The sequence below is a fragment of the Nuphar pumila genome, chromosome 7, assembly GCF_984573655.1.
Source record: "Nuphar pumila chromosome 7, dmNupPumi1.hap1.1, whole genome shotgun sequence".
NCBI classification, from domain to species: Eukaryota; Viridiplantae; Streptophyta; class Magnoliopsida; order Nymphaeales; family Nymphaeaceae; genus Nuphar; species Nuphar pumila.
In genome coordinates this window covers 114,279,258-114,351,346 of record NC_143255.1, presented here as the reverse complement: position 1 = coordinate 114,351,346, position 72,089 = coordinate 114,279,258, and the positions used below count along the sequence as shown (strand labels likewise).

The following is a 72,089-nucleotide window of genomic DNA, read 5'->3' as shown; positions in this document are numbered from 1 at the left end:
ATACAGCTAGTGTGTCAGCCGGTGGGGTTTGGTTTGGACCCAGGAGAAACTAGACTTGAACCCGAATTTCGGGTATGATATCAGGTCCAGATTCGGGTTTAATCGGGTTCACTATAAGAAAAATCATACTCGATAAGAACTACATTAACCATACTCGGTAAAATCATATCTTTTATTATTTTTACACTGAACAATTGCGGGTCTTAATCAAAACTCGGGTCGGGTCCGGGTCTGGTATAAAATTTTACAAACTATACTTGGGTCCATATATTAATCAGATCTTTGGGTCCGGACCTGGGTATTAATCTGGTCATCTTATTTGTCACCATACCCGGACCCTATAGGAATTGGTTTGGTTTGGATCTAGTCCAGATCAACCCAACCCGTTGATACCCCTTGATATACCTGTCTTCCATCTTTGTTATACAGTCATGTCAGTTGTGGGGCTCAACATCAGGTGCAGGTGCAGCAGCACACCCAAAGTGTACAATCACGTTGCACCCGATCTTCCCTCACTACAGTTGTCATCGAGGAATATATGACCTCAACAGCCCTAAAAAGCAACCCTAAATCCGTATCCTCTTCATTTTTGCACAGCCAAAAGACGGTCCCCACACCTTTTTGACAAAATTACCCGTCTCTATAGATCAAAATAGAGAGAATAGAAAGTAGATCCTAAACAGCATCATCTCCAACACGGCTCAAAAAAAGCATACGAATAGGTATTTGATTAATTTGAATTTATTGATTTGTTTTTACATAATTAGTACAAAACATGCTTTAAATTTTGCTCTTTTTTATGTTTAGAAGTGTTTTTAGAGTGGTCAAAAATCACCGGCCTGCTCATATCACACTAGATGTTTTTTGGTTAAATTGATTTAATCTAAAGCATAATTTTTAGAAAATAGATAATGATAAACAAATTTACAGGTTTAAATCGAAGAAATGTAACCGTGTTCTTTTGAAGTGTTTAGGTTAAGAGCTGTACAAATTTAAATCAATCCAAAAAATAGTGTTTAATACTAGATTGTATGGACAAAAGCCTCTAATACACACACACATATATATTTGAAAAGTCAACGGTCCTGAATCTTTGTAAAATTTTGAGCCTCCAAATATCATTTTTTTCATCAAAAATACATGATCCAGGTGTGGATTAAATCAACCATGCTTAACATATTTATTGGGTCGGAACTGTGAAAAAAATATGAGAAGGGAAGAAAAACCCATTTAGCACCTAACGTGTGAGTAGCTACCAATTTCTCTCTCTCTCTCTTATATATATATATATATATATATATATATATATATATATATATATATATATATATATGCATGTTTGTATGATTTTGTGCCTAGAAAAGTATTTGGTACCCTTGTAGGTAGAAAACTCCTTGATTGGAACTCATAATGGGTGGTGGTTTCAACTAAATCTAGTCCCATGAATGCGTTGAACATAGTCAAAATAGTTGAAAATGACTTTTGGATCGTATTTTTTGACGTAAACTTATAATTTTGTGAGATTTAAAAATTTGGTACACTGTCAGCTGCTGATTTTCAAACCCCTATAAAATTTTAGATGTTGGACTGACATAATCCAAATCACCGAATTTTTACTAACCCAAAACACGTAGATCACATATGAAGGGCCAAACTTGTAAAAAATATAAAAAATAAAAACTATTATGGTTTTTACTTGGGAGTCCCTTATTCACCAGAGTAGAAAGTAAGTATGGCAGTGGATTAGGGTGGAGGCAGGAGAAAAGGCCTCCACCCCTGCTTCGTTTTAAAATTTTGTCCTCCATCCCGATACGGGTTTTAATTTTAACCTCTATCCCCAGTTCATTCTCCATTTCATGTCCTCCATCCCCGATTCAAACAGAGCGAGGCAGGGCCTCGTTTTCTTGATCCTTCTTTCGCTGCCACCTTCTACCGTTAGAGAAAGGAGACAAGAGAAATGGGAACTCACATAGCTCGTTAGAGAAAGGAGAGGAAGGAAGAGAGGAGATTCAAAAAAGGGTTATATATATATATCAGATTTTATAATATGGATAAAGGTATAATAGTAACTTCCTTAACGGGGATAGGGGACAGGCGAGGCAGGGCGGGGAAAATAGTAAGTTTATCCTTGCTTCCATCCCCACACATGTTTTGATTTTAACCATAATTTCCGTTCCATTTCTTGTTTCATGTCCTCCATCCCTGGTCAAAAAGGGCAAGGAGGGGCGGGGCCCCGTTTTTCCCTAGTCCACTGCCATCCCTAGTAGAAAGCATTATATATATAGTGATGCAAATGTGCTAAATGAAATGCACTACATGGGATTTTCGGCCTTTCGAGTGTCTTTTCATGATATTCATTCCATAGATGTCTTCAACGTGGTTTATTAGGAATTTTCAATGAAAAAAATGATATTTGAAGTTTCAAAATTTTACAAAGATTTTCGATCATTGATTTTTTGAACCTTATAAAACCTCACTCATATGTCGGAATCAAATGCTTCAAGAGCTGATCCCTATAAAATGAACTACACAGTTCATATTTATACATTTAGAAATTAAAAATGTTTCATTTGTTATATTTCATTTAATTTGTTTGCATCACTGATTCTCTCTTTCTCTTGGTACATTGTAAGCAATTGATTTTTTTAACCCCTACACATTGAAATAACACGATCCAAAGCACCAATTTTTACCAAGCCAAACATGTAGATCGCACTTGGAGGGCCAAATGTGTAAAAAACGTTAAAAAATAAAAAAATAGTGGTTTTTATCAATGAGGGCAGCAAACATTAACGCCCCTTCAAAACATGTGTGAATATATATATATATATATATATATATATAGAGAGAGAGAGAGAGAGAGAGAGAGTAGGTGCAATCCACCTAGCAAATGGGAAAAAAACCCTATATTTTTTTAATTACATATAGATGTGATCTATATATTTTCTTTAGTGGAAACCAGCTTTTGGATTGTACAATTTTTTCGACAATCCAAAAATCAATGGCTATGAAGGCATCCATTTTTTTGACTAATAAAAACAAGTTTTTTTGTCTATAAAAACATAATCTAAGCAAGGGCGGAGCCATGATTATAACCTAGAGTGAGCACAAATGCAAAGTAAAGAAATAAAATAAAATAATTACTAATAAATTATACAAATTCATGATGTTTAAAAAACCAAATCATAACTCTAATCCTACAAGCTTCATAAATTAAAACCATAACCAAATACTATGTCATTCAAAAAACAAAAACAAATCAAAACCTCAATTCAAACAAACATAAAAAATGTGATTTATGTTAATTAATAAAAAAACCTAATATTTCTAACCAAAATCACATAATATTCATCGATTCATGCCTAATGGTAATTAAAAAACATACACAAACCCTAAATCCACAAACTATCCATTCATGTCAATCTAAAAACATCAAATCAAAGCCCTAAACCCTAATAAACATCATTCATAAATATACTAATTAAAAAAACAAAGCTCCAAATTAAATATTTATGTCATTTGAAAAATCAAAATAAAAAATTTAAATTCTTAAAAAAATTAAAGGTTTAGGGATTCGATAACCAAAATTATGTCTTCATTAATAGAATCATGCTTAATGATAATTGAAAAAAATAACACAAAAATACCCTAAAAGCCTAATTACATACATATTCAAGTCATTTGAAAAAAACCCTAATCAATACTCAAAATAAAAAAAAATCATAGATTTAAATTAATTGAAAAAAAATCCTAATATTCTAACCAAAATCAATCATTCATCACTCATGCCTAATGCTAATTAAAAATAAAATACAAAGAAACCCTAACTAAACATTCATAGTATTTCAAAAAAAAAAAAACTACATAAGAAAAACCTAAACCCTAACAATACATTAGTCTAATTGAAAAAAAACCTTGAAATCAAAACTCTATTAAGCCTTTAAACAAAAAAAATTAGAAAGAAGAAGGAGACTGCCTCTCAGCCATCAGGGCTAGGGTCGGGAACTACTCAGTTTTTTTTTTTTTTTAAGTCTTTATAGTATTATTGAGTTGACTACAATTATTTGGAAAGTTGCAAGAACTCAGCGGTGGGTAAGTAACGTAACGTAACGACCGCATTCCTCATAACGCCATTGCCAATAGAATACCAAATGATGCAAATAAACGACTAATAAATTATCAGTCAACCCTATGATTACACAATTAATACACAGTGTGAGGTTATAATATTTCCTTTGGATTCTGTAAGAAAGGCGTTTGCGTCCCCAATTGGTTGTTTAAATAATGCATGTGAAGCTGTATGATTGCTCTTCTTCATCCATTAATGTGGTGGCCGATTCACTTGCTACGAGCCAAAGTAAACGTGTGAAGAATGGCTGGCCTGATGCCACGTGGAATGTTAAGGGCCACGCCTCTGACTAGCGTTCACCCCGAGATGATGCATTGTCGGTGGCTCGGGTTTACGTTAGACTGATACGGCAGACGATCGCAGGACGGCAATTCCTCGCCGATTTTTTTAATCAAGGACAGGGATGGGAATCCGTCGTTGAACCGCAGCGCCTTTTGGACCGTTGATTTTCATGCTTTGGGTCACGAGCCGAAGAAGAAGCACGTGGTCAAAGTGTACGGTCAAGTCAAAGGCCCATTATCGGAAATGTTAATATCTACCTTCCTGACAAAAGTTCGGAAAAGGCAACTTTTTTGGGAAAAATCTGCACAAAAATAGGTAATATTTGCCACCCTCGTGGGTAGGGAATCCTTCCTTCAGTGGGAAAATATAATATTTTTATTTATATATATTTTTAAGTTTGTTGCACATCTGATAATATGTAATCCAAATATTAAGTTTAGTAGAAACTGTCATTCGAATCATGTTTTTCTGACGTGCAAGTGAGATTTTTACATAGAAAAAGTATGATCCAAGTATTATTTTCACCATGCTGAACACATCAGTATTTTTTGAGATTTAACCATAGAAGCCAAAGTTCATTTAAACATAGAAACAAGGTATTTGAAAAATATTGCAAATTTAATGTATTTTTAACATTTAAGATGTTTTTAGATTCAGTACTTTACACAAATGTTGCATTTTTTTAAAACGTTTTGGGAATATCACAATATCTGTGGCTAGTGCATGGATCTGAGATCTGTATTCACACTAAGTTTGCATCTCTAGGCTTGCAACCTATATAGGGATGCAAATGGGTCGGATATAGGTTGGGTCTTGCTTGTCCCAGCACTAGATTTCACTTTTAAAGAGTAGGGTTAATTATGGATCGGAATTTGGCTTGGGTCTCGCAATCAAGTTTTGGATCCACTTATGATCTGAGTTGCTGTGCTAGTATAGCTCCTATGACATAAGGAAAATTTAACTTTTCTTCCATGTGAAAAAGGTGAAATGGGTTAGTTTTAGACCTGATTCCAACCCTAATCCGTCCATATCTATTTACCTGGTTCTGTTCCAAGCCGGGTCTGATTAGATTCGACCACGTTTGTCCTGTATCTGACTAAGAATCTGATACATAATGCCCAGATCTGAAAATTTTGCTCCGATTTGGTTAAAATGTACCCAGATTGTGGAAGACATTTCCCTTTTCCCTTTCCCCCAAAGAAGGATCTTATCCTATGACATATGATGCGGTAGGATCCAATGTTGATCACAGCCATCTGACCGATGCAGTTGGACAGAATTATTGGATTACATCTAGGTGAGAATGTGGACTAATCCTAACCATTGGTTGGATGGCAAGATCAACATAAGATGGATGACATCATATGACATATGATGGGATCCATACCTGGCTTTGCATGGTCAATGGCTCCAGTTCTCCAGCTATTAATATGCACGTCTCATCCAAGTCAGTTAATAGTCAAAGTCAAAACCAACCCAGGATGCAAACCAAATCGGATTCTTAGTTGGTCAAAAACTTTTAATCCATTTATCAAACCCTGCAATGCAATTATGGAAGAGTTGGTGACGAAATAAGTTGTCTTTCTTCAACTTGGATCTGGGTTTCTAAGTGGGCCATATCTATGTGAATCAGTATCTGACCTTGGGATCCACACAATTGTGTTTGATCCGATTATTGAGATGTTTTTTCCGATCTTAGTCATAGTTAGATCAGCACCTAGTTAAATATTTCTAACCTCAATGAAGACCCAAACTCTGGACCAATACCCAATTTGTTGATAGTTCGATAAACTACCCTCGTCCTTAGGTGACTTGCTAAAGGTCTAGTTCCTATTGGGTTTATAAAGGACTAAGATCACTAATGGAGGTCCAACCCATAACCTATGACCAAAAGTAAGGCTGGAAAATGAGATGAACAGCTAGACGCTTGTTTGGGCTCATGCCAAAGTATGTTCGGATTCATTAAATAAGTTTGGTGAAAGAAAACTCAAAGACGGGAAAAAATATGGTTTTATTTCTTACATTTTACACGCGTAGCTGATACACTTTTATACAATACATAAAGAGAACCAACAAACCGTTAAACGTGAAGTTCGATAACATAGATATTCACGGTTATCACATTAGCGCCAAACGTGGAGATGATACAGTTAACCATATTTGCGCATTTGCTGAGACAGAACAAACATTGATAAGGCTTCTTTATCAGAATGCACACATTTGTTGTTATACGGTTAGCGTACATTCGCTTACGTGACCTTATCATATCCAGAGACGGGATGTGTTAAGGTCGTCCTTATTAGCCCTAACGACTGGATATAAACTATTTTTAACACTCCCCCGAAGGTGGGGCGTGTGGGTGCAACAACCCCAACTTGCTTTTGAGTTGATGAAAATGATCACTGGTTTGGTGAAGATATCCGCGCATTGTGAAACAGATGAAACAAATTGGGTACATAAGTCACCACACTGGATTTGGATTTTGTCACGAATAACATGTTAGTCAATCTCAATATGTTTCGTTCGCTCATGAAGTTCGCTCATGAAAGACTGGATTGGTAGTAATATGTAGGGCAACTTGATTATCACAATATAGCATCATGGGTTGTGAATGATCAATGCCAAGATCAATGAGTAGCGATTTCAACCATGTTAATTCACAACATACCAAGGCCATGGCCTGGTACTCTGCTTCTGCCGAGGACCAAGCAACTGTGGTATGCTTTTTCATTTTTCATAAGACGGGACTCTCGCTAAGGATGATAAAATTGCCTGATGTGGAGCGCCGGGTCATCAGGCAAAAGGCCCAATTTGAATCACAATAACCAGTCAAATGAATCTTTAAAGAGGAAGAAAGGGGTATACCTTGGCCAAGTGTCCCCTTAAGATATTTTAACACACGGAGAGCTGCTTGCATATGGGGAACTCTGGGCTGATACATGAATTGGTTGAGAATATGCACGGAATAAACAATACTGTTAGGCCTGGTGATGCTGAGATAGATTAGTCACCCAACGAGCCACTGATATATGGTGTCATCGTGCAGAATGTCTCCATGCTCATTGTTGAGTTTAGTATAGGGATCCATTGATGTGATTAGTGGTTTCGCTTCAAGATAACCACTATCAATGAGGATATCCAAAAGATATTTTCATTGAGAAAGAAAAATATCCTGTCTGGACCGTGCCACCTCAAGTCCTAAAAAATATTTTACCTTCTCAAGATCCTTAATGCGGAATAAATTGTTCAAGGTTGCTTTAAGATTCTCAATATATGCGACATCATCCCCGGCGATAATGATATCATCAATATAAACAAGGATGAACACGCGGTCGACTGAAGTGTTTCTGAAGAACAATGAGTACTCCGCCTTTGACTGTGTAAAAGCAAGAATTTTAAGGGATAATGAAAACTTTGCAAACCAATTGCGTGAAGATTGCTTGAGCCCATAAATAGACTTGTTCAAGCGACAAACTTTCGGCTCCTCCTGACTCAAAAATCTCGCAGGAAAACTCATATATACTTATTCCTTTAAGTCACCATGTAGAAATGCATTGTTAACATCAAATTGGTAGATGACCCATTAAAAAATGGCAGCAAGGGCAAGAAGGCATCTTACAGTAACAAGTTTAGCAACTGGTGCAAAAGTCTCATTGTAGTCGAGCCCTTCAATCTGAGTGTAACCTTTTGTGAGTAAGTGTGCCTTATATCACTCGATTGATCCATCTGAATGATACTTGACTTTATAAACTCATTTTCAATCGATGGGCTTTTTTATCAACATGCAAGGGAACAAGCGTCCAAATGTTATTAGCTTCTAATGCTTGAATCTCATCTGTCATCGCCTTTTTCTAATTAGGATCTTGAGCCACTTGAAGGAAAAATCTAGGTTTAATAGTTTGGGTGATGGCTGCTAAGAAGGCTTTGTGAAATTACAAAAAGTTATCATAAGATAAGAAATGAGTGAGAAGATACCAAGTTCCTTTGGATGTGTCCATCTTGAACGAAGGGGCTTGTACGGTAGTGTAGCATCTATAATCTTTGAGATACCCAGGTTGAGATCTTGGCTTGGTTGAACACATTGGGTTTAGATATGAATCAATATGTGGATCTTGGATTGGATCATGAGATGAGTCTTGCATAGGGGATTGGTCAGGTAACACGACATTGTTGGGATCTGAAGTTGGATTGTGGTGAGGTGTCATGATGTCACTATTAGGTGTTTTAGACATATCATAAATTTGTATAGGTAAAACCACACCCCCACCATCTTTTGGTGTATCAATTATTTTTTTGTTTTGGAAGGAAAACATATTTTCATGAAAAATTACATGCCTACTAGTGAAAATGGTTTGATTGTCATGATCATATACTCAATAAGCATTTTGGCCATGAGGGTATCCAATGAACACTAATCGTTTCACACGAGTGTCAAATTTGTGCGAATGATGAATGTTGTGGGCATAATATAAACATCCAAAAATACGTAAATGCTTGTAACTAGGATTTTTTTCCAGAAAGAACTTCATAAGAAGTTTTACCAAGTAGGGCTTTGGTGGGAACTCGGTTAAGTAAATATGCAGCCGTAAGAATGCATTCTCCTCAGAATTTTATAGGAAGATTACCTTGGAATCGAATGTCACATGCCATATTCAAGATATCATGATGCTTGCGTTCTACCACTCCATTTTGTTGGAGTGTGTAGAGGCAACTATATTGATGTACTGCCCCTTGATTACGAAGGAAAGACTACATATTGTTAGAAAAAAATTTGGTTCCATTGTCACTTCGAATGTTGTATTTGAGTACCAAATTGGGTTTTAATTATAGAAAAAAAATCTTACATAAGCTGCAAGGTTTCTGACTTGTATCTCATTAGGTAAACTCTAGTACTTCTAGAAAAATCATCAACAATGGTTAAAAAATAATGAGCACCCGAAGTAGATGGAGTTTGATATCCTCCCCACAAATCACAATGTATCAATTGGAAAGAAGTATTAGTTGAAATGGAACTTACGAGAAATGGTAAACGAGATTGTTTGGCAAAATGACAAATATCACAATGATCATCAAATGAATAAGTATCTATTTTATTTGAATTAACGAGAGTTTGCAAATATTTATTAGAAATGTGCCCCAGTCTGGAATGCCAAATGTGGGCAGGCGTTAGGGCGGCCAAGGCTATCTCACTGGTATTTTAAAGAATGTAGAGGTCATTCCACCTCCTACTCGCTCCAATCATTAGTTTCGAGACACTGTCCTGCAATAAACAACGATCATTGTCAAATGTCGTTATACAATCCAGATCTTGAGTCAGTTTGCTTATGGCGATTTGGTTGAATTTAAATTTAGGATATGCATGACATTTGAAAGACTGATTTTAGAAGATATGGTGGCATTTCCAATGTAGGAGACATGGGTTAGGATCCCATTTAGAAGGTTAATGGGGAAAAAAGACACTGGTTTTGGTAAGGTGAGATTATGGTGAAATTCGATCATATGATCGGTTGCACCAGTGTCAAGAATCCATTGTTGCGAAAGAGAGATGATAGCAGTGAAGTTCGAAACATTACCTGCCAAATGCACTTGTGGACTTGCTCGATTACCATGATTGATAAAAGTAAAGAATCGTTCAACCTGATCCTTGGTGAATGACGAGTTGAGATTATCAGAATAATGTATATAAAAGGGATTGTAATATGCTGCATCTTTATCCTTCTGCAAATGATCACTAGAAGCCATGAATAATGCGATGATAGCTCGACACTAGAGGACACGACACCACCTTTCGATGATCAGCAGGAGCAAGAGAACAAGAGTGTCAACTGCAGTGAAGATCTGCACCAGAGAGAGAGAGCAATAATTTTCGTCTGTTCTTAAGAACAAGACGTATTGCAGTAGAGGGACGCCGCCTCTTAGAGAGGATAAACGGTGGCACTGAATGGTGCTGGTAGGTGGTCAGGTCGATGTCAATAGTGCTGCAACAAATATAACAAGATGCAGGGAGCCTGAACTCAGCAAACCAAGCAGACGGTCTTGCTAACACAGACAACGACGGAAAGAAAACCAAACTTGAGTGATTGACAGAGGCTAACAACGAGGGAGGTTATGTAGTGAGAGTACTTGATGGAGACGCAGGGAACATCCACCACAATGTTGGATGACTTGCACGGAAAGCCAAGATGGTAGAGGTCTAACTTGATCTTTACACGACCCAACGCAGGAACAGAAAAAAAAAAACGATAGTGCTGCAACGACACAGGTGCAATAGAGGTCCAGCAGCAGTGGTAGAAGAGAAGAGATTATCCCCTATCAGCAAGGCCGTACAAGGGTAGGACTTCAGAGATAATGAATAGGTTGATGATACACTTTTATACAATACACAGAGAACCAACAAACCATAAAACGTGAAGATCGATAACATCGATCGATCTTCAAGGTTATCACATTAGCGCCAAACATGGAGATGATACGGTTAACAACATTTGCGCATTTGCTTAGACAGAACAAACGTGGACACGGCTTCCTTATCAGAATGCACATATTTGCTGTTATATAGTTAGCGCACATTTGCTTACGTGACCTTATCATATTCAGAGACTCTGGATATGATAAGGTCGCCCTTATTAGCCCTAACGGCTGGATAGGAACAATTTCTAACATTTGGCAAGCCGAGCCATGAGTTGCTTGTGAAACAATACCGAGTTGAGCACGAGTAAGGAATACTCTATGGTTAATTGTAACGTCTTCAAGCCCATAAGGGCCCCACTCACTTGGTAGGCACAACTTGTGAATGGCACCAAGTTGACGGAACATCACAAGTTAGAAACCCACAGTGGCATCCCTTGCCGCAAGGTTGAAGGTGAGTGTACCAATAGGTAAGATGAACCTCAAGGGTTTTACCAATTGGAAGCTAGCCAATGTGGGATCGGTGATGGGGTTTATTTTCTTTGAATTATCCTTAAAAAAAACAGAATTTATAGCGTCTTCAAATGATTGGAATAACCAAATTAAAAGTGATGACAGTTTTGAAAATATATATTTTCTTTTCAAAGTAAATTGTCTTTTATTTTAATGACAAAAGAAAAAAGTCAATCATAATTTTTAAAAACTGACAAATAATGTTGTAATTTTACCTTAAAAAAGAAAATTTGACTTTTATTATGCATAAAAAATGTGACTCTTTTGAAGTTAATTATGAAATAATTGAATGCTGTTAAAATTAATACAAAAAATGTAAAGTTAGATTAAAACAGAAATCACCTATACAGAGGAATTTGCAAAATTTGACTGTCCCAAATCTGAACCAACCTAACTCCCTAATGTATTTTGGGATCCCAAAACCCGACCTGTTTGCATCCCTACTGTCAAGTAGGGGCAACAGGTTTTAGGCTCAAGCTCGTTAGCAAACAGGTCGAAACCCAGCCTGTTATGGTCCGGGTTGGCTTGAGGGCTATTAGGCCGACCCGATAATTAGCTTGAGCTATTTATTCATTTTTAATAATATAAAATTTTTAAAAATTATTAATTACATAGTAACTTGGTAACTATTATTATTTACCTAATTAGTTTGCATTAATTTTATAAAAACTAGAAAGATAATTAGTAGGGTACATGAGAACTTGTTAATTAGTTATTATTTACCTAATTAGATGAGTTTGGGCCGGGCTTGACCTGCTTGAAATTGACCCATTGAACCAATGGTTCGGGTCATGGGGTGCTCTTCAAATCCGAGCCCATTAATTCATTAGTAAATAGGTTGGGCCATCTTCGGGCCAAGCTCTGCCACACTTAAAGCTCAGCGGGTCGAGCTCTAAACGGGCCTGGGCTGACCCGATGCCGATTCCTACGGTTCAGGGATACACTTGTTATTTCTTAAAAATTGTATAGGCACGCCGGTCAACCCACCAAGCCAACCATATTGCACCTGATCTTTCTACCCCGAGGTCCCCCACAAAAAGGCTTTTCTTTGTCCTTGACTAGAACACTGGAGGCCATTTTCGTCCCCCACATTTCGAATCGCGATGTTCCTGGAGAAAATCGGCAAAATATCGCCGATGCTTTGGGTCTGCGAGGGAACCCCTCGCTAAATATACAGCAAAAAAAAAAAAAAAAGAGCGAAAGCCAAGCGTCACTCGATATTTTCCTCTTTTTCTAAAATCCCTCATTTTCCCTCTTTCAGCTTCCCGGGGACGCTTTTTGTTGGATATGAAGTTATGAACTTGTTTGCGATAAAAAAGAGAAAGAAAGAAGCGAACGTTCCACAGTGATTTTCACGGTGACAGGATATTCCCTTCAGTTGATGTTGATGTCTCATCTCTGTTGTCCAGGCGTTATTTTCACCTTATAGCGTTATTACAACTGGCAAATAAGAGGAAGAAGTTTCACAACACCCCCCTGATTAATGGTTATTTTGCGTTTTGACCAACTATATTTTAGAAAACCTCAAACAGGCACTTGAAGTCTTGAAGCAACGAAAAATTGTTGGAATGGACACTCATGTTAATATCCATCGAAATATTAATCAGGAATAAAGGTTAAGATAATAATATTAGAGTAGGTGGTAGCTGCCTACCAATTTTCTAGCCTATTACCAGCCAACTAGGTTTTTGAAAGGGTTTTCAATGTATTTCTTAAATCTGATTATATAAACGTGATCTACATACTTGATTTTATATGAATCGACTATTGAATCGTTTGATTCTGACATACATATAGGTTTAAAAATAAATAGTTTAAAATTTTCATAAATATTTAAAACTTGAAAAATCATATATTTTTTTTATTGAAAAACATGATCCAAGTGCCATTTCCTAACAAATCAACCATGCTAAACACATCTGCATAATCAAATTTACGAAAAATAACTTCAAAATACTTTTTTGATTTGCTCTCTAACTAGATTATTGATTTGCTCTCTTACCTTTTTTTTCCACTTAAATCGTTTCTTTAATAAACCAGCTGAACCAACCGGTCAGAGGGTGTTCAAGCTTGGCTAATTTATTGTGTTCAGCCGAGCCAAGCTTGAACTCATGAAATGCTTAAGATAAACAAACTGAGCACGAGCAAGCTCATTTACAAAAACAAATTTTTTTAAATAATAAAAACAATAGAATTTAGACTCTAAACAATAAAATTAAACCAAACTCAAGCTAGCTTATTTACAAAATAATTTTTTTTTTCAAACTTGTAAGTAATAGAATTTGAACTCACTAGCCAAACACTTCATAAATGAGCTTGCATGCGGCCAGCTGTTCTTCAAGCTTGAGCTTGTCGAGCCTATTTCATGAGTCTAAAAGAGCTCTTTACCAGCTCAACATGAGTCAAGCCACAAGGAATGAGCAGAAACCCTTCTTAGAGTCAGTTCTGAAAAGTTTAGTGGTCTAATTGATATTTTTTTATCTTATAAGTAGTTAATTACAAAATCTTGATAAGTTGGGCAGCTATGCGTAATTTTTTTAATAATATTAATAACAATAATAATGATAGTACTAATACGCTACATTTTCTCTCTTTCTGTCTGTCTCTATATTCCCGGCGTGCTTCTCCGTGGAAGGAGACTCAGATTCTCGGAAAGGAAATATTCTTCTCATCTTCCTCGTTCGGGAATCTCTGCAGATTGTGCCGATCCGCCGTGGATTACTGGCCGGATTTTCGATCGGAGAGGTTCCGGTACGCCGTGATCTCTGCCAATCTTCGTCTCAGCGTCTGTGAATTGGGAAGACCGGAGCTGCCGGCATTCTTCATCTCCTTTGGATCTAGAAAGGAGATCCTCCGCCGCTCCTATTTTCCGGTGTCCTTCGCCGGAACTGAAGCTCTATGTTCTTCTGGGAACGGCAACGCATTCTCCGATCTTCTGCCTGTTTGATCCTTTAGGATCTGAGGTTTCGCCCGACGGAGTGGAGTTTGCTTTTTTTCCGGAAATGATCTGACACTCTTATTGAGGCAAATTCGTAGTTACACATGCCGGGAGAGGGGTTCCTGCTTCTTTGAGGCGGATCTGGTTTTCCGGCGCCGCAACGGTAGCAAAGACGCGGAATTCCTGTTTTCCGACGTTTTAGCCGGACGTTCTCCCGAGCATCCGGTGGAAAAGAAGCGATCTTTATGAGTTTTCTCCGGTTTCCGGGTTGTTCTTTCCGTCACAGAGTACACGGACTCTCTCGCGTGAGGTAGAGTGCATCCGGGTCGACTGGGCGTTTCCGCATCGTCTCGGAGCGAAGGAAGCGCCGATCTAGCGTCTTTTTCTTCGTTTGAGAGAGAGAGAGAGAGAGAGAGAGAGAGAGAGAGAGAGAGAGAGAGAGAGAGAGAGGAAAATGATGCGGATGAGGGCGAAGAGCGCGGCTTCGACGACGATGACGAGCGGGAGCGGCTCGGACAGCGGCAGCGGAACGGACTCGGTGGAATGGGAGGTTAGGCCAGGCGGTATGCTGGTCCAGAAGAGGAGCGACGAGTCGGACCAGGCCGCTGCTGCCGCTCCGACCATCCGGGTCCGGGTGAAATACAGGTCATTCCTCCACGAGATCCGCATTAGCTCCCAAGCAACATTCGGTATGGCCACTCATCCTCTCTCTTGATTAACCATGATGACTTATATTGATTTTTTCAGTTTCCCTATTTTTGTGATCCCTTCTTCTTGTTATGTGATTGGAGTGAAAAACTGCGAAGCTTTGTGCGATTTCGTTTTGCGTGTCTTCTGTGGTTGTATTGATCTGGACTCTAGACCCGAGATGGGTTTTTTTTTTTGGGTGTGAGAGGATTGGTCGCAACTCGTCGACATTGATCATCCCTCTCAGGAGGCGCCTGGTCTGATTGCCCGCATGCCATGCGGAATCCACCGCGCCATATGAATACACCCCCCACCTCTCACCTCCTCCGGTTCGATTATTGCCGGTTATTCCACCTGATATTCTCTGAATGGGTTTTCTCCTAGCACGCCTTCTTTACATAAACGATCGCTCATTACACGGATTTGGGGAATTGTGTTTTGTGAAGTAGGTGAATAACAAAATCCATTTCTCCACCAAAATACAAGGAAAATTGCATCCTTTGGTATTGGTTAGGAATGCCATTTTCTTTTTTTTTTTTCAGGGTATGGATGCTACCGATGAAACTGTGAAAGAGGAAACCAAGTTTTAATAACAGCCAGTACTTCATTTGGAAGTCGTGCTTGACTTCTAAACGACACTGTTCCATTACCACTTGGAATATTCAAACAGTTCTAAGACCCATCTCAATTATGATCAGATGTCTACCGCCATATAGAATTTTCTTGCACCTAGTTTGTGTCCAGGACTTTAGGACTGCGGGGTAAACTTCGGTAAAGTTCTCATTTGGTAAATAACTTTTGCTATGTTTCTTCCCGTGCAGTTATCGATTGATAAAATCTGCTTCGGGTTTTGTTCGCCGTGTCGTCTGCATCTTGATTTTTTTTTCACCAAAAAGAAGACTTCCTTTGCAATAAAGAAAAATCCAGCTATGACGGTGCAATCGTCTTTTTACATCAACAACAGTGTCGGCAAGGTGTCGCATTGTGGTTGGTATCCTTTTTCTTCTTAGGGTGGGGTTCCACAGCCCGTGGCCCGTGGCCCGTGGCCTTTAGACATGGTTCTTGTCTTCACTTCCAATAAGGCCCTGTTTGGAATCTGGTAGCTGGGATGGAATCATGTGCGTTTATGCATTTGATGAAGCCACCTTAAGGAGGTGGTAGCTGCCAAATCCATTATTTAGTGTAAATACAAGGGAGAAAGGGCCTCACTTCCCATCTCAAATGTATAAGCGCCCATCCTAACTACCAGATTCCAAATGAAACCACCAAGGTAGTTTGACCAAGATTTTACCTTGGGAACACCAAATGCATAAACGCCCGTCCCAGCTACCAGATTCCAAACAGTGTCCCTTTCTTTTCAGCGCCACCACTTCAACCTCGAGGCAGTGGTGTGTAAACATATGCCACAACATATACCTTTTGAGTATTTTTAACACGGGAGGGGATTCGCTTGAGCATGCGAAACATCAGCCATTCCATGAGAGGCTCTAACAAGCGTTATACACTTTCTGCTGTCTAGGACCAGTGTATATGCAATCTAGTTGAAAAATCATAGGTGCAACCTGTATCCACTCAATCTTACCTTATAAATGTGTAACATAGTTTATGTGCTAGGAATCCAATCACGCTTTTAATCACCTTCAATGTAAAAAATATGATTTTTTTAGTCATGAAATTTTGGTGCATTGTAAGTCATCTAATTTTTAAGCTCTTTGAAAACCAACTTATATATTGCAAAAACATAAACCAAAACTTGTTTTCTACCAAAGAAACTATATAGATCACATGTATAAGATTAATTAAAAAAAAGTGAAAAAATGGTGTTTTCCATGTCTAATTTATACTCAACCTAAAGGGTGCCCCTTGTTTGGTTCTCAGGGGAGCTAAAGAAGTTGCTGGCCTCAGAGACAGGATTGCACCCTCAGGACCAGAAGCTCATCTTCAAAGACAAGGAGAGGGACTCAAGTGCTTATCTGGACATGACTGGTGTGAAGGATAAGTCGAAGATGGTCCTCCTGGAGGACCCTCTGCTCCAGGAAAGGAGGTATCTTGAAATGAGGAGAAGCGCAAAGGTGGAGAAGGTGGCAAAGTCGATCACAGAGGTCAGCCTGGAGGTGGATAAACTTGCAGGACAGGTACATACAAAGAGAGTGCATCTCCAACTACAGAAATTCTTCGATCCCCCTGAATTTGTTCACACGGGTAATGAATCATTGCAGGTCTCTGCTCTCGAATCAATCATCTCTAGAGGTGGAAAAGTCACCGAAAAGGAAGTGCTCAGTTTGATCGAGCTCTTGATGACTCAGTTGATCAAGTTGGATGGTATCATGGCAGATGGTGACGCCAAAATGCAGAGGAAAATTCAGGTAAACTGCAGCAAATTTTATATGCACTGAGAACAAGCATTCTTCATTTCACTGCACCATCCTTTTAATGAAGGCTAGGCAATTTAGATGCAACTTCAAGTATAAGTTTCTTCTCTAGTCATACTGAGTTATTCGGATATGTTCAGGTGAGGAGAGTGCAAAAGTGTGTGGAAACTCTTGACTCGATCAAGATCAGTAACTCAATGATACCCAACAACCGAGCACCGCCTCGGCAGCCTGTTGTCGTGACAACAAAGTGGGAAACTTTTGATTCCTCACCTGCACCACCTCCCGCCTCATCCTCCTCCAAGCTGAATTGGAATTTTTTCGACTAAGGAAGCCGTGTGTATCGCCTGAACATTCCTGAGCCTCACCTCTGTCTCCGCTGGTCCTCGTTCTTTCTCTCATTCCTTTCCCCTTCACTTTTTTTCTTTGTATTTAGTTTTCTCACTATCATTCATCGATCAGAATAAATAATTATGGTAATTTTGGTCATATATTCCTAGGGGTGCAGCCCCTGTATTGTTTTATTTTCTTAGAGACTGAAGTGAAGAGATGTAAATTTTCATTGAAATTGGAGGTGAGCAATTACTTTATAATTATGACCCACCTATTGTTTTTTTTTTTTGTAAAAATGTCTAATTTGACACATTTTTTCAAAAACTTTACAATTTTTTATATTCTCCCGATGTCCAAAATCGTACATACCCAACATTGTTAGGACATTTTTACCTTTCATAATTGTGAATTGATAAGTTATTGTGATAAAATTGTATCGCTCATTGGCTAGTGCAAACTCTTAAATTCAGAATCACATGTTTTCTTATGCAGACCTCACGAACTCACATAAATATATTTGGGTATATCCGATTAGACCGAAACTACTAAAATCACAAATATCCTACTTATTTGTATGTACTTCATGAATTCACATAAATATAATTGCGCACATTCGGTGAAACCATTAAAATAACAAATATCCTACTTATTCACATATACTTCAAAATTTACATAAATATATTTTTGTGCATATCCGGTTAGACTAAAACTACTAAAATTGCAAATATCTTACTTATTTCGATATACTTCATGAATTCACATAAATATATATGTAAACCTCTACTTTAGTTCTAACTAAATGTCATAATATCGTAAATAGCATACTTAAATAATTATGAATTTATGACGTATATATGATATTTCTTATTTTTTTTAGATTTTGTGAATCATATATAAAATTGTTGTCCGTACCCTCAAGGCACAAACTAGGATTCTTTATGGTCCTCAACTTGATTCCATTTAATGACTTGTTCTGACAACTATTTTTGGTAAGTATTCATATAAGACACTTTATCACGGCTGAATCAAATAATGTTTCTCAACCAATGGTCTCCAACCTGCTTACCTTTAGTTCTTTGTTTGTTTATACGTTGCGTTGTTTATATTATAAGCATAATTAGGGAACATTGTTTGATTAAGGGACTCACTCATCCTTACAAATAGTTTGTTTTTTGCAATGTTTTTTCAATATTTTATGTCTTGTTATTGTAGAAATTTTTGAATTTGTTTAATATAATATGACCACTGAGAATTATGAACTGGGTCATCTTGATCATTTTCAAGCACAACTTAGTGGGCACTAATAGATAAAGAGGGAGCCACATCCAATGCCCAAAATGTGAGTGAAAGATGTTTTTCACAAAAAATGAACTCTCGATAAACACACAAAGTTGCGCTCAAATAATAAGCAACAAAAACAACAACTATACATTTTAAAGTGACTCATATCTAAGGTAGTATGTGCAGAAAAGTTGGTTAGTTTGTGAACACATTCTTGTTTTCCATCTCGAAAGCATATGAGGGAGAGGGTGACCCATTGGCTTATATTGAGGTTGTTGCTAACCTCAATGCCCGGATAGATGAAGCTAGAGATACGGCAACCTGCAATCACAGTGCCAATGGTGAGATGAAGATGGAGAGGGCAGAGAAGGTACCTCACCAAGGGGTTGAGGTTAATGTGGACCCTCTTCAAGAAGTGAATGTGAATGGCGATCATGTGGCTGAATCAAATGCGAACCCTAAGACTAAGGTTAATGTAAACCATCTTCAGAAGTCTGCCGTTGATGTCATAGAGGAGAAAGTGCAAGCTTTGAGGAAGAGGTCACAACGGGGAAGAAGGTTCAATGCTCGTGGACATGTATTTTGTTCGTTTATTATTTTTTAATCATTGTTAATTTTATATTCAATCATTGATTAAATTATCATATATATATATATACAATAATTTAACTAATTTTAGAATAATTAATTTTGATTGCAATATCTGTAGTTAATTGATTCAGAAGAGCTAACATCTCGAATGCACCAATTCTACCGAAAACAAACACATCATTGGTTTGTAGCACTAACGAAAAAGCAAATGAGTTACTGGATCATATGCATTTTTTGCAAATTCTTGGAGATCACACTATGAAACATTAGTCACTCCCTCTTAAAGGTCGTGCAATTTTGGAATTCGGCAATCAACACATTCTAGTTCAGAGATCTTGAGATGACCATCATATTGGAGGACGTGACACAAATCACTGAACTTGAGTGCCATAGAGAGCCAATGAGTGAATATTGATGGGAAGATTCAAGCACTTATGCGATCTTCAAAGGATAATGTATTTGAAGGCAAAAAGATAAAGTTTTAATGGCTTATGAGCCACTATGACCTTAGTAAGGCAAAGACTATGAAGGCGATGCTACTGTGTGTTGAAGGAAAGGGTAGTAATAGGATGGACAAAGAGGTAAGATCATTCTTGCTCTACTTTCTTGACTCACGCTTATTCATCAACACTAGTGGAAAGTCAGTTCATGCATCGTACATCAAACTGTTTTCAGACCTGGATCACGTTGATCAATACACATGAGGAGTAGCCTTACTTGCATACTTGTATGCAAGTTTGAGTAGCGCAAAGAGTGAAAAAAAATGTTGTCGAGTTGTTGGTGTTGTTGGAGGTATTTATTCCTTCATTGTACCTAAACTTTTGATTTATACTTATCTATTATTTAACATTGTAATATACTTGCATATTATGTATTAATCCTAAAATTTTGATTTATAGATACGTAGTGTGTATTAATTCTTATTAATCATTATATTAATCTTTGTAGGTTTGGATATAGGAACATATATCCATTGCAAGGCCCCAAACGTGTGACTTTGTTCATGAATTTTCACGTGCCATAATATGGAAGGCGAAGGGGGTCGTGATCAAAGATTGGTGGGTCCTCACATGAGATGTGTCGAATGGGATGTATTGCTTCACAGGCTAACCAAGGCAAATGTAAGTATCGTTGTTGATATTTTTTATGTTTTTTTATAAATGTATGTATATAGGCCTAACTATGAAGAAAATATAGGTAAACTGACGCCCCTATAAAGGCGCGAAAGAGGAGGAGAATGCTGATATAACTGTAGGGGCAAAGGACATTGCGAGAAAGAACATTTAGTTGTACAACATAAATAAAGTTGAGTGCCAAATGGCCAGTCGAGTCATCCGATAATTTGGGTTTGTTCAACAACTACATAGTCGCCCTCGTAGAGTTAACAAAATTTTGTTGCTTTCCACAAAGAATCAGATGAAGGGTTACCCTACGATATTTAGCTCTGAATTTGAAGACTGACGCGAGGATGACGAAGACATCACTTGTCATCCATGGTACGTGCCACCACTAACGATTTTATAGCTGCCCAACAGGTTGCATGTTCTCCCTCTACAAAGAGGGCCTTTCAGGAGCAAGAGAAAGTTAAAGTGAAACACAAAATGACCTTAAGTGAATTGGAATCCGAATTGACTCTTGCGCTTGAAGGAAACCACATGTTGAAGGATATGATATAAAGTCAAGCTGACCTTATCGAGAATACAAATAAGGTCATCAAGGAGCTACGATCGCGCCATTAACAACATCCTCAACAATGACTGCATGTGATTGTTTTATAAATTTGTGTGGAAGATCAACATTATAACTCATTGATACTGTATATAATGTCATTTGAATGAATTTATATGCATGAGTGAGTTTTTATTGGAATGACAATGTTTGCATAAAATAACTGCGAAAAAAAATATAAACAGGAGGAAGTCCGCGTATAATATTTGCAAAACTTTGTGCAACATTTTTCATCATTGACTTTCGCAAATATTTTATGCAACATTTCTCATCATCACAAATATTTTATGAAGAATGAATAGTCCACATAAAATATTTGCAAAAGTTGACATTCTGCATAAAGTAGTTGTGAAAGTAGACAAACATTTGTCTCGTTATCCCAAATATTTGTCAATTGCCACAATTATTTTATGCAAACTTTCTTATTCCAGTAATTTTTTGCATAAGAATAACAAATATTTGCGAGGATGAAGAAGTTTACATAAAATAATTATGAAAGTTGATAATTTGATACATTCATGTTCGTACATATATTCATTCATTCATGTATGTGTGCATGCGTAAACCATAAAAACCAAATCAAAATAATACAAACAATAACAAAAGAACAATAAAATGTCCACATCTCATATGTGTGTGTGCATTTATATCCTTAATGTTTGAAGTTTACAATGAACCCATAATTATGGTATGTAACTCAGCTATCGAGACATCGACATCCGACACCTCACTAACCATGTCTCCTTAACTTTCACCTTTTCATTGGGCTTCATACCCTTGAAAACTCTTTTTTTCATGTGCTTATAGAAGTTGATCATACAATTTCTTATATTTGTAACATCTTGTTGAAAAAAGGGTTATTAACAAACAACTAACTACAATGAACATCTAAAAAAATAAATAACTGATATATAAACACACATGCATGAAGTTCAATCATTAGTTTCTGCCCAAGTACTGCCTATACACTATAACAAATATACCACAATTATACCTATATCAATCATACCAAGTCAAGAACATGTACATGTACGAATTGAGTTAACAAACAAATACAAAGTATTACTCGTTCTCTTATTGAGAAATACCCTTCATGGTCTACATTGTCCAATCTTTGTAAGAGTCGAACCCAAATTACGCTAAAAAAAATAAACCTGCAATACATATAAAAAAATGAGATTAAGGCATTTATCTGCTAAATATGTGTTCTGCATTGAATTATACAGCCTGAAGTTCTTTTTCTTAATGTCCATTTTCTAAAGAACTCAATGCTCATTGTCCCAATTGAAAGGAATTAAGAGTTGCATTTAGTTTAAGGTCATTGTTCATATAAAAAATTAAGTTTTATAAGTATGAAAAGTTGTGTAAGTGTTACCATGTCAGCTTCAAGAAAATGATACAAGTCTTTACTCTCCAAGCAATCAGCTGCCCCACTTCGCTTCACTTTAGTTGCGACTATTTGTTATGAACATACAAGGTTTACCAGTTAACTTTTATTAATCGGTAGAAAAATAATATAAACATCGCTTTTTGAACTCAAAGAAATATGAGGTAAGGTAAGGGGTCTTCAGCAAGTTATTTTTTTCCCTGTAAGGTAAAGAGTCTATCTATGAATTTTGCTAGATGCTATATAGTATAAATTCAATGTGGTACATTCATGTTAGATTCAAATGAGTCTGCATGCAAACATAACAAAAGAACAAATAAACGAATGTGCAAACCTAACACTTACGTTACTTGCCAATATAGTTTCTTTGTCAAATTCATACTCTTTCAGTTCTTCTATGTTCTGCTATATAGTTTTTTTTCCTTATTAACCTATTCTTAATACCAAAATAAATTGTATATGATTCACACACATGTTTAGTACGACAAATATACACATGACTCAAGATATTTATTATACCTGGTGCACCATAATTTGTTCATTGCTCTTCGAAACTTGGGGTTGTTTGGTTTTCCTTCTGTCTTGGCAACCTCTATGGCTATATATCGCGAACAACATCTCAATAATTATGATGCTTATGCAGGTAAATGACATGTCACGCCTATAAATGATTAGTTTTGATTTATTAGGTGGATGGCATATCACACCTATAAATGATTAGTTTAGACCATTTAGATGAATGACACATCACGACTACAAACAATTAGTTTTTGAATGATATATCACGCCTACATTGTTGTGTTGCAGAAGATTATATTATGATTGTTTGTGTGAATATATCATATTTGTATGATTGATGAGTATCATGAATATTGGACTAAAATGTCTAAAGATATGTGCGTGAGCTTCACGTTAGAAGGGTCAAATACGTATGCTTTGAGATAAGAATTGTGAATGCATATGATGATGCAATGATCTAAATATTTGCACATATAACTTAAATCTTATATAAATTTATTGAATTACGTAAGAGTTACGTAAGTTGAAGTTTAATTGATTCATAATATATTATGTGTGTTCCTATGTGTATATAACTCATGCTTTGATTACGTATGCTTTGAGGTCCTATTTGAGGAATGCAATGTTCTTTGTGGCAATGATACAATGCGTAGTGTAAAATGCTTTTGTATGATGTGGTTGATATGCCACGTGATAAGAAATATTGAGAGCATGCGATAAATGTTTAAATTCGATATATGATTATGGTTCATGGAACCTTGTTGGAAAAACATGTGATCTTGTAATTTGTTTTGACATGTGAAGTGATACGATGCATATTGCTGGTATATATGCCTGTGCCCATAATGGTGGCTACTGACCCTAGAGCGGTCAATTGTATTGATGTATGTATCGCTGTGTATGATATTTGTTGAGGATTGGGTTCCCAAAGGATTCTTTGTGAGGGAATATATGATCAAGATCTGCTAATCCGACTAGAGCGGTAGAATCTCTGTGAGGAGGTACACTATCCAAGAGCAGGTATCCACAAGGACAGTGACCTCATGTGAGGAAGTGTATTGTCCAAGACCAGGTATACCATATAGGGCGATAATTCTTTGTGAGGTCATATATTTCCCAGACCAGGTGATCTGGCGTGAAACTTGTGAATTTTGATTACATGAAAAGTTATGATGAGCTCTGATAATCTTCTGAGATTGATATTAATAGCTAGTTATGAATCTATAAATTTGGCTTTCTGTTATAACATAATTATATGCTGAACTCAGATGTGAGAATCAGATCTTTATTGATTTTAGATCATGTTTGGACCTTCTATGAAAGGGTGGACTTTTCTCAGAAAGTATGACGCCTTAAGTAAGTTGTAATAGGTGACAATTGGTTGCATAAGGCCTTGAGAGATGAGAATAAATCAAGGTTGTTCAGGACAAAGAATTTGTTAGAAATAGTGAGAGCAACAAACAATGACTTGATAATGATACATTCAGAGACCCCGTTGAAGGAACAAAAAAAAGCTAGAGCAATGTTTTGTTGGGTCTCTTCATCCGTGTCGAATTAAGTAGAAGATAGCAAATAAACATTTTTATAGTCTTCTGCTACCCCCCCTTTTATGACTCTGTATAAACTCTTGTTAAAGACAACAGTTTAATAACGAAATCATGTATATATTCTATTCGAGAGAGTTGTTGGCTTTAAACCTTTCTCAAGGACTCATTATGTATTGTCTTGATCTCTTTAGAAGTTTATGTGTTTAGGAGCTTGCACACACGTGCATCCTGGTCAATACCAATTTTCTTAGACTGTGATCTTTGCTGATAACCATCACATGAAATTTCGTGGACGAAATTCTTCTAAGGGAGGTAGGATGTAAAGCCTGTAAAAAAAAATCCGTGTCGGACACATGTCCGTCGTCTCGGGCCCGGATCCGAGTTCGACCTGAACCCGAGCCCAACTCAGGCTCTCAAACCTTTGCGAGAGCCTGCGTCTTTAAAAGATGCAGGCTGAGAGGGGCAAGGGGTGAAACCCTAGCCACTCTCTCTCTCTCCTCCCTTCTATTTCTTCGGCCTCTTGCAGACGCCGGCGATCAGAGTCGCTGACGACCTCCGAGCATCGACGATCCCCTGGCCCCGTCTCCCTCACCTTTTTCTCTCTCCTCCCTGCTTCTCCTGTGTTGCTGCCGTCGATCGGAGCTGTCGGCAACCAATGCCATCCCGCCACCTCCTCCTCTGTGTGTCTGGCAGACACCTCGATGACCACGAGAACCCCCATCTCCGTCTGCGCTCCCTTCCTTCCACTGTCTCTTCCCTCTCGATGGTACATCCCAGCCATCGCCGTCACCGACGACCACCTTAGTAGCAGCCTCCCTGTCCTTGCTCCCCCCCTGTGAGCCGCAACCCTCTCCCCCGTGTTCTCTCTGCTTGCTACCGACGACCATCGTCATGCCGCCGGTAGGCGTTCTCAGGTAACCCCTTCTCCTTTTCCTTTCCTTTCCTTTTGCCGACAGGGGGCTTCCCCCCCCCCCCCCCCCCCCAAATCGATGTATTTGGGAGAAGTGTGTTACAACTTCAGTTCGCGTATTAGATACGACTCAGATAACCCTGTTTAGGGGCATGCGCATGAATTGGACGAAGGTTTTACTAAGAAACCTGCACCATCGTTAGATCGTTGTTGCATCACCTCTGTTGCGAGACCTAGTTACTAGGCTTTCTGGTGAAGTTAAGATAGTTGGTGCCTTTCCTTCCTTCGCGAGATTATTGTTGATGGATTTCTTCTAAGAAATCCATGCTCCTCCCCTCATAGTCATATTCTTAGTCATAAACGATATGTTTGAATTACGAGGAGCAGGATGAGAGGTCTGTAGTAACCTCGAAACATGTTTTGACACTATAAGGTAATCATGTAATGTTGGTATTCACCTAACAGGCATGAGACTCGTAACTGTCCAAAGGACGTGAGCATGATAAGTTGAAACTCGAATGGTTTCGCTGTGGACTTTTGTAAAGCAGTTGTGTTGGGGATTTCCTGTGAGAAATCATTATCCCTCTCATCGTAGTTATACTTTTGAACATGTACGATTGCGTACTACGATGAGTAGGATGAGAGGGTTGTGTTCACCTCGAACGTGCAATGTCACGTGTTTGAGATCATAAAATAGTGATGTTTCTACCCTCACTATGAGTTGACCTCTCTCATCGTGGTTGTACTTTTGAACAGGTACAATTGCGTACTGTGGTAAGTAGAATGAGAGGTGTGTGGTTGCCTTGAACGCGCAATGGTGCGTGTAATTCACATAATGATAATTATGCGCCTTCACAGGCAAGATACTCAAGTGGGTCGAAAGACCAGAACATGTAGAATGGGATGACGATTAAGAAACCCTCGTTGTGCCTGTTCGACATGGTTCATCAAGAGAGATGATGGATGGTACAAAACTCTGATGGATGGACAAGCCATTAATGGCAGTCACAGGCAAAAGACTTGACTTTCCCAGTCATCGGAGGTTAGGAAAAATGCTACAAAGATAGCCACTTCTGCAGAAGTTTGGATGCATCCATAAGCTTTTAAATGCTTTTGCGGACTTGCTCTCTTGGTCACTGACCATCCCCTTAGGAGCGGGCTCAGTTAGTCATTCGGGGTAGCATAAAATACATAGCATAATGAACCTCCGAATCGATCTCGGATGTTTCTAAGTTTTGTGCCTTGTGCGTACCCACAATGGCCAGCTAATAATGAGAACAAAATATAACCTACGCACATATTATGAGATATGCGTGTTGTGACATGAATTGATTGCTTGCTTGCTCGATAGTTCAGTATGCTACTCGTTGAGCTATGCATGTCTATCGAGGCATTACTCTAGTTGGTTAAATTGCTTACGCAGTTCTTTGCTAAGTAGTAACTAGCTTCTCATACTAGTTAAATGCTTATAATGATAACATTATGCTAGTTGCTATATATTAGTATGTGACTTGCTTTACTACTTAGTTGAACTACGTGCTTGTTGCAATGTAGCACTTGTTGGCTTGCGTCTCTTATGACGAATGTAACTACTCACAGCTCGTAATCTATGAACTGTCTATAACTAAAACTAATGTAGCTGCTTGTCTTACAAGCTGCCTATACCTTATGATTAATATATAACTGTTGTCGTGTGATTGCTTATCACATATAGCTTATAAAGTGCTTGTTGTGCAATGACTTGCACTTTATGATTTATATAATTACTTGTCGGTAAACTAGAGAATTCAACGGTTATTGCATACATAGTAAGCTTGGTTATGATTGCTAATCTTATTCAGTTACCCTACTTACTATGTTTGATTGCTTGGTGGAGTTAGTTACTCCCTACTTGTAGAGTTAGCCAAACTGCTCTAGTTGCTTACTTTGCTTGTTTAGCACTTTGTCCGTTACTACTTTGCTTTACTGGAGTTTTGCTTGCCATACTCGATAGCATGTATGGTTAGCTCTGATTTGTTTCTCTTGTTTAGTTGAGCAATTATCTTGCTTATTGCAATCTTTGTTCCTTCTTGTCTTTTGCACTCCTACTAGTTTTTCGCAAAATTGACCCATTTCATGGGCAAGTGGTGGTCAGGTTGAGACAGCTTGCGACGACACGATGATGTGATGAGTTCAAGGCGAGACCCTTTTCCTGACATTTCGCTCCTGAGGATATTTTGGTAAATATGGTATAAAGTTTCTTTTGAAAGTTTCTTTTAAAACCTTAATGATTAGAACTGTATTATTCAATTCCTTCTTTTGATTTCAATAAATATTGTGAGTTGCAAATCTGTTGTTCAAATTCTAAAACTGCATTTTTAAGCTTTTTGCTTTCAATGGAGGTTTGGAGTTCAAAAAGGGTTGATTCACGTTGTAATGCAGCCAAGGTCCATTGACTTGCCTTTTTCCGCTAAACTATTATTTAAAAACTCTGATAAACAAATGATTTCAAGATTTTCAAGCTTTTCATAAGAAATTTCAAGTCATGGATTTTGGGGCGTTACAACTTTTCTTTTTAACAACTTGGTAATTTGAATCTGAGCTAATCGGATAAGCCCAATTTGCCCGTATTCGAACCCCATAGCCGTTTAGCATATTTTTTTGTAAGGTCTAACTTATGGATTACATCACATGTATAGGCATGTATACACTCCTGATCCAAAGTGTATGCATGCATATTATTACGAAAACAAAATTTTGATTTGAATCCAAGAAAACTCGATTTTAACAAAAATGATTTTTGAGAGGGGTTTTCTTTCGAAAGCCCTCTATATTTTAATTTTGACAAACTCAACTTCAATCCCATGCATGGGGGGATTCGGTACATGGTTTGTTTTATTAAAAATCGAAATATAATCGTGCCTACAAGTTCTAATTTACGTGTAGAGAATAGAACCCCCTACCTTTTGCACGAGAACACTTTTCTTAACCAAAAAAATTGATCCTCCCAAGCGAACCGACGTGCGTAGGTTTACCTCTTGGTTGCACAAGAGGAAAACCACAACAGAAATAGAAGAAAAGAAGAACATGAAAGAAGAAGCAAGAGGGAGAAGAAATAGAGAATAGAGAGTGCAAAAACAATGAGAAATGGGCAAATAGTGGGGGCATGAGCCCCTCATTTTTTATACACTATGGGGATTAGGTCAATGGGCTGGGCTAATCTCAACACTTGATCTAATCACCAATTTCCTTTCCTTCTTGTTTCTTATATATATATATATATATATATATATATATATGTGTGTGTGTGTGTGTGTGTGTGTGTGTGTGTATACTATATAATAGTTATGTATATGGGCTGGTCGACACCCTCATATAGGGTTCACCTTTCCATATTGCCTAATATCAAACTTGTGGCTGTGTTTAGATGCTCATCCCGCTCCACCAACATGCGTAGGTTTACCTCTTGGTTGCACAAGAGGAAAACTACAACGAAGATAGAATAAAAGAAGAACATGAAAGAAGAAACAAGAGGGAGAAAAAAGAGAGATTAAAGAGTGCAAAAACAATGAGAAATTGGCAAATAAGAGGGGCGTGAGCCCCTCCCTTTTTATGCATTATGGGAATTAGGTCAATGGGCTGGGCTAATCTCAACACTTGATCTAATCACCAATTCCCTTTCCTTTCCTCTTATTTCTTGTTTCTTATATATATATATATTCTATCTAACTATGTATTATATATAGTATATACTATATAATAGTTATGCATATGGGCTGGTCGGCGCCCTCATATAGGGTTCACCTTTCCATATTGCCTAATATCAAACTTGCTTGCTTGACAAGCAAGTTTGACTTTGTCAAACTATTTTTTTTCCTTTTTTCTTTCTTTCTTTTTTTTTCCACTTTCCATATTCTTTGTTATTGCTTCTTTCCTTCTAAATGTCTTTCCCTCATCCTAGAAAGGTCTAGGATGGGACGTCCCCCCCACCCCTTGGGAGGCCTTCCCTAATGATTTTAGTAAGTTTTGACTTGTCAAAACATGGTTTTTGGTAACTTTAAAATTTTTTCAATCTAAAGCTTTAACTTTTTTTTTTCTTAAGTCAACATGGAGGTGCCACATGGGATGGGATGGCCCACCTATAGACCTCTACCAATTTAGTTAAATTAAAAATTTTATTCTATTTTAATTATTTTCCTAATTGACTTTATTTATTATTTTGGATTTCAATTCTTTCAAAATTATAATTTAAGTTTAAATGGAATGACTCTAAATACCAACCAAATTATTCCCAAATGCATGTGAAATTCTTCTGAACTATGATTTGTCTAGCTTATTAATTTTTTTTTTTAAGAATTCTATTTTCTCATAAATGTATTTCAAAAATTGGTTTTTACTAGGGTCAACAAGGCCCATTGGCGTTTTGAGTGCTTGTATTTTATTTTTTTCTAAGTCCTAATCTAAGACCAAGTCTAATGTATATTGTATAACACATACAATCATTATCAAATTATTACATATAATGATATTCGAGAAAATTTACTAAAATTTCTTGAAAAATCGCAGGCATTACAGTAGGTTAGAGGGATTCTTTGTAAACGTACGATTACATGCATTTTTTATGAGGGCAACCTGCCAGAGAATTACTGTGACAAGTTCTTCATAGTTAAATCCTATTGAGCTGTATATAATCAATATTCATTATTCTCGATGGCGGATAATGTCATATATCGCTTCATCTACTCTTATAGTTGTCTATCCATCAAAAGTAATTTGTAAAGTAAGGAGTCCTAAGGTTAATGGACGAAGAACAAATTACAAGGATGTTGTGCCATACGAGTGCAATGTTTGTTTTAAGGTTGGCCACAACAGGCAAAACCACAAATAATAGTATATTAGAGTACATATGCTTTACAAAATGTAGGATTTGTTGATCGTTCTTTAATGAATTATTTTTTATGTGAGTATGTAGTATTTTTAATAAATTACTCTAATGTCTTATGTCTTCTATCTAATGCTCCAAAATTTTTAACTCGAAATAAATAAAAATTTTCAACCATTTTTTTTTTTGAAATATAATCCAACTCAATTGAGAGGATTGATACACAACAAAAATAGTTTTGGTTTTTAAATTAGACAACCCTGGGTGAGTTACATAAACTAACAACTCTAAACTGGAATTGATCTAATTTCTAACTGGACTTGGATCTAGGTTCACACACTAAAAAATTTAATAAAAAATCCAACTCCATAAGAATTAAAATAGAAAGCAATATCATTCCAACTTAAAGCACAATGTAACATTAATCATTTGAACAAAAACATGTCCATACATATGAGCCAAAATCATCTCAATCTAATTGAGATTCAAAAAGACAAAGAATATCCTGCGGTCGACGAAATGATAGAAACATGGTACAATGACCTCACCCTTGCATTGTACCACCACACTGTAGATCAAACATCACCTGTAATCTCCATAAAATGGGGTCAAACTTATGAAAGTGAGTTAGTTTATACCACTAACATTAAGGTTGCACATACCAGAGCATTCACCACAAACATGATATCACAGTTCAATAATCAACATAATTATGATATAATTGAAGTAGAATAAATAGCAAACATATATCTCAACATTAATGCATAACAAACATAAATATCAACATCAATGCAAATAGCAAACATGCATTTCAACATTAGAGAACAAATAACATTCATTGTATCAATGCATGTCTTGTTTTGCTTAATTAACATCTTCAGATACACGAGTATCATCTTCATATCTATTTAGGTCACAATGGGTGTTTATTATGCTACATAAATCATTTTTTCTAAGTGCCTAACAGACCAAATATCCAAAGCGGGTGACTCATGGCAGAAAGAATTTTCACAAAGGCGTAGACGTTCGGTAAGGATGCATTTAGGACTAACTGCATTAGTAGGGGTATCTCTCTTAGGACACTTGGATATCTCCAACCTTAATAACTTTGAGTAACTGGAGACCAAAAGAGACGTCATTGCTCCCATAAGTGTTCAGTAAAACATGGTGAATTTGCACGCACTAGTGTCACTCAAGGCTATATCATCTACCTTCTCTTAGGTAGATCATAAGTGTGAATGAGTTACAGAATTTTCTTAATTAAATGTTTTAGCATTTCATGTACCGCATTCTATGAGGCAAATTAGAGCTTAGAAGCCCAAGTACCCCTTCCAGGGCATTAGTGACATTGTGATGCAGTTTTATATACTCAAACTCATTCTGTGTTGCTCTGGCACCTTTAGCCCATAAGAGCACTCCACCGATGAAGACAGGTATAACAAGTCAAGGGTGTAGATGTTATGCATGAGTATAATGCTTTCTTGCAAACCTCATAAGTTCTTATGATACTCAAGCTCATACCCAAGCTATCAAACATACAAACATGGCTCACATGTATCACAATATTCAATGTATAGCAATATTATCTACACATTGGTGCCTAATTGCACCAAGAACATTCCTTGGGCTGTATGCTCAATTACCATCAATAGTTGAAAAAACATGCATCTCATACATAGAACATCATACATATCATGCTTCATATTCATTGCATGTATCAACACTACATATTCAATTCATGCACATGTATTATCACAAAATTTACATCACAAATGAAGTTTTACATTTCTGAAATATCGAAAGTACATAACGGATTTTGACCTTAGTAAAACAATTCAACTTAATACCTGCTTCAATATATATATATATATATATATATATATATATATATATATATATATATATATATATATATATATATATATTGAAGCTTGGACATGATTAAAACTTTTATGACGCATTCATCTGTTAGATGGATTGATCATGCACAATCACGGTTCACACATATGTACACTTTGTTTTAAATTTGATATATATAAACTGATCATGCATAGTTCAGATGGGCTAAACACATGCACGTATCGGTTCAGTTAGGCTGAACCGTTAAGTGTATACATACATCGGGCCAACCAATTTACATATGTACATATTTTAAAGGAAAAAACTACATCTATTTTCAAAATTGAATATATATATATATATATATATATATATATGCATAGTTCAAAATTTCATATACTTATGTTCAAAACTGCATTATATACTTAGGTTGAAAACTGTATATACCGATGTTAAAAACTGCATTATATACTTAGGTTAAAAACTACATTACATACTTAGGTTAAAAAATGCATATACCTATATTCAAAACTGCATTATATACTTAGGTTCAAAACTGCATATACCTATCTTCAAAATTGCTTTATATACTTTGGTTCAAAACTGAATATATATACATATATATTATTTATTTATTTATATTTCTCAACATATATATATATATATATATATATATATATATATATATAATTTTTTTTTTCTTTGAATGTTTCTAAAGCTACGTTCTTTTTTTTTTAAACGTCATAAACATGAAAACCAATTTTTGCAAAATCCATAAGCGAAAACAGTTTTCATGATTTTTTTTCCTTAAAATGCATTTAGAAATATCTAACAATATATATATTTAGATCAAGACTAAATCAAGAATGCATTTAGATAAAGACTGGATAAAATGTAGTTAGATGAAGACCACATAAAAAATACATGTAGATAAAGACTGCATCAAACATGTATGTAAATAAAGGCTACATAAAAAATGCATTTAGATGAAGACTACATTTGTATGTAAAAACTACATAAAACATGCATGTAGATGAAGACTGCATCAAACATGTATATAAATATAGACTATAAAAAATGCAGGTAGATAAAGACTACATCAAGAATGTATTTAGATAAAGACTACATAAAAAATGCATGTAGATGAAAACTACATCAAACATGTATGTAAATAAAGACTACATTTGTATGTAAAAACTACATAAAAAATGCATGTAGATGAAGACTATATCAAATGTGTACGTAAATAAAGACTACACAAAAAATGTATTTAGATAAAGACTACAACATACAATGTAACTACATAAAAAATATATTTAAATAAATCAAACAAACATTCATGCATTTAGACTACACTGCATCAACACATCTAAATGAACAACCACTACCTATGCATATACCTTCAGGAAATTGACATCAAATGCGAAAATAACACACTATCAAGCTTATGCAAATATATAAGCATTCAAGGCGATTAGATGGATTTTTCATTCATACAAACCCTTATATATATATATATATATATATATATATATATATATATATATATATATATATATATATATATATATATATATATATATATATATATATCGAAAATTGCATATGCACATGGTTGAATGCATGTCATAACATCAACATTCTAGAGAGAAACATAGAATGAGAGATATAATCATTAACTCCATAAGCATTCTTAGTTTACACAAAAATAATCTATTGAAAGTTATTAAAGACATTAGTATGAGATTTTCCATGCATATCAACACTCATATATATTTATTACAAAAATACATATACATATGGTGGATGAATGTTATAACATCACAACCCAAAATGTGAGTGATTTTACTTACATTCTTGAAGAACAAATACCATATGAGAACAATGAAAACAAGGAAACCTTTTTTCCAAAACGTGTAGGGTAAAGTCCTAATAGTTACCTCACACTACACCAAATGAAGTTAGAGGAAATGAGGTTGTGTCAAAACTCAAGTTTCCTCAAAGATTTTTGGTTGGAGTTTGAGGAGCTCCAAGGCAACAAAAAAAAATTGGTGGAGAAGGAGAGGAGAGGAGTGAAGATAGAGATAGAAAACACCACACAAATGAGAGGAGAGGGTTTGACCCCTAAAAAAATCATGAAATAGGAAGAGATGCTACAGTTAGGTGGTGATGAGGGATGTGAGTGCTTGAGGGAGGATGCAAGGTGGAGATTGAGTCAATCCCTTCCTAAAAAGCAACTTTAAAGGGAATTTGTCTTTTTCATAATTTCACCAAAATGAAAACAAGCTAAAAGAAAGTTAACAAAGAATTGCCCATTTGGGATTAACATGGGGTTTGGTCCTTGTTTTGAAAAGTGAGAAGGATCTTTTTAGGACAGAGAGAAGATTTTCTCCTCCCTTAAAAAGGATTTCGTCCGCAAAATACCATTATAATGACTAATCAAATAGGTTGGGGTACTTTTCTTTTATGGTGTATTCCAGTTCCCATGTGGACTCCTCGATGTTATGGTATTGCCATCACACTTTGACCAAAGGAATCATGTACGATCTCAAAACTTGATTGCATTGATCTGCAATCCCTATTATTTTTTGACAAATCAAGTCCTCTTGCACTTTCATGTCTTTATACTGAATGGCGTGTGAAGGGTCATGAATGTACATTCACAACATACACACGTGAAAGACGTTATGAATATGAGCATATTGTGACGACAATGCCATGCGATATGCCTTTTCACCGATCCACTCAAGAATCTTGAATGATCCAACAAATTTAAGACTTAACTTTCTCTTCTTTTTGAAACTAAACAAACTCTTGTTTGAAGATAGTTTCATAAAAACCATGTCTCCAACCATAAAAGTGAGTTCTCGATGCTGCTGATCAGCATAATTCTTCTGCTGACTCTAAGTCACTCGTATCCTATCTTGAATCATTTACACTTGCTAAGTGTAGTACTACAAAACCATCGGTGGTTTAACTAATCGTTCGTCGATATCATCTCAGTAAGTTGGTGATAGTAAGTTGGTGATCGACAAGGCCCTCCATACAAGGCCTCGAACAGAGCCATTTTAATGCTCGCATGATAGTTGTTGTATGTAAACTCTGCCAAAATTAGGTGTACATCCTAGTCACCTTTCCAATCAAGCATACATGTTCGCAGCATGTCCTCCATTGTTTGTATCATCCTTTTCAATTGGCCATCGGTCTGAGGGTAAAAAGCAGTACTGAACTTCAACTTAGTACTCACAGCTTGTTGTAACTACTCCCAAAATCAAGATGTGAATCGTAGATCACGGTTCAAAATGATCAAAACTGGTAATTTATGAAGTCACACGATCTTTATGACATATAAGTCGGCCAAACTCTTAAGAGATTGATTGATTTAAATGGGTAAAAAGTGAGCAGACTTGGTGAGTTTGTCAATTATAATCCAGATTGCATCATGTTTTTTGAGTCCTTGGTAAACCTATCACAAAGTCCATGGTAATGTCTTCTTATTTTCATTGCAAAATCTGAATCTGCTACATTATTCTACCTGGTCTTTGGTTTTCAGTCTTGATTTGCTGGCAAGTCAAGCACTTTGAGACTTACGCTACAACTTCATGCTTCACGTCATTTCACCAATTCCTCTGTTGTAGGTCCTTGAACATCTTTGTACCTCCAAGATGGATGATGTACTTGGTCTTATAAGTTTCATCTAAAATGTCTTTCTTCAACTCAGGGTCATCAAGCACCCAAAGTCATTCTTTCATCTGAATGCTTTCATCCTCGCTAAGATGAAAATAAGTATAGTAGGTGAATGTTATAACATCACAATCCAAAATGTGAGTGATTTTACTTGCATTCTTAAAGAATAAACACCACAAGAGAATAATGAAAACAAGAAAACCTCCTCTCTAAAATGTGTAGGGTAAAATCCCAATAGGTACCTTACACTACACTGAATGAAGTTAGAGGAAATGAGGTCGTATTACAACTCATTTCCTCAAAGATTTTTGGTTGGAGCTTGAGGAGCTCCAAGGCAACAAAAAAAATTTGATGGAGAGGGAGAGAAGAGAGGAGTGAAAAGAGGGATATAAGAGAGAAAACACCACACAAATGAGAGGAGAGGGTTTGACCCCTCCAAAAATCGTGAAATAAGGAGAGAGGTAGGGTTAGGCGGTGATGGAGGTATGAGAGTAATTGAGGGAGGATGGAGGGTGGAGATTGAGTCAATCCCCTCCTCCCAAAAACCAACTTTAAAGGAGATCTCTCTTTTTCATAATTTCACCAAAATGAAAACAAGCTAAAAAAAAGAATTGCCCAATTGGGATTAACATGGGGTTTGGTCCTTGTTTTGAAAAGGAAGAAGGATCTTTTGGGGTAGAGAAAAGAGATTGAGCGGTCCCCATCAAGTGGGCCCCACTCTCCTTCACCTCCTCTATGCGGTTTCCAAGGGGCGTCCTCTTGAAAATCATCCCAACCCATTGGGAATTAGTTGGTCCAAATCCAACTCTAACCAAACCCTAGTTCGGTTTGATGCTAAATATTATATTTATTTTTTACTTTTAGTCCAACTCTTTAATTTTTTTTAACTCTCAACACAAAGTCAACTACACATTGATCCAATTGAGTACAATCCAAATCCAATAAGTCTAAATAATTTTATTTATTTAATACTTAGCATTAATTTTCTACTAACCATGGTTTAATTAACTTGAATAGTTATTTATGAGCTAATAGGGTACTTAGATACCAACTTAATTTATTCAACCAATAAATTAATAATTATAGTTAGTTGTTAATTAATTAATTTTTTTAATTTATTTATCAATTAGCCATTACTTGTCAATTGTACCAAAGTTAAACTAGAAACATGGCAATTTAGCACAATCAATCACATAGGTCAATTAAATAGAAAAATAAAATTTTTTATATTGATCACAAAAATTCCCATTAAAATTCCTGATTTTTTTCGGGTCTTGCATCTTACCCTCTTAAAAAGGATTTTGTCCACGAAATACCATTACAATGACTAATCAAATATGTTGGGGAACTTTTCTTTCATGCTGAATTTTAGTTTTCATGTGCACTCTTTAATGCCACGGTGTTGCCATTGCACTTTGACCAAAGGAATCATCTTCGATCTCAAAACTTGATCATATCAATTTATAATCGCTATCAATTTTTTGACACAATCAAGTCTTCTTGCACTTTCATGTCCTCATATTGAATGATATATGAAGTGTTATGAACGTACATTCATAGCAAAGACACGTGAAAGACATTATGGATCTGAGCATATTGTGGCGGTTGCGTCACACGATATGCCTTTTCGCTTATCCGCTCCAGAATCTCGAACGGTCCAACGAATTTAGGACTTAACTTTCTCTTCTTTTCAAAACTGAACACACTCTTGGTAGAAGACACTTTCACAAACACCATGTCCTCAACTACAAAAGTGAGTTCTCATCGTCTGTCATGGGCTAATTTTCGCTCAATAAGACCATGCGGCGCAACGGTCCTCCTTACCGCCACAAGCCTTCTAATCGCTATCTCATAGCCACTTTTGCCACGGGCATGGAATAGCTCGCAACCTGTAACACGCTAGACTAGCCAATGTGGCCAGACTAACGGCCACAAGCCACTCACCAACACTTTCAATGTGCTGAATCAGAATATTGGCCCTGTGCGCTACCCCGCGCACAGCTGCCTAGCGGAAGCTCTTTAGGCGCATCTTCAAATGCGTTCCATGTTATCAATGCCACTTTGGGCATAGTCGTCCCATACCAACTAAGCACTTCCGAGAAGGGCACCAACCTGCCTTAGCTTGGAATGCCATGGAGCACATCGCAGCTCCATGCGCAAGCCAGTTGAAACCTCGCCACTGAAGGATCCAAGTCTTTCGACCCCCAGTCCAAAGACCAGTTGATGATTTCATGCCATAGCGACAAGCACCACCCAAACTCATTCGCTGGCGCATAGGCTCTCTCTTGCCTAGCCCCGAGTATCTTTACTCGGTTGGAATCACCTAGTGTGACTCCTGGGGGAATTACTCCTAACCCACATGCACCCCCGTGCGTCCAATCGCCTCGCGTGGGACACCCGCAAGTTGAGAGGTTCTTAAGCAACTCTCCAAAGGCAACACCCTCTGGTCCGCTGGCACTGCTTAGCCAAACAACGCTCCACGTCTGTGTCGCCATACAACGATGCACTAACGACAATATCGTTGCCTATCGCATGCCATGCTATCACCGCACGTCACCGATCAAGCTGACGCATACCGCACGTTCTTACACTCGATGCATTTTCCACTCAGTAGAGCTCCGCACTGCTCATGCCCCATTCCAAACTCGGCCCGGAACATCGTCGTTGACCAACATAACTCTTCTGATGACTCTAAGTCACTCACAACCTATCTCAAATCATTTGCACTAGCTAAGTGAAATACTACAAAACCATTGGTGGTTCAACTGATCATTCACTGATATCATCCCAGTAAGTTGGTGATCGATAGGGCCTTTCATACAAGGTCTCTAAGGGAGCCATCCCAATGTTCACATGATAGCTGTTGTTTTACGCAAACTCTGCCAAAATTAGGTATACATCATAGTCACCTTTCCAATCAAGTATACATGTTCACAACATGTTCTACAGAGTTTGTATCATCATTTTTTATTGATCATCAGACTCAGGGTGAAAAGAAGTATTGAACTTCAACTTAGTACCCACAGCTTGTTGTAACTACCCTTAAAATCGAGATGTGAACCGTAGATCATTGTTTGAAATGATCGAAACTGGTACTCCATGAAATCGCATGATCTAATTAACGTATAAGTCAGCCAAACTCTCAAGAGATTGACTAATCAGAATGTGTAAAAGTAATCAGACTTAGTGAATCTATCACTATAACCTATATTGCATCATATTTTTTGTGGGTCCTTGTTAAACCTACCACAAAGTTTATAATAATGTCTTCTCAATTTTACTGCAGAATCTCAATTCGTTGCACCGTTCTGCCTGATCTTTGGTGCTCAATCTTGATTTGCTGGCAAGTTAAGCACTTTGAAACATACATTACCACTTCATATCATTCCACCAATACCTTCATTATAGGTCCTTGAACATCTTGATACTTTCAGGATAGATGGTGTACTTGGTTTTAAGGGTTTCATGTAGAATCTCTTTCTTTAACTCAGGGTCATCAAGTACCCAAGGTCATTCTTCCACCAGAATGCTTTCATCCTCGCTAAGACAAAAAGAAGTATGGTGGATGAATGTTATAGCATCACAACCCAAAATGTAAGTGATTTTACTTATATTCTTGAAGAACAAACACCACAAGAGAATAATGAAAACAAAGAAACCTCCTCTACTTGACAAAAATACGTACCAAAAACACACAAAAGTCTTAAACTAAGACTATGAGAGTATCTATTTGATGTTCTCTATGTGTTCTGTCGTAGTGAAAAGGATATAGGTTACTGCTTGAGTTATTTTTGTTGTTGCTGAGGAGGTTGGGGTGTGTCACCTATTCGCCAGAGGTCATCGACCTTCTTTTTGCGATAATTGCGAATAAAGTGGCCCATTTTGCCACAATATAAACAACCACCAGTGTCTCGGGGGCATGACTGCCTACGATGAACATGATTGCATCTTAGGCATCTCCGATTTAACGGTTGTTGTGACTCATTTTCTCCACCTTGTTCCTGTCTTTTAGAAGGTCAACGCTTGTTATCATTACTATCTTCGGTAGACTTTTTACCGCGACATTGATTAAGGTGACATTCGTCAGCAGAACGACCCACCTTTCCACAAAAAATAAAATTATCGGGGTTCTAAAAGCACATCGGACCCTAAAGAACTTGAGGGCTAACACCTCGCTCTAGATTGGTGTTTTTGCAAACCAACCTATACACCTTATGATCTAGGTTCTGGACCATCTATTGGAGCTGTTCAACTGCTCCAGTTAATGCGTCTATAGATTTGATTAGTTCATTAAATGATACCTAAGCACAAATGTATTTTTTTAATTAAAATAAATACAAAATAATTTAAGAAAAAATAATACTCACAGTGCGATGCAGATGATGGATGACCAAAGATTACTGCTTTCCCTGTCGTTCTGATACCAAAAGCTGTAACGCCCCAAAATCCATGACTTGAAACTTCTTATGAAAAGCTTGAAAGTCTTGAAATAATTTGTTTATCAGAGTTTTTAAATAACAATTTAGCAAAAAAAGGCAAGTCAATGGGCCTTGGCTGCATTACAACGTGAATCAACCCTTTTTGAACTCGGAACCTCCATTGAAAGCAAAAAGCTTAAAAATGTAGTTTTAGAATTTGAACAGATTTGCAACTCTCAATATTTATTGAAATCAAAAGAAGGAATTGAATAATACAGTTCTAATCATTAAAGTTTTAAAAGAGACTTTCAAAAGAAACTCTATACCTTATTTACCAAAATATCCTCAAGAGCGAAACGTCAGAAAAGGGTCTCGCCTTGAACTCATCACGTCATCATGCCATCACAAGCTATCTCAACCTGACCACCACCTGCCCATGAAATGGGTCAGTTTCGCAAAAAACTAGTAGGGGTGCAAAAGACAAGAAGGAACAAAGATTGCAATAAGCAAGATAATTGCTCAACTAAACAGGAGAAACAAATCAGAGCTAACCATATGCTATCGAGTATGGCAAGCAAAACTCTAGTAAAGCAAAATAGTAACAAACAAAGTGCTAAACAAGCAAAGTAAGTAACTAGAGCAGTTTGGCTAACTCTACAGGTAAGGAGTAACTAACTCCACCAAGCAATCAAGCATAGTAAGTAAGGTAACTGAATAAGATTAGCAATCATAACTAAGATTACCATGTATGCAATAACCGTTGAATCCTTTAGTTCACAGACAAGTAATTATATAAATCATAAAGTACAAGTCATTGCACAACAAGCAGTTTATAAGCTACATGTGATAAGCAATCACACAACAACAATTATATATTAACCACAAGGTGTAGGCAGCTTATAAGACAAACAACTACATTAGTTTTAGTCATAGATAATTCATAGATTACGAACCATGAGTAGTTACATTCACCATAAGAGACACAAGCCAATAAGTGCTACATTGCAACAAGCACGTAGTTCAACTAAGTAGTAAAGCAAGTCACATGTTAATATATAGCAACTAGCATAATGCTATCATTATAAGCATTTAACTAATATGAGAAGCTAGTTACTACTTAGCAAAGAACTGTGTAAGCAATTCAATCAACTAGAGTAACGCCTCGACATGCCTGCATAGCTCAACGAGTAGCATATTAAGCTACCTAGCAAGCAAGCAAGCAATTCATGTCATAGCACGCATATCTCATAATTATGTGCGTAGGTTATATTTTGTTCTCATTATTAGCTGGTCATTGTGGGTACGTACAAGGCACAAAACATAAAAACATCCAAGATCGATTCAGGGGTCCATTATACTATGTATTTTATGATACCCCGAATGACTGACTGAGTCCGCTCCTAAGAAGATGACCAGTGACCAAGAGAGAAGTCCGCAAAAGCATTCAAAAGCTTATGGATGTATCAAAACTTCTACAGAAGTGGCTATCTTTGTAGCATTTTTCCTAACCTCCGATGACTGGGAAAGTCAAGTCTTTTGCCTGTGACTGCCATTAATGGCTTGTCCATCCATCAGAGTTTTGTACCATCCATCATCTCTCTTGATGAACCATGTCGAACAGACACAACGAGGGTTTCTTAATCGTCATCCCATTCTACATGTTCTGGTCTTTCGACCCACTTGAGTATCTTGCCTGTGAAGGCGCATAATTATCATTATGTGAATTACACGCACCATTGCGCGTTCAAGGCAACCACACACCTCTCATTCTACTTACCACAGTACGCAATTGTACCTGTTCAAAAGTACAACCACGATGAGAGGGGTCAACTCATAGTGAGGGTAGAAACATTACTATTTTATGATCTCAAACACGTGACATTGCACGTTCGAGGTGAACACAACCCTCTCATCCTACTCATCGTAGTACGCAATCATACATGTTCAAAAGTATAACTACGATGAGAGGGATAATGATTTCTCACAGGAAATCCCCAACACAACTGCTTTACAAAAGTCCACAGCGAAACCATTCGAGTTTCAACTTATCATGCTCACGTCCTTTGGACAGTTACGAGTCTCATGCCTATTAGGTGAATACCAGCAATACATGATTACCTTATAGTGTCAAAACATGTTTCGAGGTTACTACAGACCTCTCATCCTGCTCCTTATAGTTCAAACATATTGTATGTGACTAATTGTACGACTATGAGGGAAGGAGCATGGATTTCTCAGAAGAAATCCATCAACAACAATCTCGCGAAGGAAGGAAAGGCGTCAACTATCTTAGCTTCACCAGAAAGCCTAGTAACTAGGTCTCGCATCAGAGGTGATACAGCAACGATCTAACGATGGTGCAGGTTCCTTAGTAGAACCTTCACCCAACTCATGCACATGCCCCTAAACAGGGTTATCCGAGTCGTATCGAATACGTGAACTGAAGTTGTAACACACTTCTCACAAAAAGGCTTTCGAAATCTGCTTTACAAGGCTATGCATTTTAAAAATAGGTTTGCTCCTAAACCACTATTTTTGAAGAACCGAGGTGCATAAGTGTGCATCAGGACTTTTACAACAAATAAGTAAAATGATATACACTCGAAGCTGCACTCAGTGAATGCAAGCTGACAAGGGGCAAACCCATGCACATTATAGTGCAACAGTGAAACAAGGAGCAAGACTTGATGTGCGAAGCTGCACATCGAGTGTAAGGCGCACAAGCCACACATGAGGTATGAAATCATACCACAAGCAGACAGATACGTAAGCAACTCACGATACAATAATCATACCTTGATTAAACCATAGGCATAAGCATGTAAAATACAAGAGCACACAATAGAGAGCAGAACAACACATGCACGAGCAAAGCATATGCGTGAAGTGCGGCAGCAAAGTAAGGATGAAACAACACACACAAAAGTAAGTGTGAAAGCAAGCACGACAACAACATGAGAGTAAAGTACGAAAAGCAAAAGCAAGAAGTAAAGCCATGACACATAAAGCGCGGGGCAACAGAAAGACAATGCAGAAAGTAAGGTGCGCGAATGAAAAAAGAAGGATCAGGATTACGAAACCGCGTCCTAGAAGTAAAGTAGGAACAAAAAAGACTGCAATTAAAGAGCCTGGGCACATATAGCGCGACGACAAACAAGAAAGTAAAATGCAGAAATTAAAAAGGACCAGAGTCATGAAACCACGTCCTAGAGTTAAAAGCATACATATATATATTATATGCATACATATATATTCCTTTCCCACATTTTAATTATCTTTTCTTATTTTAGTGTTCATTCGTTCATTGTCATTTCATGCAAGAACCCCCTACCTTGAGGGGTTGTGGTGCAACATACGCTTGCGAGCGTAGGTAAGCATGGGCTCACGCTACGGAGGGCGAGCCGACTCCATCGTTCAACCTGTGATGCTAAGAAGGTCAGTATGTCATAATACAAACGAGAAGCGGGTTCAGTAAGATCCGCAGTGGTACCAGACTCCAAATACGAGGGTAGGCAAGGAGCTCAACTCCCTGCAGAAGAGGGACAGGGGCAATAAGGCAGGGAGCCCTGGGTTCCCTGCTTGCTGGAACAGTAAAGGGCCCCTGTCAGGGCCTGCTGGATGTGGGCGACAAGCAGTGGCAAAGGCAGGGAGGCCTGCTCCTAGACGCCAGAGATACAGAGGTAGGGGCAAAGGCACTGCACCCTGCTTGCAAGGGTGCAGGAGGCAAGGGCCTCACCCTTACCAACAAAAAGTCACAGAGGCAGGGAGCTCATGCACCCTGCCTGCCAGGACAGAAAAGGCGAGGGAGCAAAGGCTCCCTGTTGAACCTGCCTCAACAGGAAACAGGATAGGGGGCGCATCCCCCTACTGGAAACGAGACAGGCAGGGGCTCTGCCCCTATCGCCAACAAGATCAAGGCAGGGAGGTGAATCCCCTACCGAAAAACAAATGAGATGCAGGGCGAGCCCCCTGTCCGAAATCAGGAAGAAGGCAGAAGAGCAAAGCCCCCTGCGAAAAAACACAAGGCAGGGGGGGGGGGGGCGAGGCCCCTTGCCGGGAAATACAAGAAGGTAGGGGCCTCGCCCACTGCCAAAAAAAACAAGGCAGGGGGGCGAAGCCCCCTGTCAGGAAATATAAGAAGGCAGGGGCTTCACTCCCTGTCAGGAAACACAAGGCAGGGGGGGGGGGGGGGGGCAAAGCCCCCTGCCGGCGAAAGGAAAGAAAAAGGAGATGTTACCTGAGAACACCGACCGACGACATGGCGATGGTCATCGGCAGCAAGCAGAGAGAACATGGGGGAGAGGGCTGCAACTCACGAGGTGGAGCAAGGACACGGAGGCTGCTACCCTAAGGTGGTCGCCGGTGTCGGCGATGGCTGGGATGTACCACCGAGAGGGAAAAGACAATGCAAGGAAGGGAGCACAGACAAAGATGGTGGTTCTCATGGTTGTCGAGGTGTCTACCAGACACGGGGAGGAGGAGGTGGCAGGACGGGGTTGGTCGTCGGCAGCTCCGATTGCCAGCGACAACACGGGAGAAGCGGGTAGGAGAGAGAAAAAGGTGAGGGCGATGAGGCCAGGCGATCACCGACGCTCAGAGTTCGTCGGTGACTCTAATCGTCGACGTCTGCAAGAGGCCGAAGAAACAGAAGGGAGGAGAGAGAGAGTGGCGAGGGTTTTACCCCTCGCCCCTCTCAGCCTGCATCTTTTAAAGACGCAGGCCCTCGCAAAGGTTCGAGATCTCAGGTCGGGTTTGGGTCTGGGCCTGAGACGACGGACACATGTTCGACACCGATTTTTTTTTGACAGGCTTTACAAAAGTCTTCATAAAATCTGACTTGGATTATTGAAAGAGGGGTTTAATCTGATTTTCCCAAGAAAGAATCAGTTCATCCCCTAGAGAGAATGATCTACTTGAAAAGGAAATGAATAAATTTATGTATGTCATATACTATGAGTTTTTGAAACAAAAATCGTACTTGAATTAAAGTAGGGTAAAAATTGATTGCTTTCTTATGAAAATATTAGTTAGAATATGTGATCTAATGATCTTATGTATGTGGTATGTTGTTTGTCTTGATTTTGTTATTTTTGTCATGAAAAAATATGCATCTCTTTGCTTAAAATTATGAAAATACCAGAATTATTTTTAAGAAAATAGTGTTCGGAAAGACAGACCGATTTTCCAGCCTAACGAATGCAAAAATAAGATTTTTCTATGATGGATAGTGTAAAAATTATATATGAATATTTTTGAGATTTTATTTGATGGTTTCATGTTAAAAAAATAGAAATATGAATTCGGGTGTCCTATTTCTGCTCACCCGAATGCATATTGCTCGCTATTACGTATTTTCGACTTGACACCTGATCGATAAATCGTTTGTATCTCATTTGTTCAGAGGAGTTTTTACGAATAGTTTATTGCATTAGAAAGATAACAAAAGTTCACACAATTTATGAAATTTTGAGCTCTGTTCTTGAACTAGGCACTGAACTGTGACAGTCGAAACAAAAAAGTATAAATGTGCACCAAATCGGTCATATCTCCCTCGTACAAAGAAATTTTTATGAACAATTTATGGCATCAGAAAGCTGACAAGATTATCTGCATTTTATCAAAATTTCAACTCTATTCGATAACTATGTGCCTTTTTGTGACAGTTGTAATAGTCAGACATAATTAAAGTCCAATGAGTTTTGAACCGACTAAAGGCCCAGTTAGCAAATACATGCGATATTTGTATGGATTTCGAGTATGTTTTTGCAAATAGTATCATGCTGCATATTTACAATTAAAATAATTGTTATACAGGGATTGATTGCTCAACATGGGGCACTAATTGAATGAAATGATTATGCATCGATTGAATAAAATGGTTACACATGAATTTGGCTTTATCGCCACTTTTGAATTATGCAAAATAAACATGTATTGTAAATGATTTTTGAAGCTTAACTTTATATGACCATTGTATGTTCATAAATGAATATAAAAGTTAAAGAAATGCATTAACACATAAGTATTGCCTTGCATTTGAAGCATGCACATCCATGAGCCCCGAAGGGGGTTGAATTATGTAAATATGATTCAATTGAGTGCTGCATGAAATCAACAAGCTAAATGAGTTTAAACATGTAACACTAAACATTGATGCTTATAAGGAGAGGGTAAGCAATATTATTCTAGCTTTGTGGATACCGTATTTGAGCACGAAAGGTTGCTCCGCCTCAGTCACGAAGATAAGGAAACCCTCTACATTAGACTGCAACGTATAAGAACAAAATCTTATAAGTCTAATGCATCGGGATGGTAGTGTTGGAGCTTCTCTTGCTTTAGTCGTCCCTCACCCGACACTGATGAATGATACTCAGCCAGGCCAAAGCCATAATTGTTTGAAAACACCATTTGCACTATAGCCCTGATCTAGGTTACTGCTTGTATTTGTACTCATAGGGATAAAAACTGAAATATAAAGTAAATGTGCATTTAATTAGGTATAGCATGCATCATTTAAAAAAAAAAACTTAATTAAAGATGTTAAAGTTATTCATGCATACAATTCAAATTTTGTAAATGATAAGTACATGCATTCTTAATTGCTCATGTATATTTTAATGCTTATGGTTAATTGTTTGCTTTTGATTGAAAGAGTTATATAAATGAGTGTTTGAAAAATCTTGTAAAGTATTGCACATATATATCCTTAGTGTGAGTATCATATTAATCTTTTGCATGCATGCTTTAATTTATGTGTATTGAATACCTCTGCCCTATTAAGGACTTAATTGTCTGACCCTACTATTATTTAATATTTTCAAGTAGTGAATAAACAACCATGCGATGATGGGAGGTTGCGACAGGGATCAAGTCAAACCTTTCTCATTTTTTGGACTTATTTTAGATTACAAGCATTGACAAGCGCTTAAAGACTTTGATATTCATTTCATTTGAAATGATTGTTATTATTTAATTTAAAGTGTAATGGACGTTTAATTATTTATGAATGTTCAATTTTAAATTCGAAATGTATTTGAAAAGGATGTGATTGATATGTAATACACCAAAGCTTTTATCCCATTCAATTTTTTGCTGCAAATTTATAAAACCATTTCAAAATAAAAAATTTTCACGAGTTTTGAGATAGAAAATTTAGGGTGTTACACTTACCACTCTGCACAAAAACACGTGGTTCTGAATATCAACACTTTAACCATGAGATTGATTGCGAGCTTCATACCGATGTCAGAGGCAATGCACTACTTGCATATATATTTGTTGTGTCTTTTTCTTCAAATCTTCTAGCTTTTTTTTACCTTTGGCACCACAATGCCTGTCATATGTTATCTGACATTCTTTCTTTTCCAAAAAAGTTTGTCATCATGAAATGAAGCTTTTTAATAAGAGAAATTATATGTGTCATATACGGCAAGAATCTACAAATTGAATCTCTCTATTATATTTAGACGTTAAGCACCCATATCTTTTCGCTGAAAAGTGTCTGTTAGTCCAATATTTCGGTTTTATGTCAATGACAACATAATTGTATAAATCTTTGTTTTGCTCTTAATTTTTTTGAAGAAAATAAGTGCATTATTCTCTCTTGGCTGTTCAAGTTGCACTCCACCAAAGTGCACTAAGTGGTGAACCAAATTTCTTTAAAAGTTCTCCGTCAAATACTTCATGCAAAATCCAACATGACATGTATGCCATGTGTGGGGGATAATATATTTTAAACCTTTATGCCTATCTAAGATAACTGTCAATACTTTTTTTCTCTCTCTAAATTCATGAAAGTGTATAAATTTGTGATTTAGACGCTCTAAAAACCATGCCTATGACTCATTGGACTCCTTATCAACAATTGTAAATGCTACTAGAAGCATCTCACCACACGAATCAATACCAAGGAATGACGACAATAAACCCACATAGCTTCATTTTAGGAATGTGTCATCTACCATAAGAAGGACATCATTTCAAAAACCCATCGATACTTTGACGAAAATATAAGAATATGTATTGAAATCGATCTTGTCATATACCCCAATGATCCTCGATTAACCTTCATCAGATGATCCAAATAGGCAAAAAACATCTTGAAGAACTCTTTGAATGAACCATATAGCGCCTCCTTAGTCTGTTTCCATTCACGCCATATTTATTTGTAAGTAACCATTGCACCTTCATCGTGACTGATGTCATTTATGATTTCTTTTGGAGTTATCTTCGGATTATCATGCATACATTTGTGAATAACACCTAAAATCTACTTAGAAAACACTTTCTTCACTATAGATTTTTTCAGTGATCCATCACATGTATGCTTGCTTTGATACTTCTTTACTTGAAAGAACATTGCTTCACGTACCTTTGTGCAATGGATCTTCTAGGGGCAATCAATCGTCATCTGCGAGTTCTTCCTCATGCATACGATAATTACTCTTTTATTGTAGCTCTTTAAAAAAATTGTTTTATAGTTATTCTTGATCACATGATCTTTCAAAAAATAACGCCAGTATTAAAGATTATTAAACCTTTTATCGAAAATAATTTCTCAATTGTTTGAGTATGTTGTTAGCTACTGGAATTGTTCACAATCATTAAGCTTTTTGTTACATAATAGGTCATACAAATGAGATGTCTCTGCTTTAATGATTTTCAATTGCTCTTCATTGTATGAGAATCCATTGAATGAGAATATATTTAACTACGTCTCATTAGTGTAAAAATATAAACAAGTTATATTGCCCTACAAATGTTTATATAATTATACAACATACTAAGAGTTTAACTTTTCAAATATCATTGATGCTTCGCTTTCACCAATAATTATTTATCCCATGTTATCACTGTCTTCGTAATCTCCTATCGACATAGTATACTCATAATCATTGATATCATTTGAATTTCTACTGTCAATATGATCACTGTTACCGTTAATTGATTGTTCGACTGCATAAACTAAATCAAAATTCATCATATTTTTTACTTCATTTCCTTCAATACACGCAACATTCTTACATTTTCAACATTCAAGATTAACCATCAAAATATCACATTCATCATCACCTACATCTCAACATCAAAATTACAACTTGTATCTAGCTTTGTCGTATGCCCAAAAAGGCTTCATGTCATTCAAATTATTGCGATGAAGATCATTGGCACTGGTTTGCCCACGGTGTTCTACATCCTTTGCAGTGATCCTTTGATTATTTATAACATCAATAGCATTCATTGTTTGGTACAGTTGGATGATCGACAAAGAACTCAACTCGATAGATAGTGCCTAAGATAGATGCAGATTCTTCACTTCTTTATCTTTGCGAGCAATTAAGTAAATGTCACTGTGAAATAACATTGATTTTACATAATCATCGCCCAACACAACCATCCATATATGTTGAATATATAGGTTTGGAGAAAAATTGTATCGAAGGATCATTGACACTTTTACATATTTGATTTTATGAGACATCAAAGCCATAAATTTCATATAGTTATTACTTTTTTAGACGATTATAGATCACCAAGTAGCATAATCAGTGTTACGGTAATATACTCTAATTATTTTAGAGTCCATTAATTAGCTACACCAACCACATAACATATCATTCATCTAATGAAAAAAGCATTTGAAAAAGGATCATTCATATACACTTCATATATTCAATTAACATAATTACCTACAACAATCATTCTGAAAATCAACTAAAGCACAGGAGCAAATGAGAACTGCAAAATGCATTTTATACCTATGAAATATTGAATCTACACAAGACACAACCCAAACACATCAATCAAGAGCAATCAACACTTCAAAAATGCTGAAAAAGGCTTACTGCAAGCTATGTATGCCCCAACCTTTGTTTAAAACCTCTCCAAAACTTCAAAACAACTGACCCAACCTCTTTTTTTAAGCTTCTATGTCAAAAACAACCTTAATAGAGTTTATTTGAGCCAGGTTCAATGCTTTCCTCAAATATGGACTAAAACTTTGAAGAAATCCAGAAATTCTTGAAAAATTTACAAAAAAATCCAAAACCAAATAAAATCCAATGGGGTTTAATTTATATAACTCCTAAAATCAAACCCTAGTAAGTGGAGAAACCAAACTAACTAAAACTGATCTAAACAGACCAATCGTTCCTCCAAAGATGATGTAAGACAAGACCAACTTCTCCTCCTTCTCGATTCAAAGACTCCTCTCACCTACACATTCTAGCTCTGATATCATGTTAAAAATCAAAGAAAATAAGAGTAAGAGGGGTTAAGGTTAGAGGAGACTCAACCAAAAAAAGAGAGAACAAATTAAACTATTTAATATCGCGAAAGAGAAACATTACACACTAAAAAGGGCTGACCCCTTGAGTACATAAAAAAGAAAAGGTTGAAAAGACTAGTATACCCCTTCTTAATAGGGTATGTACATAATAGTCAAACAAGGTTATTTTACGCTACTTTGTCCTATATTATATTACATAGACTTTCAATATGACAAACTTTAATATTCAAGTGCATCAACTACTAGAACAAGAGCATAATACAAACATAAAAAAAATGTGAATAACCAATAGGTGCATATAATTTACCACAAATTAACATTTCTTGTCTATATAAAATGACACTTAAATACTAGACAAACCTTAATATTCAAGTATATCAGCTATAATAACAAGAGCATAATATAAACAAACAAAAAGTGTGAATACCCAATAGGTGCACAGAACTTACCATAAAGTGTGAATACCCAATAGGTGCACATAACTTACCATAAAATAACATCTCTTGTCTACGTACAATGACACTTAAATGAAAGACATAATAAGAGAAAACATGATTAAATGAGAGCTTGTAATGAAGACAAACTAATGTCATTAATAATAATAATAATATCAATTTTAACAAATCTTTCGAAATACTATAGTTTCAAAAATAGATAATCATCACATATAAACATGATTATAAGCATCTAACATAATAATAATGACCAAATAAACAAATGAATGATACAACACACTTATAAAATCAAAGATCAAACAATCGTAAGAACTATAAGCCAACAATCTAAAGTTCTAAACTGGCACAAAAACGAGATGAACACAACTCGCCCCATATATTGGGTCAAGATTTCCCTTGAATCCAAGATACACAATGATCATGAATCTTCACGAAGCATGAACTTGAACAATAAGATCCCAAAACCCAAAAGGCAAAATGCCAAGAAAGATTTCTTGGCTATGATACCATGTAATGAAATATGCAAAAATATAAAACAGGGACCTCTAAAGGCTTTCAAAATCATAAACACAAAGTTCACATGCACATACACAAGTTCAACTAAAGGACAATACAAGAGCATAAAGGCACTACACAAGTACTAAGTGCATTCAAGACTATAAATTTTTTAGAGAGAAATACAAGAACATAAAAATATATGTATTTTATTGATCAAGAATGCTTAAAAAAAGTATTAAAGGACAAGAGGGGGGTTCACCCCTATTTATACACAAGAGGTAGTCTCAAATAAAGCTGTTGGACTGCTCTATTGACCAAATATTCTCTATAAAAACAAAAAAGAACAAAATAAAATAAAAGTACTAATGTTTCCTTAATAGGCAGAGCCTATTACAAGGACTGAAATGATCAAAATACCCCTAATGGGTATATACATATTCAACTTTCTGGGAAGATTTGGTGTTTGTTAAAAAACTGGTGGCACACAGGAATGCACATCAGTAGCATTGCTCGTTGGGCTCGACTTAGTGTCAAGTGGGTAGGCTGCAGCCATCTCAACTTTGCACGTGCAGGTAGTTGACCCTTATACTTTCCATAGCTGCAATCTATGTGATTACGACTGTAACAGCAACAGCATGATATATCTATCCACAACAGCAGCATTGGTGTTGAACGTTGAGCTGACACCTTCGTATAGGAGTTCAACAACTCTGTGATCTTGTTGGAGTTGAGATATGACTTGCTGCTGCAACTGCTACGACTTGGCTGCAGTGTCTCTGCTAACAGTGATATCTGAGCAGCAGCCATATAAAATTTTGGCTGTATTGCAGAAAGCATGAGTTTCTCATTCTTCTGCTGTAATTTTGCAATCTCCCTTCCCAATTTGGTAAGCCATTTGGTGATAGTTTACATCGACAAATTGGTTGCGTTTAAGCAGAGCAACCATTTCAGCAACTGCAGTAATTTTGTATTTTCCTTGAGGAGTCTAGTGCTTAAATGTAACCATTGATGGTCTGCACCATTCACAGCAGAATTGTAACAGTTTGTTGCAGCAGGGGAGTGTCATTCTCTTATCATCATTGCACACGTGATTATTCTGCTGCAACACTTAATTTTAACAGGACTGCAACTTTTGGTTTCAATTAAGTGATTAAACGATGAACAGAGAGCTCTGTACTGCAGTGTCATCCCTGCCCACTGATTGACTGTAGCTCCCCAAATCCTTTTCGGTCAGAGCATCGCTAGCTGGTACGCTCCATTGAGTACTAAGCAAACTCCTTCCCAAGCATCTATTTTTGTTCTTGTTCTGTTCTCAGCCATCATAGAGTACCTAAGCTTCAGCATTAGCTGTTCATTTATCCCTTTCTGCATTTGAGGCTGCCTTGATACACCTAATTCGAATCCGACAAACTGACTTGCAGCCAAAACAATCATATTTCTCCTACAGTTGTGTTTTCTTTTGAATTCTACTTCAAAAAGTTATTTCAGATCTACTTTGCTGTCTAAATAGTCCAGACTGCAGAAATGGTTCAACCCCTTTTTACCGTTTGACCTTCTCTACGCTTGATTAATGAATTTTGCAAACTCACGATTTTGTTCACATCAAATGGAAAACCTGCCTTGTTGACTGGTTTTATTTCACTCTTTTTGTGCAGAAGCCTTTGTTTTCCTGTGAGCATTACTGCTATAAAAGTTACAAATCTGCTGCAGTATGAAATCTGAGAGCTGGGATGGTACAGTTTGTCTAGTGAAGCTCAGTAGGACTGAACTGTACCAACTATGTACGCAATTCAGATGACCTCCCGGGACAAATATCTCAATCCAACACGCACCATTCGCCATGGGTCAAAATTCTAATGGGTAGATCAGTTGATGCTCAAGTGATTCATTGACCTTTGTATCGAGCCAGGATTTGAACACATAACCTGTCATATTTCTGCAGGTAGTGACTGTACAGCAGACAAAAACTTTGCCAAAATGCATTCAGCAACACAGAACCATGCATAGGAAGTGTATCTAGTTTCACAGAGGTTATCCCAAGGTTCCCGACTAGTGACTCCCATTGTCTCAACTCAACTCATGGTTGTGAAAATTTGATCGAACATTTGGACTTCTGCAGTCTCACCACTTCCTTCAACACTATGTGAATCAGTAAAGAATTATGCTAGGTTCGCATCTACTGAAATTTGATCAATTTTCCTCACAATGATATGCAAACAAGGATGCAAGATCTGATCACACTAGTATGTAGTTTGCTTCTGCATTTTCATCAATCTGCTCTTCAAAAAACTGCTGTAGTTTTGCATCTAGCAAATTTCTGTCCAAGCATTCATATTCAGTTTCTTTTGCTAAACAGTTCGCTTGATAATTCTCCAAGTCTTCCTTCAAGTGAAGTTTATCTTCATAGAGCAGGGACATGAATTTGTCATATCCAAAATCTAAAATGCCACATAGAGACCAATATATTTTCTCTAAGGTCTTCTTGAGATGACTTATGCAGTCAAAAACCCCCAGGTATGTTTCTCTAGCTAGCCGCTTCTCAATATCAACATAGAGCCGTTCAATCTTCTCAATTATTGCATTCACCTCAGTCGAGGGTGGGTTCCGCTTACACCAATTAATCACAATCATCATACACATCAACTCCATATTCATTAAGTAGGAAATTCTACTGACCTCATCAATCTTCATGGCTGCCATCTTAAATCTCACTTCACACAGTCAACAATTTTTCTATAACTAGTTGTGCCGGAACTTGTAAAGGCAAATTGGGTTCTGTATTAGTTAGGTTTAGGCCAGGGCTTGATTTGGTCTTCAAGTAGGGAATCTTGAGGGTCTACAGTCAAATTTTGAACTCAGTTGGTCAGGTCTAAGTAGGGCTAATAGGGTTCACAATGGTAACACGTCAGAATGGTTCAGGTTCAGTTGGTGACAGTCGAGAGAAAACAGGCATGAGGAATTTTTATCTCAGACCACAGGAAACTAAAAAGCATGAAAATTGGACAGTGTTTGGTTGACATGTGGATGGGTCTACAGAAAAAAATTCAGGCTTCGACTCCAAAGGGTTTGGGAGTTATGATTATTTTGAACAGCACCCCGACCCAATTGCCTGGGTTGTACAGGTTCAGGCTTTACACAGTCTTGGTAAAACAGGTTTCACCATGGAATTTTTATCTGAGAGCACAAGTGTCAAAGAATTATGAAAACTAGATAGCATCAAGTTGACATGTGGATGGAATGACAGTAAAAATTTGAGGGTCAATGTCCAAGTGTGTTGGGATATATGATTTTTGGAACAGGACCAATTTTCTTCTGGTAATACACAGTCCAGAAAAACCAGTTGCACCTCAGAATTTTTATCTCACTATACAGTCTGTCAAAATTTTCTAAAAATTGGAGGGTCAAAAGAAGACACGTGCAGGAAGTTACAGTAAAATTTTGAGTCAAATTCCTGATATTTTGGTTTCTGGAATTTTTTAAATCTGGACAATTTTCTGGGTTCTGGAATAGGTTGGTCTGTACAGAATTGCTTCTAACCAAGAACAAGAACTTGGTCACACAACCTTCAAACGAGATTCAGATCTCAGCTCCACAACTCTCAACACCTCTTCACACTCCAAAATCACTAAATAGCGGGAAAATAGCAAGAACAATATCAGGATCTCAGCTACACACCACACTCAAGAGATCAAAGGTCAAGATCTTGAGAACTCTAACAAGGCTTGGTTAGGACCTTGTGAATTCAATTAAAATTCGACCCACAATTCATGAATGCACTCCACAATCAAAATTCTTGCATCAATGAACTTCTAATTCACTGTTGATTCACATATAACTGACCCAAAATCTATCTCAAAACAATTATGAAATAAATCCTCAAAAATCGGCAGCTGCATTGGGGTCTCCAACGTGGCTCTAGAGCATGCACACGTGAGTCAACCCAATCAAGCACCCAATTTCATACAGAATCTCAAATTTCATAAAACTCAACTACAATCAATCAATCTTTAACAGCACTTCAACATATATGAAACTCAAATACTAACTCAAAAAAGATTTCATGCAATTCTTGAAAAATCGTCCCTCTAGAATCACACGTCAAGGTGGCCATGCATGAACATGCTTGAATTCAAGAAACTTAACCAACTTCTATGTAGATCTCACATCCCCACTATACTAGCATGCTTTTAATCCTCATATGATGTTGATGAATATATCTTGGACCCAAAATGAATGGAAGCACAAATCAAAAGAATTTCTCAAAAATCATCTAAGAGGTCCAAGCTTAGGAGCTCGATAGTATGCAGAATTACACACTAGAATTCAACCAAGATTATAAGTAATCCTTCCAATTTTCCACCAGAGATGAGTTTGATGCTAAACTCACCTATTTTCATTCCTTCAACGGTTGTTCCTCACACGAAAAGGGATCTGGAACTGGTTCTTGGGTTCTTGGATGTTGATTTCCTCCAATTCCTCCAACCGAGTGAGCTCCACTAGCCGATGAAGCTTTTTGATGTGTAGATCTTCAATGGCAGCACTTGTATTGTGGCTACTCTGATACCAAATGTTATGAACCCTCCTTAGAAAGCCTTGGATGTAGGGAAGTGAAGGGAAGGGAAGAGGCAAAGTTGATGATGAGGTAGGGAAAGCAATAAGTAAGAAGGTATGGGGGTTGGCTAGCTTGAGAGAGAGAGAGAGAGAGAGAGAGAGAGAGAGAGAGAGAGAGAGAGAGAGAGAGAGAGAGAGAGAGAGAGAGAGAGATGGCTTAGATGGGTTGGTTGGTGAGAGACTAGAGAGGTTTGGGTTTAGTTGAGATGAATACCTCTGAATCTTAAGTGGTTAGAGGTCTAACCACTCAAGCCTAGCCCTTTAGAGTAGGGCAAACTCCCCAAGAGATTCACAAGTGAATTCTCTCTCACTTTGCATTAAGCAATCAATTAGAACAAGAATAGAATGACTCAAGAGACTTAGGCTAAACCTTATATAGGCCAAACATCTCCTAACTGCGCTCATTAAATACAAAATACCCAAAATACAAGGGAATTCACAAGTAAGCCATGTTGCCCATGTAGGGCCCAAGTAGATTAATCGGCTAGGTGTAGGTGCATGAGACTCCCATGTTAGGTCTGTGGTAATGGCTAGGAAGAAGGGTATGTATCATTCATGTGCATGCTTTGAGACCTTCAATGCAATTGTCAGGTCCTTGGATTTCATTTGAAGCCAATGTGATTATTCACTATTTATTCATTATGACAACATGCATATCACTATTGTTCCTGTTTATGTCGATGATATAGTGATTACAAGTAGCAATAGTGAGAACACAAAGGCTGAAAGATATGTTGAGGAGAAAGTTTCATATGAAAGATTTGGCCATGCTAAGATACTTTCTTGGTGTAGAAGTGGATCAAGGTGAGAGTGTTTTAGTTCTGATGCAACATAAATATGCTATTGATTTGCTCACTAGATTTGGTATGCTGGATTGCAAGCCAGCCCAAACTTCAATAGCCATGAGTGCTAAGTTGACCAATGATGATCCATGCGATGAATTGTTTGATCAATCTGAGAAGTTCATAAGCTTGATCGGGGCCCTACAGTATCTGACTTTCACTCGCTCAGACTTGGCTTATGCAGTAAACCAAGTCTACAAGTTTATGCACTCTCCTCGAAAAAGTCATATGGAAACTGCCAAATGTATTTTAAGGTACATTAAGGGTACAGTTATAGATGGGCTGATTTATAAAAGATCTTTCAAAGATAAACCTTTTGATTTATCTTTAGTCATTGTTCCATACTCAGATGCTGATTGGGCTAGAGATCCTTCTACTAGAAAATTTGTGACAGGCTATGCGGTGTTTTTGGGAAGACATCTTGTTTCATGATCTAGCAGGAAGGCAGAAGACCATTGCTCGGTCTAGTACAGATGCAGAGTATAGGAAACTGGCAGTTGTAACAGCTGAAGTTCTGTGGATTCGACATTTACTCATTGCCTTGCATCAAAACATCATTAGGTCACTCTTATTTTGTGATAATAGAAGTGTTACCATCGCCACTAATCCCATCCAACATGAAAAGATGAAACATATTGAGTTGGATCAACATTTTGTGCGAAAAAAGGTTGAGAGTAAGGAGATCCAATCCCTCTTTGTTAGAGGAAAAGATCAAGTAGCAGATTTGTTTACAAAGCCTTTAACATCTTTCATTCACTAGTTTTTAAAACGCAAACTATCCATGGTTGTGCAAAACCCTGTACAGTTTGAGGGGCGTGTTAGAAGACGTGTATGTTGTAAGGGTGTTTTTATCTTTTGAGTTATAAAATCAGCAAAGTCCTTTGTATTTTTCTTAAAGGGTATTTTTGTACTTATTCACAAATTTTCATATATAAGGAGGGGCAACACATCTTATTAGAGGATCGACCCATTCAAGGAACTCTCTTTTCTCTTTCATGTTTCCTCTTCTTCTTTCTCCTGTACCGCAGGCATGACTTCCAAGGAGAAATTTTACAGAGGAGACCCAGCTACCCAGAGGTTGGTTACTGGTTATAGTGTCTATTTAAGGTCAAACTTAGTTTTTTGGTCCAACAGGAGACAGAGAACTGTAGCGAGATCTAGCACTGAGGCCAAGTATTGTGTCATGATAGTGGTTACGACAGAGATTTCTTGGATTAAACATGTGTTGATGAGTTTGCATAGGAAAATCATCGGTCTATGCTTTATTTATAATAATAAAAGTGCTATAGCATTATCTACTAATCCAGTTCATTATGGTAAAATGAAGCATGTGGAGTTAGATAAGCACTTTGTGAGAGAGAAGGTTGAAGATCAAGAAATCCAACCTATGTTCATTCAAAGGGAAGACCAAATAGTTGACTTGTGTATTGTTAAGGAATGTTATATTATAAGTGTTTATGTGCTATACTCACTATTGTGTAAATATGTTTATTCTTGAAGGGCAATTTTGTAACATAGCTTTAGAGCCCTTAGTCAACTATTTTTGTCTTCTTGTGTAGCAAAGGGGGACATCCCTTATAGGCGGCATCTTCTCATTCTTTTGAAGTTAATGAAGCTCTTCTTGAATTTTCCCTCATTCTTCTTTTTCTCTTGTTCTTATATACCTATTTTCTTGTTTCCATATTTATAAAACCGCTTACTTTAGCAGACATTGGTTCTTGAAAGGCAAACTGTCCATGGTTCTCACCCATGCACAATTTGAGGGGAGCAAGTTAAGGATACAGGTATATATCTGGATTTTTGGAGCCAAACCCAAATCTGTTTAGCAGGATCATGTACTTGTAATATTGCTACAGGGTTTGATCCTTTAAGTTATAAGGACTCATATGTAAAATGGGAATGTGTAGTATATCCTACATGTAATATTAGAAGGTTTATATATATATATATATATATATATATATCACACAAGATACCAGCAAAGAATAGAATTGTTGGATGACCTCTGCTAACTTTGTCTCTCCTCTCTCTACCCCATGTCTTCGACAGCAGGGCACAAATCCCTAAGCACATCTTCTCACAACATATCGTTCTTAAACAAGAGTCAAATTTATATTGTCTACAGATATCAACACGTAAGTAATGAATAAATGGCAATAACTATGCAGTACATGCATAGGAATAAAGAACAAATCAATATCAAAAAGCTCAAGAATAATCTAGTGAACGATCACTAATGTACTGGGTCTGTTTCTTTTGAAATCAACATAGCAAAGGCATGTCATATACGCTAATGGAGTCCAACATTTAAAGGAGATAATTTATGAACAGTCTTTATTTGGTCCCTTCTATGTTATTTCCAGATGATAAGGCACGTACGCAAAATTCCTGCATTATTAAAGTACGGCAAGTTCTGTCTTTCAAGGTAGAAAAGACAGCAGGCATATCAGACAGGAGACTGAATCCTGATGTGAATTTCCTTCAAAATTAAGGAATTGAATTACCTATCTTCTTCTCACATGCTTTACTTGAAGAAGACCAGAGCATGTAACTTTGTGAATTTTTTCACTATAGCTCTGCTTCTCTTCTACCTCTTGAGGTCTGAAAACGGATAGCATTGCCACATCCATCTCTTCTGAGTGCACCAAGAAACCTACTGAAACTTCTATTCAAATGAATCCCATTCAATTACTTTTCAAGATGACAAGACATTGAATAAGTAACAACCAGGAAATCCAACACTACCACCAATTTGCCACCAGAGACTCACTAGTGCTTCCTATATTTATTTATAATGTCTTATCTCCGTAAGATAAGCACCGTGAAAAAAAAAAATCTCACCAGATCCTAACTTGGGCTAAATCTCAGCAACATCAAAGGCAAATCCGCTCTCTGTATGATTCCTTCATACAATATGTTGCAAATCATCAAATCACTCCATCTTTCGATCACGTAATCGACCTATCTTTTACCAATACAAAAAGTTCTTCCTGATTCTTTTCCCAATTCTTCATCCAATCTCCCTATGCAATCAACGAACAGAAATAAAGAGTGCAAGATTCGACATCAATCACAGAATAAGCAAACACTTCATCACGACTTCTTGATCTTCGAAAAGAAAAGGAAATCAAAACATAAATCTATGCACTACCCTCAAATTATCATGAACGCGAAAAACCAAAACCTAACGAGATCGTGACATCTATCCTCAGGTTCCAGAAGAGAACCGAAACCAAACGAGTTTGAAACAGAGAAGAACGAGAGAGATTGAAACCCTGGGAACGAAATCGATGAGATTATGATACGAATCAAGCAAATTATGAACGAGATTTCGGAATCGATTGCAGAGAAGAGATCACCTCCATCGGCGATGGCGCGGTCTCGAGTTATTGATTGTCCCGCCAAATTTCCGGGAAGTTCGTCTTTAAGAGGGTTTTGGGTTAAATAGGAACACCTTTAGAAGCCGCCTTTTTCTTTCTAAAGTAGTCTTGGATCCGATATCCGTTTGACCCGAAAAGTATGTTTTACTTTTGTTTTGATCGATCGATTAATATTTGGGACAACCGATTGTACCTACAATCAACTTAGCAAAATACCTTTTATTTTGCTTTTTCCCTTAAAATTAACCTCATAAATGTATTCTACATTGCTTTGTTTAGTAGGAATCGTCTTTTAGATCACCCGAATCCTACTAAACATATTAAACTTACTTTTCTCGTTCTGAACTGTTAGATGTGTTTAACAAGCTTGATTTAGTAGGAATGGATTCTTGGATCATACTTTTTGACAAAAAAAATATCCTTATGAGCCGAGACAATTTGATGCTTTTATAGCCATTGATTTTGTATCACCAGAAAAACCAGGACAGATTTGTTTCAATTAAACAAAACCTATAGATCACATGTATGGTGTTAGATATGAGAACACATACTAAAAAACTGTGATTTTGATGGGTAGAATGGGGCAGAACGAGAAAGTAGACTGAACCAGCACATTATATATATATATATATATATATATATATATATATATATATATATATATATATATATATATATATATATATATATATATATATATATATTGGAGAATGTAAACCTCCTCAATAGAATTTGTTTATATTTTTTCAAAATTCAAGTGTACAAATGGTATTTGGAGCCTTAAAAATTTATGAAAATTATATGCCATTGATTTTGAAACTTATAAAAACATATCCAATCAAATGCTCCAAGAATTTATTCTTATAAAAACAAGCATACAGATCAAATCTATACAGTCAAAATTTTGAAAAAAACAATAAAAAATCCAATAAAATGTCCATTAGAGAGGTTTGGAAGGGTTTTCCATTGAAAAGGCTTTTATTTCCTTATATATATATAGGAAAAGTGGTAGGTGCTTGAACATTAGGTACTACTTGACACATACTTGAAGATGTTGGTCGTCCATCACGTGCTTGATGGACGGCCAGCATAAAAAAAAATAGTGTAAAAAATGAGTATTTTCCACCCAAACGTGCAATATCGACAAAAAAATCGCCACTATTGACTTTTAGCGGCAATTTTTGTCGCTGCTATTGATCTTTAGCAGCAACTATTATTGCCACTATTACTTGTTTGGCAAAAAAACTTGATTTTGATGTTGGCGTTCATCAAGCGCATGATGAACTGAGTACCTAATGTTCAAGTCTCTATTAGGTTAGGTGCTTGAACAATGGGTACTTGACATGTACTTGAACATGCTGGCCATCCATCGTGTGCTTGATGGATGACCAGCATAAAAAAACAAACGAGCAATAGGACAAAAGTCGCCGCTAAAGGTCAATAACGGCGATTTTATCGTTACTATTGCTCATTTGGGCAAAAAAACTTGTTTTTGATGTTAATTTTTTTTTATGTTGACCGTCGATCAAGCGCACTATGGACGGCCATCATATTCAAGTTCGTGTCAAGTACCTAACCTAATTGAATACACAGTTTACATGTATTTTTATTTGGTCGTAACTCAGGCTTGGAAGTAAACTTTAAAATTGAATCACGATCTGATTACCAATATGATGCTATGTATCTTAGCATATCCGGACTAAATAAATTCAGATTTCGAACCAAACTGGAATAAGTATTTGCTACTGTCTATAATATGTAGAGTCTAGCGGGGAACTCAATCTAACCTTATAGATGTGTTCAGCCTGTCTTGTTGGCTAGGAAACACACCTTGGATCATAAGCTTTCAATATAAAAAAATAGGACTTTTTTATTTATAAGTTGGCAGTTGATTTTTTAAGCCCTTGAAAAACATGCTTATATGTTGGAAACACATGATCCAAAACCTATTTTTAACTAAACAAACTATATAGATCACATTTATAAGGTCAGATTTACAAAAAAAATGGAAAAATGTTTTAAAAAAGTGAAGTTTTCTAGTAACTTGTATGTACAAACGACTGTAGAAAATATTTGTCCAATTGTCCTCCAAATTGAACCGTTAAGATCAATAAGTATAATGTAAGAAATCCTGTTCTTGGGAAATTTTAGGTGAGGAAAATCTTCCAAGGGATTAATTTCTGAAGAAAATCTCAGAAAAATTTCAGCATACATAACGATTAAAACACATAATGCACACATGCATACATGAACACATAGTTGTAGGAAATTATAGAAAATATAAAAATACAAACGGATTTTTTTATCATGTTAATTGTGGTAAAAATATGATGTTTTCAAAAGAAGCAATATTTCACAACATTCATCAATCTTTTACTAAATTTTGAAATTACCTGGATATTTTAACTATTTTGAGGAAAATCTTAGGAAAATATTGGCATATATGAAGATTAATACACACACACACATAATATTTCAGAATATTCTTTTTTCAAGTGTTTATTAAACTGGAAAATATCAGGATCTTTTAATCTATTTGAGGAAAATCATAGTCAATTATTGGCATATATGAAGAATAACACACACACACACACACACACACACACACACACACACACACACACACACACACACACACACACACACACACACACACACACACACACACACATATTATAGAAACATAAAAATGTAGGTAGTTTTTTTCCGTGTTAGTTACAATAAAGAGTTATTTACAAAAACATGCCTGTTATTTTTTATATTTCACAATTATACCTAGAAAATTTGGTAATTCAAATACATTCTCTTTACAGTTAACCAGAATCATACCTAGACAGTTCATATTTTTGCCTCAAAATCTTCATTTTGCCCTCATAATTGTTGGAAAACATTCTGGTATAATTGAAGTTGAGTAAACAAATATAATTGGATCTGATCAACATGGATATAAACTTACTCATTTTCATTTTTTCTTATAAAATCAAAATGTTATTCATGTTTTGAATAAACCCAATGCTAGGGATGCAAACAGATTAGATATGAGTTTGATCAAAGCTCAACTTGAGACTAAATTCAGATTTCAAAGTGGGTTGGGTGTTATATCCAAATATGGCATGGTATCATACGAGAATCCTATATAAAAAATGTGGTATGATAATTTTTGGTATTGGATCTGCCAAAAAATGAGTCAAATTACAACGATTTTCTGTGGAACATATAAAACAGGTTAGGTAAGATTCATTCCCAACCTGGTTCGATACATAATTAATTGCCCGTTCCTACCCAACACCACGTCTCAACTCTCAAATCCTACAATAAGATTGATCATTAGTAGATCCACAACGCCACTTAAGACTTGAGATATATCTATATCCAAATCTGTATCCACTCCCTAAAAGCATGAGAGAGAGAATAATGGGTTGTTAGTAAATGGAGAGAGAGAGAGAGAGAGAGAGAGAGATTAATGAGGGTAAAACGGATAAAGAAAAGAGATATTAATGAAGGTAAACTGGTATAGGTTAGAATTTATTGATTATTAGCTATAGTTAAGGGGAACATATAGTTAACATTAGGTATGCATTTGAACAACTAAGGATTAAAATATGTAGTTGAATTACCGATATTCTTGGGTATAAAGATGAAATATCAGAAAATACTGGGTATGTTTTGTAAATAACGTTACAATAAAATGCACACAATAAATAACCTTTAAGAATATTGGTTTTTTCAAGAAGTTACCGGATTTTGAAAATATCACGATAACACCCCAATATCCTTAAAATGTCATCTATATTTATTCCGTAGGTCCGATATGGGGAATATGAAAGCATTTGATTGCTAAAAGTTCAAATTCTGCCAAGTGCCAATTTAAGCGTAGGGGCTAACTGTACATAGCTCGGGTCAGGTCTGATTTTAATTCAACTTGATAAGGCACACAAATGGGTCCAAAGAACGAGCTAATTAATGTCGATCGAGCCCAAACTGACTCATTTGAACCAACCCAGAACTAGGTAGATCCATTTACTGTTTTTTTTTTGAAAGGCAAGCTGGGGTTAGGCAGACCCTCACCAGTTATTAAGCGTACCACTGGGTTTTGAATCTGCAACGTCCCACCACCACAAGGAGACGTGCACTGACAGCTCCTACCAACCACGGAGCCCCCGTTGGTTAAATATATTTACTTGCCAAGCCATGACAGCTTCGGGTGTCAATGGGTCAGTTTTACCCAGACCCGACCCGGACCAAAGCCTATACGGTCCGGGTATTGTGACTAATAAGAAGATCCGATTAAGACCCGACGATTAATACATGGACCCGGCTATGGTTTGCGAAATTTTATACCAGATCCGGGCCTGACCCTAATTCAGATTAAGACCAATAATTTTTCAATGTAAAAATGATAAAAAATATTATTTTACCGGGTCCAGGTCGGGGTCTGGTTCATGTAGATCTTATCGGGTCTGGGTATGGTTTCTCTTAAAGTAGACCCGGGTATGGACTCGATACCTTGCTCAAAAATTTGGTCCAAGTCTGATTCCACCAGGGTCCGAACCAAACCCGACCCGCAGACTCCTCTAATGGCAGCCCCAAAGTCTATAAACCAGCTGGGGCCTACCCTAGACCATCATGTAAATGTAATTGGAGATGTAAGCATCACTAGGCAATCGTGTAATTAATGTATACATGTTGAAAATAGAGTAAAATGCACACTGTGATTATTAACAAGTCTATTATTTCTTTAATTTATTTTCCTATTGAGATAAATAGACTTGCAGAACAGAGATATGAAATGATAAACCAATTTGGTAATTGTTGACATATTTTTTCAGTTTATTAAATTTTAAGTGCACTAGCCTAATTAAACTACCATGAGCATAAAAAATTCTCCTAGTTAAAGTGTGTCCATCATTGACAACACTTTACTAATATCTACAATCCAAGATATGTTACCTAACCAATAATCTACATCAATAGGAGCATAACCGAAGCATGATGAAAGCACTAAGAGTCTAAGCCTAGGTAACCAAACACTCGCCACCAACCGGCATATGATTATTTGTAATATAGCCTTTTTTACTGAAGGACTTTATAATATGAATATACATTTAAATGCAATAATTAATATAGCAGTTTCCAATCCCAAAACCACCTTCTTCTCTCTTTTTTACAATAATTAATTTAGCATTCCCCAATCCCAAAACCATCCTCTCTTTTTTTTTGCCTTTTTTGGCAATAATTTAGCAAGTAGGAGTGGTGGTGAGTAATTGAATATTCATTTTGAAGAATCATAGCTTCCTTAAGGGAGCGTTTGATATGTGTAACGACCCCGGCCCTAGAACACACTTTGTGTGGCCCCCAAGTGCATTCGTTCACCCACACAAACATGAGACAATGTGGACGCTTGGATGGGGCTGCAGACGCTAAAACAGCGTCTGCTGCTGTCCCCCACCCCACTCACCACCCCCATGGAACAGTGGCGTTAGGACACTGCTTATCAAATGTAATATATATATATATATATACTTGTTTTTTTTTTTAATGCACGTGGACAGGGCGAGACAGCACTCCCATGCACACCCCTGACCAGTACAAGACAGGATAGAACATCCCTGTCTACACGCGTTCCACGATTCAAACGCCCCCTAAATGGTGGCTAGTGTCATTGTCCTAGAAAAAGTGGGGTATGTTTATGATAATATTTCTTGAGCATTGGGATGCCAAGATACTTTAGACCTAAATGGATTTCTGCTTAATTGGCACCTAAGCCCTTATGGAGTCCACCAGTTAAAGGCACTGGCACACCCGGTGAGAGTAGAATCACAGATGAAGGGGTCATCACCTTCCTGGCCAATTGTTGCTCCATCTTTTCAAACAAAAAATCAATACACGAGCATGGGGTAGGGGAACCTGGCCAAAATATGGACACTTGAAGGGGCTGGCATGTATGAGGGCACATCAGGTCATATTGAATATAGATGATCACTGCTAAAGATGCAAACGGATTGCATTAGAACAGCTAAAGACATGGGGAGCCGGATCTGGAACAGCCAAAATTTGTAAAACCTCTCCCTAATCACTGCAACTGTGAGGACCGTCATAATCTACTCAACCCTTGGCAGCAAAATCCTATCCCTTACCAAGTTGGCACAGAAACCAGCTTGTTGAGAACTGTGGAGATTGATCACAAGAATATCTTGGTTAAGATGCTAAAATTCTGCTTTCTATGCCCCAGACTAAATTCAGTATGGTAAACTGGCAACAGCTCCCTACTCATTAAATTACAAATTTATAGTCTACGATAAATTCATACGCATGCAGTGACACTTATACAGCATCATTCGCTAAAAAAACAAAAAACAAAAAAGACATACAGCATCAAGCCTTGACGGCAGCTCAGCCATCTCACACAACAATAGCTGTTAATAATTGTATAACCATGTTGCTGCATAAAAGCAGGTCACCTGAGAAGTGCTCACTACATAAAATACATAGCAGATGGTTCTTCCTGTGAGCAAGCCCATGTGGCCAACTGTATATGTTTAACACCAACCTCAACTGGTTGCACGATGGGCATATAATCATTATGAGAACATGCAGAGAGAGAGAGAGAGAGAGAGAGAGAGAGAGAGAGAGAGAGAGAGAGAGAGAGAGCTTGATTAGTTCTGGTGGCTTCTACTATACAAAATTAAATTTGGCTTCCACAATACGGTTTGCATGTGAAATAACCCATTTGCTGTAGTGCAAGAAAACAAATAGTTAATCTGCTGGCTTTACACTTTCAGGACAATGATCGTAAGTACAGCAGGCAAGCAGAGCCAGCACAGCTAAGTCTTTGATCCTGGGGCGGTTTCCCCATGTAAACATAAAAAAAACCCGGCTGGCTTTGTCTTTCTTACTCAAAGGAAACCCATTATTTAAGTCATAGTTTTCAAGATGAATTAATAAAGAAATAGGAAAATAACTCAAGTGTCTTTTTAGATATATAAAAGGGACAAACATACACTCACAACCAATAAGTAAAAAGAAAAGTACAAATATGGCACACACACACACACACACATATATATATATATATATATATATATATATATATATATATATATATAAGATCAGAAGGGGTCTTGGGTTCAAAAGTGCAACAAAGTTCATTAATGCATTGTGCTGCTGCAAGTTGTTTATTGAAGACTGATGACATTAGATCTGCTTTGATATTCCATGAGATCCCAAAGGGCACATGTTATTGGTTGGTTTTTCACCAAGGAAACTATTATTTAAATAAAAATTGAACGGACGAGTTTAACCATCTTCAAGAAGCACTTAATCTCAGTACCCAACTTGCTAATTCATCAATAAGATATTCATGTCCTACCCCATGAAATATACTAGATGTACTTTGCCACATTTCTCCATTCCCATGAAAATGAATGGGACCCACATTGAATCTACAATTCTACACTGCTCCATTCCTTTGGGCGATTATGCGTATTTAAAGCATCCTAGTAAACTATTGAAAAAACAAATCCCACTAGGTTTAACTATATTAAAAAAAATTATATTTTCATATTGTATAAGAATGATTTGGTTTCTTAAGAATCTCATTTTTTCATGTAAGGACCGAGGGGTTGCATTTGAGATGCAAGTCCAAATAAATTAATTGACAAAGAATCCTTTTCGCTTTATTGATTAGAAAGGAAGATTGCCCTCCTTGCGTTTGCCAACCCACGGATTCCTTTTGACAGTCAGCACATACCAAAGAAAGAAGATATTCCATATATACTGAGCCAGTTGAGATACTAAAAGAGGAGACATCCATGCTAGCAATGAAGAATCATTTTAGTTTGTAAGTATCCGTTTTTAAGTAAATCCCAAGTCTAGTTTTAATAATCAACAACTAACTTTTTTTCCTACATTTTAAGGTTTTTTTTTATGGTGACTACAATAAGTTAATAACAAGAAACATTCACGGCAACCAGCTCTGCGGCATCACTCGGTTAGGGAAACGATCAAGATGTCGGGACTTTAGGTGTCACTAGTAGGGATGCAAATAGATCGAATCCTAATCGATCAACTAAATACATAGGAAAGTCGGATCCGGATCAGGTTGGAACAATACTAGTCATGAGTTTGATGTCCCTAGAATCAAATCTGTGATGGGTATAGAGCAGCATTGTAGGGCCGGTTCCCTTTCTCAGGGTTTACCATTGCCAATTAGGCCGCCATCCTGGTAAATTCTTTGTCATTAAAAAAATAAAAAAAGGACACAATTTAGAACACGGATCCCATCATTTGAAATAGGATGGGTTCCACCATACATTCAATCCTAGCCATCCAATCAACAGCTAGATGGTTCTGCTGGATGGCTAGGATTGAATGTATCATGGAACCCATCCTATTTCAAATGATGGGATCCGTGTTCCACATTCTAAGGCAACCCATCGATTAGGAAGAATCTTGGGATGCATGTACTGTTTTCACCAAATAAACTTGATTTTAGATAAAAGAGAACTACAACCTTCTTTTTCGTAAACCTTCTAGAAGTCAAGCTGCATGCATGACCATCTCAAACCTGCAAACTGTCTGCATTTTCTGGCAAAATAATTAATGGTATAAATCAATGGTAGTTAGAAGATCAATTGATACATAAGTCAGCATTTTGTAAATTTTAAAATACAGCAACTCTGATCACCAAACCCAATGCCATGATTCATATAAGGTACACGAAATCTATGGCGCTTAACAAGCATTAACATTACAAATATTCAACAACAAGAACACTTAAAGCTGCTTAAATGTCATAGGGATCAACATATAGAATTCAATGAACTCGTGTCTTATAGCTTGGGCCTTTATGACCAATCACATGGCAGCATTGCCGGCATCCCGCGGCTGTTTGAATGCGGGCCCACTGAAAATGGTGTCATATAATTGGTCCGGGGGCCCTATTCTTAATAAAAACTAGACAAGAATTGCACGAGTGATGCCCTTCAAATCACGCTTTAACAACTCCCAATAATTCACTCTTATGAGCTGTTAACAAGCCTCATTAATTTGTTCAGGTATAGCTATTGTTTACAAGCCAGTGTCAATCTGCATTAAAACAGTACTTCCTCTATTCTCTTAGAATCTGTTTGGGAGATGGCAGCTGGGAAGGGAGTTTAGGATTTGGTTTTAAATTTTGTCAAAATACCATAGTGGTGGTTGTTTGGGAGAATGATGTTGAGAAGGTAGTTTATAAAAATAAGAAAGGTGGTGAGAGAGCCTTTTCCTTTGTACTTGCACTCAAAACTGGAATTGGTAACTACTACCTTGTAGAAGTGGCAGCTGCCAATTCTAAGTACTAATGGATTCCCATTTTCCAAATCCATAAACTCTCTCCGACTCCCGTATCCCAAAGAGAGACTTAGTACCATAGGCAAATCAATGTTATTGGGAGGGTGAGCACATGCCCACCCTGACGCACAAAAACCCCCCAAGGGGTTATGGGTCAGGGTGGTCACTACCAACCCTGACCCACAACCTATGTAAGCAGTGCCCAACCCAAAAGGGCCCGACGGCCCCCACCATTCGCTCCCACAAAACCCTAACCTCTCTCTCTCTCTCTCTCTCTCTCTCTCTCACAGTGGCCCCATTGTGCAGGCCCTCGCACTGCGGCCCTCCCCACGACCTAACACTATAGTTGCACAGCCTACAGGGGCCCCACTAGGGAAGAACCCTGATCTGCCCGTTGGAGAGGAATTTTGTCAAGCATATGGCACAATCGGTGGATTTTCTGGCTGAGGAGTTGAAGGCGGCCATCGCTGATGGCCTTTTTTTTAGGCCTTTATTGGTCGACGCCACTGCAACGGAGGAAGCAGTAGTGCCAGGCGCAACACACATGAACCCTAAGTCGATGAGGCAGAGGATGACCACCATATTTGAGTCCTCCATTGTAACACCCTGATCCGGGACCTCTCGAGTTTGGGTTTGTAGGTATTACTTCCCACATAGAAGAATACAAAGTAAATACAAAGTAAGCACAGTAGAACCATGGCAATTTTTTTTTCTTAAAAACAATATTATAATTTCATAATAAAAAAGTCCTCACATGCTACATCATTCATACATATCAAGAGTTCAATAAAATAAAAACATAAAAGAAAATCTCATCTCCATCTACTGGCCTATAGATACTTATTGAAACAATGGCTACTTCGATCAGTCTCTGGTCGATCACCTGAAACCTGTAGTTGTAATTATTAAAAGGGGGTGAGTCTACAACTCAGCAAGAAACATTTATAAGTAACTGAAGACTGTGACTTACAACTGTAGTGTGCTATAAGCCCCTAATCTTAGTTTATTTTACATCACATAACACACATATTTGTTTCTTTTAAATCTCTCATTAACCTTCTTAATACTCATAAGCTAGCACCCACTCCATGATAAATATTGTACTAAATTGACTATAATGGTAATAGCCTACTATGGACATAACAACCCATGTAGAATACCCAAATTATATGATGTTGGCCAAACTATGAACTATTCTTTGTGATCTTACAGGAGTCACAAGGCATTGCATTGAAAGATGACTCATTGATAGCTAGCCGAAGGGTCAAACTAGAGAACTATACCTACTCACCAAGGTTCATAGTTTATGCTACATCATGGTCTGCCTAGAGTCTTAATCATTGTATGAAACATAATCCCTAAGATACAATATGCAACTCATTTCTTTTTTCACATGAACTACCTTAACTTCATTATTTTCTCTTAAACTTAACCAAGTTTCTCGAGTTCTTCCTAGGGTTCTGATATTCACCAAAAATCTATGCATGTAAAAGATGTAGTGTCTCTACATCAATAAATCGTCAGCAACCCATCCATATGATGGCTATTACTCTGACGATCATAGGTAGCTCTTTTTATTTGTCGTCTCTTCCTAAATTTATGAGGTTAAGTTTGCAAAAATAACTTACTTTCAGTAACCTAACTGAAAGAAATGACTCAAAGAATTATACTCAAATACTCAATTTTGTTCTCATGCATGTAGTTCTATATTCTTTGTAATGTATTTTATCTAAAATACAATATCTCATTAACATGTAAATTATATTAAAACTCATAAATACATGAAATTATTTTTGGCATTACAACAACTCATATGCATTTATTTTATCTCTCATGTAGCATAAAACACATTTCTAGAATGCAATTGTATCATATACAAAGTACAACTATGTTCTTAAACATACATGATTTCATGTAGGCTAACTCATACAAATAACAAACAGATTGTGTATTATTAATTAAATATGCTTATAATATACCTTACCTCGAATGCAATCATTATACTCTAACCTTCAATCGAGTCCCTCTTAGTATAAGTATTAGGATATGTAAAGTACATAAAAACTTACTTAATTATTGAACAAATATTTCTTATATTTTTATAAAATTACCAAACTACCCCTCTTAAGAATGACTTGTTGATACTCATTTTTTGGTATTGTGTGTTTAATCATGAAAATGGGACAAACAAATTCCTCTCTATGTCTCAAATCCAATGCACCAAACCTTACCCCTTTTTGAGTTTGGGGTGCGAA

The 72,089-nt window shown here is 37.0% G+C and overlaps 1 protein-coding gene across 6 annotated transcripts; it reads left to right on the top strand.

The window, feature by feature from the left end:
* The first annotated feature begins 13,848 nt into the window (after positions 1 to 13,848).
* LOC149833016 (BAG family molecular chaperone regulator 1-like) lies at positions 13,849 to 58,848 on the top strand. 6 transcript variants are annotated; one of them, XR_016433393.1, is made up of 5 exons: positions 13,849 to 14,959; positions 16,836 to 17,092; positions 17,177 to 17,323; positions 20,483 to 20,655; positions 58,830 to 58,848. XR_016433393.1 is itself a non-coding variant. In XM_090014844.1 (4 exons), the coding sequence occupies exons 1-4, from the start codon at positions 14,725 to 14,727 to the stop codon at positions 20,492 to 20,494; spliced, it is 651 nt and encodes a 216-aa protein (XP_089870970.1). In that variant the 5' UTR covers positions 13,849 to 14,724; the 3' UTR covers positions 20,495 to 21,397. The 6 variants fall into 6 exon arrangements, 2 of the variants coding, with proteins under 2 accessions (XP_089870970.1, XP_089870969.1); XR_016433390.1 differs by lacking the exon at positions 58,830 to 58,848 and adding an exon at positions 47,256 to 47,397; XR_016433392.1 differs by lacking the exon at positions 58,830 to 58,848 and adding an exon at positions 47,253 to 47,391.
* The last annotated feature ends 13,241 nt before the right edge of the window (positions 58,849 to 72,089 follow it).

Excerpts from the sequence above, each read along its gene's own strand:
- LOC149833016 (XM_090014843.1), top strand. The coding sequence starts at position 14,725 with ATGATGCGGATGAGGGCGAAGAGCGCGGCTTCGACGACGATGACGAGC. Across the intron at positions 14,960-16,835 it reads TAGCTCCCAAGCAACATTCG|GGGAGCTAAAGAAGTTGCTG; the intron begins GTATGGCCACTC and ends TTTGGTTCTCAG. Across the intron at positions 17,093-17,176 it reads TGGATAAACTTGCAGGACAG|GTCTCTGCTCTCGAATCAAT; the intron begins GTACATACAAAG and ends GAATCATTGCAG.